At 42.9% G+C, this 60,948-nt stretch overlaps 1 protein-coding gene across 3 annotated transcripts; it reads left to right on the top strand.

Annotated features, from left to right (window-relative positions):
- Positions 1-2,999: 2,999 nt before the first annotated feature.
- Positions 3,000-56,640, top strand: LOC148129645 (syntaxin-binding protein 4-like). 3 transcript variants are annotated; one of them, XM_087973177.1, is made up of 21 exons: positions 3,000-3,161; positions 12,852-12,925; positions 20,608-20,703; positions 21,693-21,762; positions 22,985-23,059; positions 24,654-24,739; positions 28,611-28,737; positions 30,204-30,345; positions 30,786-30,892; positions 33,246-33,402; positions 35,672-35,744; positions 37,762-37,859; positions 39,495-39,591; positions 41,046-41,167; positions 41,650-41,742; positions 43,137-43,202; positions 46,439-46,627; positions 48,740-48,856; positions 52,158-52,204; positions 53,431-53,570; positions 55,811-56,640. In XM_087973177.1, the coding sequence occupies exons 1-21, from the start codon at positions 3,097-3,099 to the stop codon at positions 55,867-55,869; spliced, it is 2,100 nt and encodes a 699-aa protein (XP_087829303.1). In that variant the 5' UTR covers positions 3,000-3,096; the 3' UTR covers positions 55,870-56,640. The 3 variants fall into 3 exon arrangements, with proteins under 3 accessions (XP_087829303.1, XP_087829304.1, XP_087829305.1); XM_087973178.1 differs by lacking the exon at positions 43,137-43,202 and having other exon boundaries at positions 55,811-56,632; XM_087973179.1 differs by lacking the exon at positions 55,811-56,640 and having other exon boundaries at positions 53,496-53,570.
- Positions 56,641-60,948: the final 4,308 nt, after the last annotated feature.

Here is a 60,948-nt window from a genome sequence, read left to right as displayed (position 1 = left end):
AACCTCTCATGAGAGTTTACGCACCAAAGACAAATTCCTTGTGTGCCCAGTCACACTTGGCCAATAAAGAATTCTATTCTATTCTATTCTATTCTATTCTATTCTATTCTATTCTATTCTATTCTATTCTATTCTATTCTATTCTGTTCTGTTCTGTTCTGTTCTGTTCTGTTCTGTTCTGTTCTGTTCTGTTCTTATTGTACCCTATGACTATTATTAAGTGTTGTACCTGATGATTCTTGACTCTTGATGAATGTATCTTTTCTTTTATGTACACTGAGAGCATTTGCACCAAGACAAATTCCTTGTATGTCCAGTCACACTTTGGCCAATAAAGAATTCTATTCTATTCTATTCTATTCTATTCTATTCTATTCTATTCTATTCTATTCTATTCTATTCTATTCTATTCTATTCTATTCTACTCTGCTCTATTCTATTGACAAGCAAAGCCAATGGAGAAGCCAGATTTACGTAATGACCATCTAATTTCACTGCAGTGATTCACTTAACAATTGTAGCAAGAAAGGTTGTATGATGGGGCAAAACTGACTTAACAACCATCTCACTTAGCAACAGCAATTTTGAGGACTCCATTGTGGTTGTTAGTCGAGGTCTAGCCGATCTTGTCAATCCAGCTTCATTTCACTCTTGTCCAATCTCACTCTTGTTCAATCTTCTAGCATAGGATTGGTTTGTTTTTTCGTTAAGGATTTAAAAAATACCTGTTCAACTGATTTCCTATCTTACCGGTAGATTTACAGGCTTACACTGGCTTTGCAAGCAACATTCTTGGCAGAGAAGAGATAATTGCTGGAAACTAAGGAGAAGAATTTATTGTTTTTATTACAACTAGCTCTGCAACCACACCAAGAGCCATTGTGACACAGGAAGAATAGACCAAACGCCTTGAACCCAGGGCCAGCTGAGGTCCCAGTTGGGCATTTTCAACATTTTTTAAAAAAAGACTGGAAACCTTACCTGGACTTTTTGCCAAAAGAACGAAAATCAGAAGTAGTGATTGATGGCTTTGGAAAGGATTAGAAAAGGTTAAAAAGAAAGGAAAGAGGAAGGGAATTAAAAGGATTGGAAGATGGGCAGCTGTATAGGTATACTAAACAAACAAACAAACAAACAAACAAGTCAGAGAAAATAGAAATAGGGGAAGGAGAAAGTAAGACGATAGTTCATTGGAACAGAAGGGCTGCCAAGGCTGGGGATTTTATTCCTCCACTAAGGGGCGCCCCAGGCCTATAGTTCCTTGGGAATGCACTGGGAGTTGAGGGGGGGGAGAATGGTTGTTTGGGAAATGTTTGGGTTGCTTCCTTCCTTGCTTTAGGAGGAATTTGCAATGGGAGTAGGAAGGCAGGATTAAATGTGCATGGCTCTGGAGGAAAACAAAAAATCTGTCGCTTCCCAGACTGCACAGAATTCTTTTTCTCAAGCTGAATGGTTGACTTAGTTTGGAAATGGGAGCATGAATTTAGGGGCTCTGGGTGTTTCTTCCAATTATTTGGGGCTGAATTACACTGCTTTGTTAAAGTTGATTTTAAATTGGGAGGCCAGATTTACACTAGCTTTGCAGAACTGGATTGCTGGGAAAGGAAGGAAGGAAGGAAGAAAGAAAGGAAGGAAGGAAGGAAGGGAAGGGAAGGGAAGGGAGGGAGGGAAAGGAAGGAAGGAAGGAGGGAGGGAAGGAGGAAGAAGGGAAGGACAGACTTTCAATCCATTTCAACCCATTCAATAATCAAAGTGGTTCTCCACAAGGAATAAATTTCATGAATCTTCTCTTATTACAGGATTTTCATCTTTTTTCCACACTTAGGGAAATTCTAAAATTCTTCTTTGCTTGATCTGCTCCAAAGTAAAGGAGATTTCCTCAATTGTGTGTGTGTGGGAGGGGAGCAATTTCCTTAATAGCATTTCTGAAAATCAGGGGGGCAGGAAAATCCCCCAACAACCCCAGTCCACCACCCATGGCCTGTCCTTGCTCACTTCCCAAGAACTTCTTCCAAGGATTGGCGTGTTTCTTGGCATTTCCCAAAAACCCGACTGCATTTATGCACCTCTCCCTGTGGCCATCTCTGTTTTTGCAAAGCTCTGGATACAAGATTCTTTGCCTGAAAATACAAAAGTGACTATAGGAACGAATAAGAAGTCAAATAGATTTCGCTCTGGCATTATTTCTCCTAGGGATAATTAAAGGGAAATTCAATAAAAGGATTAAATATATGGTGTTACATATAATAGCAGCAGCAAGGATCACCTTTGCACAGTGTTGGAAGCAACTTTGTATACCATCCGAAGGTTTAGTAATTAATTTTTTTTTTTTGAGTGTGCGGAAATGGACAAATTGACTATAGAATTAAAAAGAAAAGAAGATTCTGAATACTATGCAATATGGGAGAAATGGTATGATTGGATAGAGAATAGAAATAAGAAAAGGAATAGATGTATAGATGTATAGGAATAGATAAAGATGTAGAAGGTATAGAAATAGAATGTATAGATTGTATTAGACATAAATGTAGTTGTATAAAAATGCCACAGCACTGTTTCATATGTGATTGAGATATGTAAAAAGGAAAAATTCCATAAAAATATTTTTTTTTGAAAATGTGTATCTTGCAGCCTCCATCCCTTCAACGTCCATCCTTCCCTTCGTTTGATCTGGACCCAGCACTAAAACCTTGGAAGCCCTTCAGATGACGCTGCCGTCAAGGGAACAGATTCTTTGGGATTAACTAAAGAGTCACAACATCTGTTCCTAGGACACGGCGTTCCAAAGGCCGCCAGACCAAAACCTATCAATCCCCTTCCGTTAGCAGCAAGCAAGGTCTTGGGGAGAGAAGCGGTCCAAGGCAGGGCTGAAAGCCATCAAGAATAGATCTCTTTCCAGAAAAAAAAAAGCCACTGGATCTCAGGTAGAGAGGGTTTGGATCCCCTGGGAGAAGGCCAACCACTGTTTCTCCAAGCCGTGTTTTGGGGGTTACAGATGGCGTGGCAGCAGCCGAGAAATTGGATCTGCTGCTGTTCCCTCTCAGACCGTCGCTGGGAAGAATAGAGAAGAGTTCAAGATTTCCGGTGTGGGGCAGAATGTCCTATCTGAAGCCGGGGAGAAGCGATCTAGAACGTTTCGATGGACTTTCCCTCATTTATTGGTGAGATGGGAAGCAGCGGATCTAGGGGAAGGATAAGGGTGGGAGTCTTTGTTAAGAAATGACTTCTTTCATGTTATTGGGTTTTTTTTTTCCTTTAGCTTTTATCTTTGCAACTTCATTGCAAGGATTACAGCTTTTTTTTTTTTTAAAAAAGCTACATACTAGAAGATGTTATTTATTTAGCGTATGGCAATACCGGAAGATAATGAGGTGGGATGGAGAAAAAAAACGATGGAGCTAGCAGAGACGGCAAAATTAACTGTTTTCATCAGAGAAAAGAATATATCTCGTTTTGTTTCTACTTGCAAATCGCGTCTAGACGTTGTGCTCTTCGATGCCGACTTTGCCTTTGGCTGATTAGATTCGTTTTTTGTTGTTTGTTTGTTATAGAAATGGCTAGTATTTAGTGACTGCAAAAGTCAAAAGTTGAGGCTGTGATTTTATTTTACTGCGTGGGAAAAAGTTGGAAGTCAATGCTTTTTCTCTCTCTCTCTTTATCCCATGCCTCACTTTCCTTCCTCCCCTGCTTCCCCATATCCCTACTGTATTTATTTTCACCACATAACTAATAAAAGCAAGAGCGCAATATTCCATCTGAATAATTAAGGAGAGATTCAACCTAGAAATAAGGAGAAATGTTCTGACAGTAAGAGCAACTAACCTGTGGAACAGGAGTTGCCTTCAAAAGTTGTGGGAGCTTCATCCCTGGACGCTTTCAAGAAGAGGCTGGACTGCCATCAGTCAGAAATGGTGTAGGGTCTCCTGCTTGAGCAGGGGGTTGGACTAGATGACCTACAAAGTCCCTTCCAACTCTGTTAATCTGTCAATCTGTTAATACAACACTTAATGATCATCATAGGGTACAAATATTAAGATAATCTCAGTAAAATTTCCTTAAGGAAAGAGGGAATAACGGGGGTGCATTTACAAAAGTGTTGTTCTTTGTAAATATAATCCTTACAACTCTCTGTTGTAAGTTGAGGACTATCTGTGAATAGCCTTGGGAGATAGAAGGCCCATAGCCTAGATCAGGGGTGTCAAACTCAATTTCATTGAGGGCCATATCAGGTTGTGTTTGACCTTGGGGAGGCAGGACTGGGTGTGGCCAGGATGGGTGTGGCCAGTTTGATGTATGTATGTTTTGTGTCAGGATTCCGGCATCATGAGTTTGAACCAAACTTCCAAAACTTAAAAAAGATTTATTGGGAGCTAAACTGTCCGTCACTGCCTGGATGTAGGCTGTAGCCAACTCTGAGACACATCATTCGTTGTCACCCTTGACCCTGGTTTTCTCCCCCACCCCCCACCCCCTGCGTGTATCGTAATTCATATTCTCCAATGGGACACATCCATAGCCAAGAGTCATCAATCATGCTCTCCAGTTAGAATTTTGCAAGGCAGAAACTTTAATCACCTAGTTTACTATCTTTGAAAACATGTATGGAATGCACTTTTGGTTTTCAAGCTGCTGTACTGCTCTCCCCTCCCTTTCTATTGGCAACTCTAAAAAAGACCCTAGAAATATTTAATGAGTTGACATTGTGGGCACCTGTTGCGGCCCAAGCGCTCTGCCAAGATAAAGATGGCTCCTGAGCTACATTTTTGGCTGAGACGGCCTCCTTCAACCCTCTGCCAATGAAAACTGAACGCGGGAGTTCCATTTTAACTGGCAGAAGCATCTGGGGCCAGTCCTTTGTTGTTTCCAGGGTGGTCCCATATGCCAGATTCTAAGCACCCCATGGGCCAGGTCTGGGCCCCCATGCTTTGAGTTTGACACCCCTGGCCTAGACAATGGTTTGATGAATGAATTTTGAGTCTGAAGGAGGCACAGGGTGTTGAAAGGATCTCACAAACAGACCCTCCCTAGTTTTCCAGGCAGTAAAAGCAAGGGACAGGGTGAAGCCTTTTAGTCATGTGAGATTCTTTTAATGTAACCTTACAATAAAAACAGAGCTGTCCCTCCCTGTGCTGTTTCTTGTCTAGTCTACTTTGCAAGGCTGACATCAATCTTACGGAAATACAGAGTAACAGGGTTGGAAGGGATCTTGTAGGTCAGGGGTCCCCGACCACTGGTCCCTGGACCGGTACCGGTCCGTGGATCATTTTTTACCGGGCCGCAAAGCTTGGGCACCGCCATCTTGTTTCGACGGCGCCTCCGGGTTTTCGGTTGCTTCCGAGTTTTCGGTTGGAAAGCGGCGTTTGGGTGCTTGCGCCTTAGTTTTGTTGAAGGGGGGGGGGCGGCTTCGAACGAAGAGCCGTCCCGATGGCAGTGGAGTCTCGTGTTACTCAGGTACCGGTCCGTGGAAGAATAAATAATCGTGAAACCGGTCCCTGGTTCAAAAAAGGTTGGGGGCCACTGTTGTAGGTCATCTAGTCCAACCCCCTGCCCAAGCAGGAGACTGTACTGCATTTCTGACAGGTGGCAGTCCAGTCTCTTCTTGAAACCCTACAGTGATGAAGCTCCCACAATTTCTGAAGGCAACTTCTGTTCCATGGGTTGATTGTTCTCACTGTAAAGAAATTTCTCCTTATTTCCAGGTTGAATCTCTCCTTGATCAGTTTCCATCCATTATTCCTTGTCTGGCCTTCAGGTGCCTTGGAAAATAGCTTGACCCCTTTCTCCTCTCTGTGGCAGCCCCTCAGATATTGGAAGATTGCTATCCTGTCTCCCCTGGTCCTTCTCTTCACTAGACTAGCCATGCCAAGTTCCTGCAACCATTCATTGTATGTTTAAGCCTCCAATCTTGCAAGTCAGTTGGTTCTGGTGATTAATCCAAGGTGCCCTGCAGTTGAAAAGGAACAGTTGGATAGTCAAAAGTTCATGATCTTTACACTTTTGATGAGGATTTTGTCCAGCAAGCCAGCTTGAGAGATCAAGCAAGCAGATGGCCTAGCAGATAATATCTCCCCATCCCTTTGACAAATATGATCTAACAGAGTAATTGATTTAAAGATTAATTTATTAGTCACTTTGGGGACGTTAGATGGAAAAGCTGTGGGGGAGGCAGTGTGAAAAGAAACCCAGGGAGAGAGATAGAATAGAATAGAATAGAATAGAATAGAATAGAATAGAATAGAATAGAATAGAATAGAATAGAATAGAATAGAATAGAATTCTTTATTGGCCAAGTGTGATTGGGCACACAAGGAATTTGTCTTTGGTGCAAATGCTCTCAATGTACATAGAAGAAAAGATACATTTGTCAAGAATCATAAGGTGCAACACTTAATAATAGTCATAAGGTACACATAGGCAATCAAATCATACTAGAAAACAGTCAATATAAATCGTAGGGATACAAGCAACAAAGTTACAGTCATACAGTCACAAGTGGGAGGAGATGGGCGATAGGAACGATGAGAAGATTAATAGTAATAGTAGTGCAGAGAGAGAGAGAGAAACAGAGAGAGAAAAACAGAAACATAGATAGATAGATAGATAGATAGATAGATAGATAGATAGATAGATAGATAGATAGATAGATAGACCTCACCCCTTTCCTAAGAGGTCTGTAGTTGGTGCACCAACGTGCCTACCGTCCCTATCCTATTGTTTCTTTTTTTTTATTTGTATCCATTTTATTTATTCATAACCATGTTTATACTTATATCTGTTATCTAATACTTGCTTGACAAATAAATAAATAGATAGAAACAAACACACACAGAGAGAGAGGGGGGGAGGGAGGGAGAGAGAGAGGGGGGGAGAGAGAGAGAGAGAGAGAGAGAGAGAGAGAGAGAGAGAGAGAGAGAGAGAAACATACATACATATAAATATACTGTAGATATGGCTTCAGAAGTTGTGGGTGCTTCATCACTGGAGGTTTTTAAGAAGAAACTGGATAGCCACTTATCTGAAATTGTATAGGATCTCCTGCTTCAGCAGGGGGTTGGACTAGAAGACCTTCAAGCTCCCTTCCAGCTCTATTCTATTCTATTCTATTCTATTCTATTCTATTCTATTCTATTCTATTCTATTCTATTCTATTCTATTCTATTCTATTCTAATACACACACACACACACACACACACACACACACACAAAGTATATATAGAGAGAGACAAACACAGAGAAACACTCAGAGAGAAACACACACACACACACATATATAAGAGTTGCGGCCACTTTAACAATCTTTTCTGCCATGTTGTTAAGGGCATCGCACGATCATTAAGTGAACCTGGCTTCCCCCAGTGACTTGACAGATTGTAAGTGGTGCTCATGTGCAACCGGGATGCTGCAACCACGGTAAATGCCTGCCTCTCCTGCGTGGATTTCAATCTTGTGACTAGGGAGATGCTGCAACAATTGCAAGCGCGGGAATCGGTTGTAAGTCCCTTTTTTCAGAACCGTTGTAACTTTGAATGATTGCTAAATGGTTGTACGATCTGTATCTGCTGTTCCATATAGGGCTAGTGTCACCCTTGCCAACAACAGCCTTGCTCATTTATACATGTAGTCGCCATCTTGACTTTTTTTTTTCTTTTTTTCTTTGCTACACATCCCATTTCTCTCTTCTCAGCGTTGTGGCCCAAGACAGTTATTTTTCTGAGTTATAATCAGAGCAGAGTTCATTTCTTTCACGGTTTATTAAAGCATCCTTCTTCAGTTAGATCTGTGTTTCTCAATCGTGGCGACTTTAACTTAGAGCTAGATTAACATTATTGTCACTTCGAATGTACACTAATCGGCATACATGAAAATGAAATTTTGTTGCATACAGCTCTCAAAGGGCCTCCACCTCCAATGTACACTACATAATATAACAGAATAAATAAACAAACAAATAAAAAAACAAATAAACAAACAAATGAATGAATAAATCAATAAATCAATAAATACAGATAAATACAGAGTCTAGTTCAGATGTATACCTGTATGTACAGGCAAGAAAAACAAATCTTGCGAATTTGCCAGATAAATGGCCTAGGGCAGTGGTCGCCAACCAGTGAGCTGGGGACCACTGGTGGTCCATGAGAAAATTTTGGTGATCCGCAGAGAAATGTCACCCCCAAAGCAAATAATCCAGGCTGCGCGGGAACACAAGGCTGAGCCCCCCACATGGCCTGCGGGAACACAAGGTTTGCGTTGCTTGCATTACGAACAACACAAGGTAGTGAGGGGAAAGGGGGAGGGGGAGGGGAAAGGGCAGAGGGAGGAACTTGCCCCACTCACTCCATGCACCTCACCTGGCCACCGGGCTGCTTCTTTTCGCTTCTTTCTTCTTCTGCTTTTGGCTGCATGCAAGGAAAGCACCAGAAGTCTTTCTTTCTCTCCCCCAAACTCCGCCAGAAATGAGTCTTTGGGACCCTGCAAGGCATCCTGCTCCAAGAGGCTGCACCAGCAAAGATTCATTTCTGGCGGAGTTTGGGGGAGAGAAAGAAAGACTTTTGCTGCTTCTGCTGCTTTCCTTGCATGAAGCCAAAAGTCTCTCTCTCTCTGTCTCTCTCTCTGTCTCTCTCTCTCTCTGTCTCTGTCTCTCTCTCTCTCCCTCCCTCCCTGAGGATGGAGCTGGAGACGATATCCTGCGATCCCAAATAAAGAATGGTCGATGGGTAGGAAAACGGGGTGGGGAATTTCCCTGCAGACTTTTTTGGGGATTTTCCCAGGGTCTGTGGTTTAAAATTATGAGTTTGGTGGTCCCTGAGGTCCAAAAAGTTGTCAACCCCTGGCCTAGGGAACAAAGCTATTACAGAATCTAGTAGTGCTGCTAGAAATACTTCGAAACCTCCTCCCAGAGGGGAGCAAGAGAAAGAGACCGTAAAGTGGGTGTGTGGGGTCTCTAACGATGCTTTGAGCTCTAAGCACATAGCGCTTATAAGCATCATCCTGAATAACAGGAAGCGAGCTTCCTATAATCTTCTCCGCTGTCCTCACCACTCTCTGTAGGGACTTTCTATCGAAGGAGCTGCTGCCACCAAACCAAACAGGGATGCAGTTTGTTAAAATGCTCTCAAATCAGGCCTCTGTCAAAAGTGGCCAGGATAGAAGGAGAAAGAGGTGTAGGTGGGTGAACTTCAACTCCCAGAATTCCCCAGCCAGCAGCACTAGAAGTCAACCAAACTTAAAATTGCCAAAGTTGAGAAACTCTCTTCTGTGTGAGTGGCCATTCCTGGAAAGCGTGATGAGACACCAACTATGTAGAAACCAGATGGAGCACCAACAGCATTATTCTGCCTACCTTCTTGATTATTTTAACCACAGTTCTGTGGACACACACCAGAGAGAGGAACAAACTTCCCAAGCCCCCTGAGAAAGCTGCAAAAAGAAGTCCTTTTTTTCCACGGGAGGAAAATAGGCGTTGGAAGGCAGTTTGGAGTTTCACAGCTACTGCAGCTTAAATTAATTTACTTTGCAGCCTTTGGCTTCAGCCTCAGCTTCTGCAGTGACTATTTGTTTACCTCACCTAAGAGGATCATTGTAGAACTAAAGCCTTTTTAATCTTCCCACATTGAGGTTTGATAAAGTCCATTCAGACATGAAACTGCAAATCTTTAGAATTGAATAGAATTGAATAGAATCGACTCAAATAGAAGAGTTGGAAGGGACCTTGGAGGTCTTCTAGTCCAACCCCCTGCTCAGACAGGAAACCCAATACCATTTCAGACAAATATTTGTCTAATCTCTTCTTGAAAACTTCCAGGGTTGGAGCATTTACAACTTCTGGTGGCAGTCATTTCCACTGGTTAATTTTCCTCACTCTTAGGAAGTTTCTCCTCAATTCCAGGTTGCTTCTCTCCTTGATTAGTTTCCACCCATGGTTTCTTGTCCTGCCCTCAGGTGCTTTGGGGAATAGCTTGACCCCCCTCTTCCCTTGTGGCAACTCCTGATCTTTTGCACCAGTGCAAAAGGGTTGTCAAACTCATGTCATCATGGCGGCATCATGTGACGTATCAGGACTTATTTCCCCTTCGCTAAACCAGGTGTGGGCATGGCCAGTGTGTGACACATTCAGCCCAGGGGCCAGGAGTTTGACAGCCCAGCACTAGGGGTATCCAGCCAGGGGTGGGAGTTCACTGAACTGGCCGTAACAACAATCTCTAGGAGTGTGTGGGACACAAAAGACCAGGTCCCCACACGAAGGTCCAATTAAATTGATTTATTGCTACTCCTGCTTTTGCATAGGAATCTTCTCAAGTAACGATCAGCAACTGGTTAGAATTAGATAAGGGTCAATGAAATCGAAGGTGGGTTGAACTTACTTTGCTTGTGACGATGTAGAGATTCTTGGCCGATCCCTCTTTTAATGCCACCTCCAGGTTCTGCCACTCTTTTTCCTATGGAGCATCACAAAATGTAGGCCCTCACTACCTTATGATCATCATAAGGTAGTCCCCAAATAATGACCATTTGTGTAATGACTGTTCGAAGTTACAATGGTGCTGAAAAAGTGTCTTGTGACCAGTCCTTGCATTTACAACTATCTTAGCTTTCCAAGGTCACATGCTGAGCAACAGGAACTTCTCTGGAGTTTTTTCCCCCTCCTTTGCTGATACTTTGCTTGTGTGGAGGGACCATTCAAAGTTACAATGGCACTGAAAAAAGTGACTTATGACCATTTTTCACACTTACGACTGTTGCAGCATCCCCACAGTCATGAGAGGCCAGGCGAGGAGATGCGTGCCTCGGTGTGAGTGATATTGAGTTGGCCATGCCCAACCAATAACATGACCACCAAGCCATGTCCACCCAGTCATATGTCCACCAAGCCACACCCACCACCTAAGCCACGCCCACAGAACTAGTTGTTAAAATTTTTGAATCCCATCCCTGTGTCAGATCTCTGACTTCCAAAAGTTTTCTCCATGTTAGCCAACAAGTCTAAATTGTATGTCTTCTGCCACAACAACTGGAAGAACCCTAATTTCATGCTGGACCTCTTTGGATTGATTCCCCTTCTTTGGGGTTTCAATACAAAGATGTGAAACCAAGAAGCTTGCAGTTCAGTGAAGTGATAGTGATTGTACATTGAAATACACAGACTCTCACACATTTTGACCACCACATAAACACAAGAACGCAATACTCCATCTGAATAATTAAGGAGAGATTCAACTTAGAAATAAGGAGAAATGTTCTGATAGTCAGAACAATCAACCAATGGAACAGAAGTTGCCTTCGGAAGTGGTGGGAGCTTCATCCCTGGAAGTTTTCAAGAAGAGACTGGACTGCCATCTGTCAGAAATGGTGTAGGGTCTCCTGCTTGGGCAGGGGGTTGGACTAGATGACCTACAAGGTCCCTCCCAACTCTGTTTATCTGTCAATCTGTCAATTGCTTGAATACTAACTTTCAAAGCTATTCAGAATGTATGTTGTCCTTCACTGAACTTTTGAGAAGGGTCATGTTTCCACTTGCGACTCTTCCTCACATTTTCCACAAAACCTCTGTGTGATGGTTGCTTTGTATCTTGTTGGGCCAGGCCCAACTTTTAGCTGTGCCCTTTCTCCCCGTTGCTATGGCTACCACTATTTTGCATCATCCAGCTCTCTTATCATCCTATTCCAGCATCTTCTGGGCTGTTAATCAGATTAAGTGGTAGACTTGCCAGAGAGAGAAACCGGATGATATGATACTGCTGTTTGGCAGCTCGAAATTTAACTGTCTGTGGGAAGGTGGAATGCCATGTGTGAGAGAAACGGTGTGATCTAGTGGTTTTAAAGCATCAGCCCGAAAAGTGAGTTCTAGTCCCATCATGAAAGCAGACTGTGTGACTTCACCAAGAAACAATGAGTTCTAGTCCCACCTTAGGCCTGAAGTCCAGCTGGGTGACTTTGGGCCAATCACTAGGAGATGGTGTGTTCTAGTCCTGCCTTAACCATGAAAGCTAGCTAGGAGACTTTGGGCCACCAGTCCCTCTCATTCAGCCCAACTCACCTCACAGGGTTGTTGTTGTGGGGGAAATAGGACGAGGAAGGTATGTAAAATACCGTAAAGGATACTGTAAAATCTCCAGTCAGAGGTGGGATTGGCCAGTTCTCTGAACTACTCAAAGTTTCTGCTACTGATTCTCCAGAACTGGTCAGAACCTGCTGAAGACCACCTCTGGTTCACTTTCTCGAGTTATTTGTGAAAATAATACAGGTGGAATGCAAACAAACAAAGCAGAAGAAGGGAATATGGAACAACTTTCCTGGACTTCATTCCCATATCTTGCATGGATCTCTTGCAAAAAAGTCCATGCCTGCTACGTGAAGGAGCACCAGTTCCTCATTTCTCAGTGACAACTTTTTAGGACTCTTCCTACCTGGACAGGTGGCAGCACCTGGCTGATATATTGGCTGACCTTGAAGTGCTAAGCAGTATTGCACTGAAATAGGACTGGAGACAAATTCCTTGTGTGTGTCCAATCACATTGGGCCAATAAGGAACTCTATTCTATTCTATTCTATTCTATTCTATTCTATTCTATTCTATTCTATTCTATTCTATTCTATTCTATTCTCAGTAGATTCTATTCTATTATCAATAAAGATTCTCTTCTCTTCTCTTCTTCATTCCAATATTCTATTCTTTTCCATTCCATTCCATTTCCATGGGTTTTCATTGTGTGGTGTTGCCTGGAGTCACTAATGTGGGAGTTAGGTGGCTACATAAATGTGTTTAACAAATAAATAAGTCCCGTGTTTATGTGAGTTCTTCTGCAGCTGAGTATTCCAGCTCATCCTCACCTTTGCTCTGCTTTTTCAGGACATTAATGGGACCACATGGGATGGATCGTCACATGCATTGCTTTGACTTCTACGACTGTGCCAATGGCTTGGGTAAGTGTGCAGGATTTGAAAACAGAGCCATAGAGTTTCAAGCCATTTGTTTTGTTCCATCACTCTTCAGATCCACAGTTAAGTCCTTTGGACTCTCCCTCTTCCCCTGTCCCTCTTTCTCTCGTTTTGTTTGTCATACTTCTGTCATGGGATGGTGATTTTCCTGATGTACCGCAAGGAGGGTTTCAAAAATGCCAAGAAGGTTGCCAAGACCATTTAACTAAAGCCTCACATCTTTTTTTAAAAAAATGTTTGCTGCAATACCAATAATAATAATTTATACGCCACCCAACTCCTAGGGACATGTAAAAATAAATCCCACTTCAAGGCAAAACATACTGTTCTAGCACTGATGCTGCTACCTAGTTGGGTAATGAAACGTCTGCAAGAAAACCACCAAGCTCAGAGAGTACAAAGGACTTCACAGTCCTCCTCCTCCTCCTCACCCTCTATGCCCCACTCCCTTCTAGCACTGATGATGTTATTTAGTTTGGTAATGAAATATTTTCAATAAAACAACCAAGCTCAGAAAGCTGCTTCTTCTTCTTCTTCTTCTTCTTCTTCTTCTTCTTCTTCTTCTTCTTCTTCTTCTTCTTCTTCTTCTTCTTCTTCTTCTTCTTCTTCTTCTTCTTCTTCTTCTTCTTCTTCTTCTTCTTCTTCTTCTTCTTCTTCTTCTCCTCCTTCTCCTCCTTCCTCCTTCCTCCTTCCTCCTTCCTCCTTCCTCCTTCCTCCTTCCTCCTCCTTCAATTCTGTTTCTCCTCCACTCTGCAAACCCTACTCCCTACCATCACCGATGATGTTATCTAATTTGGCAATGAAACGTCTGCAAGTTTAGAGAGTACCAAGGACCCCACATTCTTCTTCTCCTTCCTCCTCCTCCTCCTCCTCCTCCCAGACTCCTTTCCATCACCAACGATGTTATCTAATTTTGTAATGAAACATCTGCAAGAAACAACCAAGTTCAGAGATGACTCTATGGATTCATTACAGCCTCTCTTCTCCCCTTTCCTCTTTTTCTCCAATAAGGCCAGGTTGGCTCCCAGATCTCAGTGCTGGAATGTCTAAAAGGTCAGAAAAAGAAGACTTGACCCTAATTTTAGCCATTCAGAGGCTGGGAAGGGTTTGACGTAGCCATTAATAGCCCCGAATTCTGTCCTTCTGCATTTAGTCCCATATAATAACTCATCAGCTCATGTTTTCTTCATTGCTTGTTAATCTGTCGGATGTTTACCCAGAGCTTTCTAGTCTAATAAGAGGTTAGACCTGAGCAAGTGATATTAAGCAGATATGAATGAGTTGTAGTGGATGCAAAACTGGGTCAAGGATTATTGTGTCCCTTTCTACATTCCAGAAGCCAGACACTCAGCCTCCGCAAGTTGATTCTTCCCCCTTACAAATCAAAGCTCAAGACACAAGAAAAGATGTCTGTCACACCTTCCAATAAAGCAGAACCGATGTACGATCCAATATTTCCTTCCCTTTAAATGTAACGCATTTAGGAAAGCGAAAATGAACAGGTCTAGGGTGCCAGACAGATCATCAATCATTCCAATCAATCATTCCAATCAGTATTCAATCAGTTCAATTGACCGCGTTCAGAAGTATTTCATGAGAAAAGCTTTGCCCCTTTCTGTGCACAATAGAATTCCCTACACTACTGGGCTCGAAATTCTCAGTTTGGATAACTTAGAACTGCATTGCTTGCAGTCAGATCTAGGTATTGCATACAGAATTATACATAGTAATGTTTTACCTGTAAATGACCTTTTTTTTTGTTTTAATCGCAATAATACGCCCGCGAACAACTGTTTTAAACTCAGTGTAAATTGTTCCAAACTTGACTATAAAAAATATGATTTCTGTAATAGAGTTGTCAATGGCTGGAATGCTCTGTCTACCTGATTATTCTGACCCAAACCCTTTTCCAATAAAACAAATACGAACCAAAGGGAACAGAAACCTTTTAATGATTCTTACGAATCCCCGGTTAAAAGGCTGCTGCAAACTAATTAACTTTGATAAGCACGAGCCTCACCAAAACTGTGTGAGGCTGCCAAGAATAACAGATAAGGTTACCTAGAAATATTTTACAACACAAGAGTCTTCAGATACCAACTTAAGATACGGCAATGTCCACAAGGCTCGAGTTTCAAAATGTCTTTGCTTCCTGCAAAGAATGTCCGATTCACAGCTGGCTTTATCCTCTTGAGGGAGGGTCCATTACCTTGCAGCCTTACTCCCGAGTCACCTGTGCTGCTGTAGCTGCTCTTCCCTGCGAGCAGCCCTGCGTGCATGCGCACTTGGCACAGGCTCCTCGGGAACCTCCTCATCGCTGCTGCCAGCCCCCACAATCTCTGCAGGCAGCAGTCCACTCCCCAATGGTCCTGGCCCCTCATCTGAGTCCTCGCTCTCCTCAGCCGTCCACACCTGCTGCCAGCTAACCACAACACTGATTCAGTTGTCTCAGTTACACATTTTCACAATTTCAGTCACAAATTGACTTCCGTGGACCTTACATCATACTTAAGTGGTTAGTAAAGAGGGCATAGTGCATCAGTGCATTGACATGCCTATTGTCTCTGTCACTGTATTTGTATTCTCTTATTCTTGTTTTTGTTTGACAAATTCTAATCAATTAATAAATAAATAAATTCCATTTTTTCCAACATATTTCCTCCCCCTTCCCCTCATAAAAATAAAACATAGAATACTAGGGTTGGAAGGGACCTTGGAGGTCTTCTAGTCCAACCCCTTGCTCAAGAAGGAGACCCTATAACATTCCATCCATTAACATTTTTATTGAGTTATAAAATAATTGTAAACTATAAAATACAAAGTAAATAGGAAAGCAGCTGGGAGGAAAATAGGAAGGAGACGTGAGGAAAGATCAGAAAAAGAAGAAAAAGAAGCATTGACTTCCAACTCTCTCTGTTACAGTAAAATAAGGCCTTAGCATCAAATCACAACTTTTTGCTTTTTCACAATAATAGCCATTTTTATAAAGATGTGGTATTCAGCTGGTTCTGACCGGTTCTGGAGAACCGGTAGCAGAAATTTTGAGTAGTTTGGAGAACCGGCAAATCCCACCTCTGACTGGCCCCGCCCCATCTATTCTCCGCCCCCTGAGTCCCAGCTGATTGGCTGGGTCTTCTTTGGTTGCCCTGCACAGGAGAACGGAGCTGGAAAGCAGGTTAGTGGGGTGGGGAGGGAATGGAGATTTTGCAGGATCCTTTCCCTATCATGCCTGCTAAACCACTCCCACCAAGCCACGCCCACAGAACCGGTAGTAAAAAATTTTTGAATCCCACCACTTAGTTGTACCACTGGTTAATTGTTCTCACTATCAGGAAATTTCCCCTTAGTTTTAAGTTGGACCTCTCCTTGATAGGTTGCCATCTGTGGCTTCTTGTCTTGTGCTCAGGTACTTTGAAGAATAGCCCTTCTCTATGACAGCCCTTCAAATACTAGATCACTACTACCATATCCCCCCTAGACTTTCTCTTTGTTAACTTGACATTTCTGGTTCCCTCAGTCGTTCCATCATACAATTTATCCTCTAGAGCAGTGGTCCCCAACCTTTTTTGTACCAGGGACCAGTTTCATGATTATTCATTCTTTGTGGCCCGGTACAAAATGATCCACAGACTGGTACCGCATCAGCACGCACGACCAAGGCAAGGTGAGCCGAGCGACCGCCAGCCAGCCGTCCCCGCTTCTCCCCGCCACCTTCAACTCCTCCTTTGTACCTTCTCGCGGTCGATGGGCTTTTCGGCTCTTTCTTAATCTCCTCCTGAATAACGCGAGACTCCACCGCCATTGGGACGGCTCTTTGTTCAAGCTGCCCCCACCTCTTCGACGAAACTAAGGCGCGAGGATTCCTTCAGCACCCAAACGCCGCTTTCCAACCGACGACCCGACAAGCTCACCCAGAAGCACTTTCTCAAGCGCCGCCGAAACAAGATGATGGCGCCCAAGCAAAGTAGGCCCTACTTTCATTCTTTGCGGCCCGGTACAAAATGATCCACGGACCGGCACCGGTCCAGGGCCCGGTGGTTGGGGACCCCTGCTCTAGAGCCCTTATCATCTTTGTCGCTCTTCTCTGCACTCTACAATCTCAATGGAGAGAATTCCTTGTTAATCTCACCTTTCAGGGTTCAAACAACAAAATGGAACCTAGATGGAAAGTCTAAAATATGGGATAGCTTTCATTTATGTCCTATTAAATTCCTGTACATGGTTATTCAAAAGACTCTGAAGTGAATTGTTTGTAAAGAGAATAAAAGATCATGGGTTGCCCTCTCCCCTCTTTGGAAGAGCTTTATAGCTCCTGCTGCCTTAAGAAAGTTCAAAACATTCTCAAAGATCCATCTCATCCTGGGAACCCTTTTTTTTGAACTACTACCACCTGGCAGATGGTACAGAATAATAAAAACAAGAACAAACAGCTGAAAAACAGCTTCTATCCCAGGGCAGTAGCTCTTTTGAATTCTACTGTATAGTGCAGTGTTGGTGCAATGTCGGGGGTTTTCAATTCAATGTGTGGCGTGTGAAGGATGTGTGTTTGTGTTTATTTTCATGGTCATGATGTGCCCTGAAGATGGTGTTTCATTTCGTTGTACGAGGTGCAATGACAATAAACTAAACTAAACTAAACTAAACTAAACTAAACTAAACTAAACTAAACTAAACTAAACTAAACTAAACTAAACTAAACTAAACTAAACTAGAAACATAGATGTGGAACTTTTAAAAGCTGGTATGTTTAAAAGAGTGGAATCTTAAGATAAACAACAAGAACCAGAGTCTAAAAATTTGATGCTTGCCAGTTGCCTTAAATGCAAAAGGATGGATAAAATATAAACTTTTGATTTGTTCTGGATTTGTAATGGAAAAAAGGAGGACTTGGCTATCAGAATCTGGCATTTGGGACTGTTTTTGCTTTTTTGCTATCTCCCAGAGCATTGCTGATATTGTTGAAGAAAATTCAATCTAAGAGAACCCAAACGAAATGGAATAGATGTTAAAATTAAAAATAAACAGCTGGGGCAGAAGTCATTATCACCAATAATATATTCCTCCTGAAAGTTAGTCATCAGTTTTCCATATCAATGCCAGAGAGAGAACCTTGGCCAATTCTTTCTAAGGAGAATTTTCGCTTTTAATGTGTGTGTGTGTGTGTGTGTGTGTGTGTGTGTGTGATCTTCAATTTACAACAGTTTTTTTAGAGACCAGTCAAAATGACAACAGCAATGAACAAAGTGACTTATGACCATTTTTCTCACCTAACGACCATTCCAGCATCCTCGTGGTCACGTGATCAAAATTCAGACGTTGGCAACCAGTTCATATTTACAACAGTTGCAGTGTCCCGGGGTCATGGATTTTTTTTTTGCAACCTTCTGATAAGTCACTGGGGAAGCCAGATTCATGTTACTGTCTCAACAAGCACATTGATTCACTCCACAACTCTGGCGAGAAAAGTTGTAAAATGGGGCAAAATCCCACTGAACAGCTGTCTCATTTAGCAACAGAAATGTTGATCTCCGCCAGAGGTGGTCTTCAGAAGGTTCTGACCAGTTCCAGAGAACCGGTACCCGAAATTTTGAGTAGTTTGGAGAACCAGCAAACACCACCTCTGACTGGCCCCACCAACCCCATCTATTCTCCGCCTCCCATCGAGTTCCAGCTGATCGGCTGGGTCTTCTTTGGTTGCCCTGCACAGGAGAATGGAGCTGGAAAGCAGGCTAGTGGGGTGGGGAGGGAATGGAGATTTTTGCAGTATCCTTCCCCTGCCATGCCCACGCCAAGCCATGCCCACCAAGCCACGCTCACAGAACCGGTACTAAAGAATTTTTCAATCCCACCACTGGTCTCTGTTGTGGTTGTAAGTCTACTGGTATAAACCCAACAATCGTCTTCTTGTCTCTTGTGATTGTTTGCATGAGGATGTGGTGTTTACCGATAAGAGATGGCCTCCTGACACACCTTCTGATAGGATTATGTAAATAAAAGGGTAAGAGTACGAGAGATTTCTCTCACTTTTCAGAATCCTTTAAGCTTTTTCTGTTCTCTCACTAAAGCTGCACATAAAAATAGATTTCCCTTTTGGGATTATGGGGTGAACCAGAGGTGATAGCTTTTTGGTGAATTCATTTCAAACTTTTAATGGACTTTGACCGCTAAAATCCTCTGGGTTAAGTATGCATATAAAAGAGGCCAATTATTGCTTGACATCACATTGACATTGTTAACAATTGTGTTTTCCTCCAATGTTGTAATTGTAATTGTGTTTTCCTCCAATGTTGTAATTGTAATTGTGTTTTCCTCCAATGTTAGCATGCGGTGCATTCGTAAAGTATTCAGGCCTCCTTTAATGTTGTCAAAGTTTGTTATGCTGCAGCCTGATTCTACAGTTATTGAAATTCATTTTTTCCCTCATGAATCTACGCTCAGTACTCTATAATAAATTTAATTTAAGATACAGAAGGACCTTGACAGACTTGAACATTGGGCGCTATCTAACAAAATGAAATAGAAAATAGAAAAAGCTTATAGGATTCTTTAAAGTGAGAGAAATCTCTCGTACTCTTACCCTTTTGGTTGCCACGATGTAAAAAAAGAAGTTGAGACTCTAGAAAGAGTACAGAGAAGAGCGACAAAGATGATTAGGGCACTGGAGGCTAAAACATATGAAGAACCGTTGCAGGATCTCGGTATGTCTAGTCTGATGAAAAGAAGAACTAAGGGAGACATGATAGCAGTGTTCCAGTTTCTCAGGGGCTGCCCCAAAGAAGAGGGAGTCCAGCTATTCTCCAAAGCACCTGAAAGTCAGGACAAGAAGCAATGGGTGGAAACTCCTCAAGGAGAGAAGCAACCTAGAACTATGGAGAAATTTCCTGACAGTGAGAACAATTAATCAGTAGAACAACTTGCCTCCAGAAGTTGTTAATGCTCCAACAACTGGAAGTTTTTAAGAAGATGTTGGATAACCATTTTGTCTGAAGAGGTGTAGGGTTTCCTGCCTAGGCAAGGGGTTGGATTAGAAGACCTCCAAGGTCCCTTCCAACTCTGTTATTCTATTATTCTATTGATTTACATTTAATACATTTGCAGACATTTCTAAAATTCTGTTTTCACTTTGTCGTCATGGCGTACTGAGTGTAGATTCATGAGGGGGAGTGAAAATGAAGTTCAACAACTGTAGAATCAGGCTGCAGCAGAACAAAATTAACAAAAATCAAGGGGGGGGCTGAACACTTTCTGAATGTGCTGTATGTAAGATTGGACAACCATTTGTCTGAAACTATAGACGGTCTCCTGCTTCAGCAGGAGGGTTGGGCTACAGGACCTCTGAGGTCCCTTCCAACTCTGTTATTCTATTATGATGGAAAACCAGAAAGGATCCCCAAAGGAATACGACCAACTCATGAAAGAAGCTACATCAATAAACATGGAGCTAATTGTTCTATTTTTGATCTAAACAGAGATGCCCTGAATGCATTCTTTGTGCTTAGCTAATTCTCAATGGAACAAATGCATATTTATTTGAAAGTTTTTTCACCCACTCTGGTGTCCCCATTAACTTAAAGCTCCCCTGATTCAGTGAGGGAGAGATTATAATTTTTAGACGAGTATGCACACTTTGCGCTTGTGACTGCAGTGTATTTCTTTTTTATGGATAGGTATCAAAGTGATTGGTGGTGTTAAAGAATTCACGGGAGAGGAATATGGAGTTTATGTCAAGAGAATCCTACCAGGAGGAGTGGCTTACATTGATGGTAAGTTTTTAATCACTTACATCTGTGGCTTGAAATCTCAGTTAGAGATATTAGGTTGGGTTGATTGCTTGAAAAGTCTTCAGATCTCCATCAATCGAAACAATTGTAAAACAGATTAGTGGAAATTGGAATTAGGGAAATTTCTTAGGAATTTCCTTTTTATATGGAAAAGGTGCAGTGAAAATTAACCCAATACATTGGGGCATGTCTAAACAATTCATTTTGGGTCCCTGGTCAGTGTTATTTTGGGGAAATGGAGCAAATAGAGTAAGTTCAACTACTGTAGTATATTGTCAGCACCAAGGAGAGCTCCTCATAGTGGAAGAAAGCCTTGACTAAGATAATCCAAAATTATTGCTTCTGGTATAGCCTTGTGTCAAAGTCCCCACAATTGATCCAAGTTGGTTCTTCTGATACACCTTCTGGGCATATTCCTTCTTTGAAAAATGAACCAGAATTATTTATCCAAAATGTTGTATCAGAATAAATTTGGAGTTCTCATCATTCGTCATTTTTCTCCCTTCCCAAACTTGTGTCTTGAAAGAATTCTAGTTTCACATCTCAATCTAAAGAAAGATTATAGTGGATTTAGTTAAAAATAAAATATGAAATGATAGAAAGGAAGATCTGGAAATCAAAGGTTCTGTTTTGTTCCTGTTGAGCAAAAAGGAGATCCCAATGAAGATGAATCTCTACCTTCCTTTCCGCTTCTTTTCCGCAGCATCCATGATTCCTCGTTTTTTGTATTCTTTTCATCTTTGGCCATTTTAAAACTTAGTGACGATCTTCAGAAAACTTTTGAGCAGCTCACATTTAAAGCCTTCAGGAGTTCCAGACTGTGCACTTCTAAAATTAATGATAATTGTTCCATCATCTTCATTGTCAACAGGGTAGTTGTGTAGATCCAAAGTATTCACAACCAATATGCATAAAACATGTACACAATACCATTACTTCTGTGTGACAGTTTCCTTTTCCCTTCTCTCCAGGTCGTTTGCAACCAGGCGATCAGATCTTAGAAGTGAACGGGGACAGCCTGATTGGTGTTACTAATGAGAGGTACAACATCTGAGCAAATCCTTTGAATATATTTCAGGGCTCAGGTTTACTGCTTGCAGATCACGGAGTGGTATGGTGGCTTAGAGGTGGAGCTCTCGCCTCACAACCGGGAGGCTGTGAATTCGATCCTAGGTAGAGGCAAATATTTCTCTCTCTTAGCACAATGAATATATATCTGCTGAACAAAACTCTGCATTGGTGACAGGAAGGGCATCCGGCCAGTAAACACTCAGCTCCATTCAGTTGTCCAGACTCCACCCTGCAAGGGATTATGGGGTTGTGAAATGAAGATGATGATGATGGTCATGGTTAGCAATGCTATGGAAAATAATGTCAAGAATTCAGGCTACTTCCAGAATTCAGGCTAACCTATCCGCAAATTAATCTGACCTGACTGTTTATTGATAACATCATACTAAATTCTTCCTCTGTCCTTTGTTCTCATTGAAGTCCCTTGTCATTTCTTTCCATGCTTAGGACAATTGCTTACCTTCAGGCAACTCAACACTAAACAAACCTAACATATTTTGTGTTATCTAAGGAAAAGTATCTCTCAATTGTGGTTTGATTTCTGGTAGCTACACAAACATATAGGGCCAGAATATCAAACTGGTTTTCCTGTTATCTTTTTCTGGGATGTTTTTCATCTTCCAAATCTGGCCTACAGCCATGAGATCTCCTGGTAGTCTCCCCTCCATGTAAACATCAGGTCTTCCTTTTTTTTTTTTTTTAAAGAGATGCATCTACCTATTGGTAATGAGAATACAGAAGCAAGTTGGGATAATTGGACTGCAGTAGTTGGAGATGGAAATGGAAATAAAATAGAAATAAGAAAAATAGGGAAATGTAAAAGTCTTCAGGTGGAGGTCAAGCAAATGTGGAAAAAGAAAGTCATAGAGATACCAATAATAGTTGAGACAAAGTTGGTACCATATTAAAAGATCTGAAGAAGCAGCTGGACACAATTAGAACTAGGAGCATCTCACTTCATCCATTACAAAATAATTACTTGGAACAGCACATTACATGACGATTGCATCTTTAAGTCATCTGGTTAGCTTGGGAAAGTTCAAATAGTCAACCAGACAAAATCCAATCAAACTATCCAACGGATTTTGTAAAAATGATGATTGATGATGATTTTGGGTGAAGCGGATTACTATTTTTTGAAGAGCATCAACTGCAGGTCCTAATGCATTTCCTGCTCCTTATCTTCCCACAGAGCTGTGGACATATTAAGGGCAGCCTCTGGCACCAACTATATGCGCCTTCTTGTCACCAGAGATGATGACGCTCGGTAGGTCTTTTTTTTTTTTTTTAATATTTAGGATGGACAATGGACCTCTTTGGAAGCAATTCTCTATCAGGTTTATTCTGTATAAGGTCACTTGGTGTTCAAGCAGTGGCGGGATTCAAATAATTTAATAACCGGTTCTCTGCCTTAATGATCAGCTGGGTAGGTGTGGCTGGATGGTCAGGTGACTGGGTGAGTGTGGCCAATTCAACATCACTCACATCGAGGGGTGTCTTGCCTTGCCCAGCTTCTCCTTGCCACTCCCCTCCCCACCTTGACCCTCCCCTCCCAGCCACCCCTTGTAACCTTGGGTGGATGGGCAAGTGGCCAGGCAGCAGGTCAAGGAGTAGTGGGGAGGGGAGGAGAAGGGCAAGGCAGAGCCAGACATGGCGAGGCATGTTATTCAACCGGTTCATCAAACTGCACAAAAAATTAGCAACCGGTTCTCCTGAACCGGTGCGAACCTGCTGAATCCTCCTACTGTGTTCAAGTGACATTGCTTTCATTTAACAGGATGTATTAATTTTGTGATTGTTTTACATCCTCTTAATTATTTTCTCAAACATATTCAATCAGTAGTATATCTCAGGTTTGCTCTCTGAAGAGCTCCCCCAAAAAATCAAACAAACATTGCAAGACTAATAAAACGAGATAAATACATTACAACATGAGCAGCCCTTTATTCAATTATTTGTAATGGTTTACATTTACATTTGCTTTATTTATGATTGGTTTTTCCAAGCATGACGCGTTCAGGGTGGGCTCATCCTAAATACATCCCAAAGCCAAAATTGATTGTGGTGACAGTCTCTTTAATTTTAACATTGTTTCTCTTGAATAATTTATTTGGAAGGCTGATGGCGGCTGATAAAATAACACTGACTCCTCGGCTGTTTTACAAGTGGCATTAATGTTGTACTCATGGCCAGGGAAAATGAAGGTTGTTTTTGCAGTTGTGATGGTAGTGGTGGAAGAGGAGGAGGAGGAGGAGGACTTAAATGAGGAATAATTCCTTGAAAGGCAGAATAAACAGCATCAAAACGCCAGATGTTGGGATAAAGGATAGTTACTACTTCTTGTTTTCCTTAGGGATTATATGATGGTATCCAACTACTTCTATTGTTCTTGACAATTTGGTGTAGTGGTTAAAGGCAGCGGGCCAGAAAGTGGAAGATTGTGAGTTCTAATCCTGCCTTAGCCACAAAGTTAGCTGGGTTCCTGGGACCAATCCCTCTTTCTAAGGGTAAAACACCTTTGAAAAAGTCAAGAAAACCTCAGGGGACTTGTCCAGCTTGCTGGCTGTGGGGGGCTCTGGGAGTTGAAGTCTACTCATCTTAAAATTGCTGAGGTTGCTCTAGAATATCTAATTTTAAATACTGCCAAATTTACTGTCTTGTACAATAGCCGAATACAAACTATTGATTTTGTTACATTAATATTGCTGCCTTTGAAATGTGCTGGCAAATGTGAGTTCCTGAGAAAACCTAATGATAGAATAATAATAATAAACCACATCCAGATGGATATGATTGATTTTTTTAAAAATGAAGACTGATGTAGGTATCATATTCTTTGTCGTATTCTTTTTCTTGTTCAGCAAGGAATTCTCTGAACTGCTAGTAAAATTTGGATCTCATAGCAGCACATGTTCTACACAAAGTTCACCTACTTCTAATACTGGAAGTAAGTATGTATAATACTAAACTTGTCAATTGAATAGAGGGAAGTCACTGAAAAAAAACAAAGAAACAACTCGAGAAGTTCATCTGGGCAAAGGGGAAGTGTGCAGAATCATTGTGGGGGGTGGATTTAGATTTTTAAATCATATCTGTGATAAAAATCAACCATTCGGGTATTCAGACAACTGGGGACACATGAACAATATATAAGAGCTTTATTATGAAGCTTTTGCAAAAAGGAATTCTGCTCATGGGCAGAAGACATGGTTCCCAGGAGGGCTGGGGTTTATATACAGGTTCAAATATACAGTCTCTGCCACTTTCCTGGTTCACAATCTATCCAGCTATGTAACACCCTATGCAATACCCTATTATTATTGTACCATAACTTCTGTTTCTGCGTCCTGTTTACCCATTTCCATTTCCAACAATGTCCATCATTAACATGACACTGGACAGCATAACCTGCCAAATGTATAACCTTTATACAAAACAATAGAGAATTCTTACATAATATTCCAGTAAATTATCTTAGGTTTAACACAGAGGTTAAAAATGGCGTTACCATTGCTTTATATTTTGACAGGTATAATTTTACGTGTCACAATATCTGAGCCTTAAGGAGTCATTGGTGTGTGGAGTAAGGAAAATGGCCTTGATAGATGTATGCAAGACACATTGTCGAAGCAAGAGGGGTTGAAATATTTTTTTAAAGTCCAAAACATCAAGATAACTTTCAGAAGTGACTCAGGCAGATACCTCATCAGATTCAGATTAACAGAGTTGGAAGGGACCTTGTAGGTCATCTAGTCCAACCCCCTGCCCAAGCATTTCTGACAAATTGCAGTCCAATCTCTTCTTGAAACTAATTCACTGGAATATAAGAAGGTGAAGGAGATGCAGCACAATCCAACCTGCATGATTCTATTATCATGGACTCCCTGGTGCTCTCTGAGCTTGATGAGTTTCTCGCAGACATTTCATTACCCAACTAGGCAACAGCATCAGTGCTAGGAGGGAGTGGGGATTGCTCTCTGCTGTACATACAAGCACCAACAGAAGAGAAGATTTGTAGCTCAGAGCTGAAGTGCCCTTGGTGCTCTCTGAGCTTGGTTGTTGGCTTGCATTTCATTACCAAACTAGGTAACATTATCAGTGATAGTGAGTGTGAAGTTTGCGTCATGTTTATATACAACAGCTTGCCCTGCTAGTGTTGGTGGGGTGTAGTTTTCTTTTTGACAGTTCCTTGACTAGGGCATTGTTTTCTGTTACTTTGTCTCGTGTCAAAGCTTCTCTCAGTGTTGGCTGCTGGAGAGGATGTGTTCTGGCCTCTTTGATTCCTCCTTTCTCTTCACTGTCTTTCTTCCTTCTTTTTTACTGTCTCCTTTGAATGGTGTCTAAATGCGGTTTATTTCTATCGATGGCTGGTTTGTCTGAATATCAAATTTCTAGGATTTTCCTAGCATTTTTTTTATTTAGTTTTGTCTAGGACAGGGGTCCCCAACCTTTCAGAGGCACGCACACACATATTTGCAGGCTGCTCACATGAACCACCCTGTCATGCCCCTGTCGGAATCTGATTTAGAGGGGGGAGCCAAAACAGCTGACAGAGAGTGGGAGTGTGGCTCCGTTGGCTGTGGAGGAAACTGGGGAAGGGCAAAGTCCGGCTGGGCAGGTCAAGGAAGAGGTAGAACAAGGGAGAGGGAGTTCAGAGGAAGACCTAGGCCCACCCCCTCTTCATCCTAGGGCACACAGGGAGGAACAGAGAAGGGAGCAATGTGGGTTGCATGGCTTACAGGGGAGGAAAGGGCCCTGATTCCCTTCATTAGCCGCACCTGGGAAGAAAGTTTAAGAGACATGCAGGCTGAGTGCGGCAGCTGCTGGGAGCAAATGTGTGTTTATCTTGTGTTGATTTTGGTTATCTGTGTTCCTGGCATCTTCCCAACTGTGTTGAGTTATTGCTGTGCCTTCACGTCTGGAATTCCTTCCCTTGCCCTGCCGGACTAATTACCACATTTTACCTTGATTGGACTTATAGTTACAGTTTTTGCTGACCATGTTTTGGACTTGATTCTCTGCAGCCAAAGGCTGTTCCTGGGAGAGCTTTTCTCCATCCCAGAAGGTAACCAGGACATTGGAGACAAAGTTGGAGCTAATAAAGGGACTCCTACTGATTATCTGACTGTGTTTCCTTTGTGACACACCCTGGGTCGTCACACACCCCTTTCTCCCCTCCCTGCCAGTCCACAAAGCTGGAAATGTTGGGGAACTCTGGACTATGATGTTTACAGTTTCCCAGTTGAAACTATTGGTTGAGTGTATTCATGTGTTGTGAGTTTAAGGACTTTTCATCTGGTCTTCTGTGTGCTTCTGCATGACTAAAAACTCCACAATTCCTCAATTTTTCATGAGAGGTGCATCTGGAAAATTGGATTGTGGTGAGGGTTTATTTGGCGGGGGGAGGGTTTGATTTTATTAACTGAATATTGAACATTTAAAAATATAGAAGATTTTAAAAATAAAAGCCATTAAACTATTTTGGGAAAGCCATCAAGGAACTGGAGTGATACCAATCTTCACATTCCTTTTGGGGATGAGTTTCAAATTAGAAAATAGAGCTGTAGAGGCTATTGGAAGATCTAGATCAAGGGTATGGCCAGCTCGACGTCCCTCATGTTTGGGGCACCTATGGTAGCCTGGGAAAACAGGCTCACGAGCTCCATTTCCGGCTGCGATGGCTTCCTGCAATACTCTGCCAGCAAAAACAGAGCTCAGGAGGGCTGCGTACGGCCTCGTGAGCTCCATTTTCACTGGCAGAGGCACCATGGGCTGGTCCATTATTTCCAGGGTGGCCCTGCAGGCCACACGTAAGCATCCCATGGGCCACATCCACCCCACAGGCCTTGAGTTTGACACCCCTGATCTAGATGCTAACAAAGGCTATCTGTTGTGGTTCTCCGGCAGCCGGTGCAAAAAGCAGCAGAATCAGACAGTGAGGACAAAAGGGGACCAGTCAGGGAGTCTGGAGAGGACTTGGACGAGGGTCCTGCATCCAATGTAGGGATGGGCCCAGGACCATCTGGGAGTGGGGTGCTGCCTTCAGAGCTTTCGGAGTCTGGAAGCAGCGAGGCAGAGGACCCAGGGGAGCCTGTTCCCAGTGTGCATGTGCACAGAGCTGCTAGAAGGCGAAAGTAGCTGAAGCAGAAGGAGTGACTTGGGAGTAAGTCTGGGATTGCTCCTCCCATAAGGGATAAAAGTCAGCCCTCCATGATGAAGAGCTTTGCAGGAAGCAAAGCAGTTCAGTAATCTCCGAGTCCTTTGTGAAGCTCTGTACTCTGGTTGGTTTTTTCTAGGTTTTTGGGTTGGTTTATGTTAGCCTGTTTCTGTTTCTTGGCAGCATTCGACAGCACTGAAAAGCGTGCTCTTATCTGGAGGAACTGTGTATAACTGAGTTTTGGCTGGGAATGCAAGTCATTCCCAGTGTCGCATTAAAAAAGTTTTTACTTTTAAATTCAGTTTGTATTTTATTAAGTTTAACAAAGCCTGGTCAGAACACTATCATCATCCAGGCAAAATAACCATGTTAGCCCTACAGCTAGGATTATAGGCGAAGTCCTGCCAACATCTGGTGCCCATAGGCGCTCTGATGCATGAGAAGTTCTCTGTGGTCAGGGTGGTTATTTCACCAGGCAGCTGTGCACAGCTGTATGGGTTCTTGGCACAAAGACCCAGACCACAACTGAGGATCTGAGACAGAAATGGAAAAAAAAATCACTAGATGAACTCTGGTTCAAGTGGCTGCCTTGATTCAGTTCCACTTGGTGTCCAAATGCTTCATCCATTTTACAGTGCTGTCCTTGACTTTGTTTCTTCAGTCAGGTCCTTGGGAAGCACCTCATCCGGGTCCTCATCTTGTTCCCAGAGCCCCCTGTTGCTGAGCCCAACCCATTCCCATGGGGTGCTGTTTGGAAATCCAGGACAAACCCACCCCTCAATATCACAGTATGTACTGAATTGCTGGGGAAATACATCAACCGTTCATGAATCTTCTTGACCTGTCCTTCTGATCCCATCTATATATATAAAAGTGAAATACCACTCATGCATCATCATAAAATCTCCAGAACTGTAAAGCCTACAAACTTGAAATTTGGCACGTCTGTTCCTCTTGGCTTCTAGGTGCTCACTAAGAAAGATTTTTTGAAATGACCATCAGAGCATTAGTATTTCCTATATTATCATTATCATTATCATTATTATTATTATTATTATTATTATTATTGTTGTTGTTGTTATTGTTATTAACACACTCTGATGCTAAGGAGTTCTACTCCCCCTTCCAACCTGAAAAGAAATCTGTTCCAAATGCAAAACACAAGCAGAGGAGAGGAGTTTCAGTTTCACAGCAGCACCAAGCAGCTTTAGTACAGAACAGTTGAGCTAAGCCACACCCAGCCTCCTTGCTGTCTCCTTCTTGCTCACACAGCAAATACTGCTTCAGTTTCCAAACAGCCCTCCACTCTCTCACACACTGACAGGACACTAGCCAGGTGAATACCGATGGATGCTGGTAGGCAGAGGCAGAATTTTTTCCTCCTTATTTTCCTCCCTCAAAACTAAGTCTGACCACAGTTTAAGCAAAGCACGGGTATTGAGCTAGTTCATTATACACTTGAATGGTGGAAGGTCATTTTTTTGTAGAGGTAGTCCGACTTGCAACTCCAATTGAGTCCAAAATTTCTGTGGCGAGACAGCAGTCAAGCAAGTTTACCCCAACATTTCCACTCAAAATATAGAGTTTGTTATATAGTGGTGGTGGTATAAGATGACCTTCCCACTTGGAGGCATGTTTTTCAGGGCAAAAAGTCATCTTATACGCCGCCTCTGAATTTCGATCCTAGTTCATGATACCTAATGAATGGTGGAAGGTCATTTTTCTGTAGAGGTAGTCCTCGACTTGCAACCCCAATTGAGTCCAAAAACAAATTTCTAAGTGGGAGACAGCAGTCAAGCAAAATGCGTTCTTGACCCCATTTTATGGCCTTCCTTACCACAGTCATTAAGCGAATTGTGGCAATTGTGAAGTTTATAGTGGTGGTGGTTGAGTGAATCTGGCTTCCTCATTGACGTTGCTTGCCAGATGTTTGCAAAAGGAGTCCCTGGGACATTGCATCATAGACATGAGCCAGTTGCCAAGCATCTGAATTTCGATCCTGGGACCATGGATAAGATAATGCAATGGATCTGATCAGGTGACGATGGTTGTAAGTGTGAAAAATGGTCATGAGTCCCTTTTGACAGTGCTGTTGCAACTTCAAATGGTCACAACAAACAAATTGTTGTAAGTCAAGGGCTACCTTCACATGGAGGTACATTTCCCAAAATGTGTTCTTTGAACCAGTATAGATGTATTTAGTTTCTTTTTAGAGGGTTTGGCTAACGTCCTCGAACACCTTCTTTATTTATAGCTGTCCCATTGGATCTGGGATCCAAAGTATCTCCATAAGAAAGTTTTCTGACTTGGGGTTAATTGTTAGTGGAGGAACCAACCGATCAGACGGACCAATGGTTTACGTCCATGACATTCAACAGGAAGGTGACTGCAATAAGGTAGGACAAATACTTGGAAGGATTTCAGTTATATACATTGCTATTTGAACAAGGGCGGCACAGTGGTTAGAATGCAGTACTGCAGGCCACTTCTGCTGACTGCTGCCTGCCAGCAGTTTGAGTCTCACCGGCTCAAATTTGACTCAGTCTTCCATCCATTCGAGGTCAGTAAAATGAGGACCCAGATTGTTGTGGGGCAATATGCTGACTCTGTAAACCACTAAGAGGAGGCTGTAAAAGCACTATCAAGTGGTTTATAAGTCTAAGTGCTATTGCTATTTCTATTTTGAACAGCCAGGGATTTTCCTTCAGTGTGTTCTGGTTGGAATAATGACCTTTGTAAGGAAGGAAAATTGAAGAAACCAGATTGCTCTTATCTTTCCTTGCTCAGCTTGATTTTTCCCCCCCCACACTGTTATTTCTCTCTGTGTGTTCTTTAGGATGGGTGTCTGCAAGCAGGAGACCAGCTTATTGCTATCAATAAAGACTCGTTGGTGGGTGCTACGCACGAGGAGGCGAAAAGGATAGTTGCAAAGAATTTATTCAGGTAAAGTGCTGCTTTGGAGTTGATTTATTTATTCATAGCCCGCCTTTATTATTTTTACAAATAACTCAAGGTGGCGGATATCTCCAACACACCCTGCCTCCTCCTATGTTCCCCACAACAACCCCTGGTGATTGGTCTAAAGTCTCCCACCTGGCTTTCAGGCCCAAGGCAGGACTAGAACTCACAGTCCCCTGGTGATTGGTCTAAAGTCTCCCACCTGGCTTTCAGACCCAAGGCAGGACTAGAACTCACAGTCCCCTGGTGATTGGTCTAAGGTCTCCCAGATGGCTTTCATGCCCAAGGCAGGACTAAAACTTACAGTCTCCCAGCTTCTAGCCTGGTGCCTTAACCACTATATCAAACGGGGTCCCTGTAGGTTTTAAACACAACATCTGAAATAGAGTTGGAATAGATATATCTAAAGGTATTAGAGTTGATCTGGGGGAAAGAGAGAGTGAACCATAAATAAAGAACTTGGGTGTAGTTTAGATAGAGATTACACAGAGATTTATACAGAGATGGGAGGAACCACGAAAAGGAAACTCAGAATAAGCCTGCCTTGATTTGGGTTGTGTAAGACAGGGCAGGGGGAAACTTGGACAAATTTCAAGATTCTATCACTGCATCTAGAACAATAAAATAGCATTTTGGAATTCCTGCAAGGTTAATTTGGCTGATCTTGAAGAGTTGATAGCCTCATCTTTATTCATATTTCCTGACCAAAACCTTAACCACAACGTGCTATGAGGCACAGGGCTAAAACTCCTTCCTGATTCCATGATGTGGTTTCACAACGCATGTAAATGTAATGTAGTCACGAGACATGCCTGACATACCTTATCAGCTTTCTGTTCAGAAATGGTACAAAATTCGGCTAAAGTCAGGTCGACCTATTCATTTAATAATTTATTACTTTTATTATTATATACGCAATGTGAATTTTTTTATTTTATTTTAATTTATATGCTGCTCATCTCGCTGTCCAAAACAAGTCACAGCTGCTTTTTCTTTATCTGGTGTTGGCCTTCATATGCCTTGAAGCAGAGGTGGTATTCAGCCGGTTCTGAATACCTGAATATCTGAATACCGGTTCTAGAGAACTGGTAGAGGAAATTTTGAGTGGTTCGGAGAACCGGCAAATCCCACCTCTGACTGGAGATTTTACAGTATCCTTCCCCTGCCACACCCCCAAGCCATGCCCACAGTAAAAAAAATTGAATCCCACCACTGCCTTGAGGTCTTCCCAAGAATCTATTCTAGGAGGTCATAATTGTTCAGAGTATTGCAACGTAAATGCAGCACCAGAAAAGTAAACACAGATGACTGAGGCTTCCTTTAACTTCTTTATAAACAGATAAAGTAAATTTTACAATACCAGTTGTAGATTTCTCCAACATGGAGCAAACTCAAACAGAAGCAAACATGTTACAGGTTCAGAGCAGACCAGCAACTGAGGAGCTCAGAAACAAACATCAGTTTCAGCAGGCAAGCAAGACACAGAGCAGAGGAGAGAAACAGTTTCATTTTCAGTAGATAGAGCTTAACATAGCTTCAGAGCTGCAGAACTTAATATAGAGCCAGGCTTAGGCTACTTCTAGTTTCAGTTTCCAAACAGTCCTCATTGGCTGACTTAGTTGCTATTCATTGGCTGACCTTGTTACCAAGCTCTATTCCAGTTCATGAATATACCCTGAAAATGATGCATCAGTATAATATATGTGGGGACACAAAAAGTGTGGCCATTTGTAATTGGCAGGTGGAAAAATCTGCAGATTTTATTATTAGTATTCCTAGCCAGCAATTTGCCACCCAAATTTAATTTCATGACTCTGGGGTGCCTGTTTGGATAATGCAAACAACATAATGGCACAGACTATATTTAGACTAAGGGTAGTTGATCCAGGTTCAGACACAATAAACAACAGAATGACTTTTGACCATTTTTACGATCTTTCTTGCCACAATTGCTAAGTGAATGACTGCAGTTGTTAAGTTAGTCACATGGTTGTTAAATGAATCTGGCTTCCCCGTTGATTTTGCTTGTCAGAAGGTCACAAAAGGGAATCCCATGACCCCCCCCCTTCCAGGGACACTGCAACCATCATAAATATAAAGCAGTTACCAAAGCTTTCAAATTTGGATCAAGTGACCAAGGAGATGCTGCAATGGTTGTAAGTGTGAAGAATGGCCGTAAGTCACTTTTTCAGTGCCCTTGTAACTTCAAACAGTCACTAAACGAATGGTTGTAACTGAAGGACTACCTGTACCTCTGGGTTTATTAACTGCCTTCTTCTTTTAAGCATCCCCTTCTCACCGATCTCCTTATAAGCAAGTTGGTCTTTTCTTTTGCAAGGCATGAAGGAAACACAGAAGTGGCCTTCATTCCAGGAAGGGGACAACTTCATCCAGGACACTGTGCAAACAACAGTGCTCACTCAATGTCCACAAGACTAGGAGACAACAGCATGGCTCCTCCTGGCAGGTGGAAGGTACACGTGAGATCCCCAAAGGTAAGAGTTCCACTCCTGATGAGTTCTACTCCAGATTTTCATTCATCCACTGAAGTTCTTCACTTTCAAAGTTGGCCATATTCTTCCTAACAAAATGGTGCTCCTGAACTCCTTTGGATCAAATTGGCTTCTCTCTCTCTCTCTCCCTCTCCCTCTCCCCCTCCTCTCCAATGGTGGAAAGCCAATGTTCTTCTGAGATGCCCCCCTACAAGATGACTTTAGTTAAATACCCCCTGGGGTTCATATATAAAAGTGGCCATTGAGGTTGCCCAAGATAATGAACTGAATGGGGAACACTGGCTAAGGAATTCTGGGAATTGAAGTCCACCCATCTGAAAGTTGCCACGGTTGAGAAACTCTGCAAAAGAAAGTGTCAGACCTGCCCCAATCTGATCCCTCAGGGAAGGAAAACCCTCGACTCCCATTTGGTTGAAGTGAAAAGTACTTTTAGTAAGAGATGCTGATTGAAGTAAAATCAGGTGGAATCTGAGTTTCCTGCACATCAATACAAAGCTATTTTCTTCTTCATTCCTGCCCCTCCCCCCCCCGGTGACCTGTCCAAAACAAGCCAATGTGATATCGCCGAGATGTTTTTGGGAACTCTGAGGTGTTTGGCTGGTAACTTTCCATCCTCAGGGCAAATGGCCTTGAAGTATGAACTGGGCCCACGTTGATCTGCTTTTCCCCCTCCTGAATTCCCACACAAGCTGCAAACAGGTTTATTGCCCATTCCTATTCCTCCCCCTTAGTCCTTTGATGGCAGGATACCAGCGAGGCGCCAAGCCGAAGATGGTGGACCTGACAGGGAGTCCGGGAAGAAGAGTTAAGGAACTCAGAGTCGTGTCAATCTACTCCCTTCCTTTTTTGTGTGTGTGTGTTTGTAAACACATTTGATCCATTACAGTTACATAACGGTTTTAACAGGCTTATTTTATGGTCTGCCAGCATTCTTGATTGACTACCCTGTTTCTCCAACAATACGGCCTCCCCCAATAGGAGGTCCCAGCATGTTTTATAGGCATGAAATGAAATTAAGCTCCTCCCCCCCAAATTAAGGCCTATATTAAAACATGCGAAATAGGGGGGGGAATGGTGGGGGGGGCTTGCCGTTAGGAAGTACTTTTGTGGCACACCCGGATATGGTGCTGCCTGCGTTGACCCCGATACGAAGTGCCCCACCAACGCCGAGGTCAACATCCAAGCTGTCGCCGCCCGCCCACCCGAAGATGCAAGGGGGGGGGAATTAAGTCACCCCCGAAAAGACGACCTAGCCATTTTTTCAGGGCTCAAAAAAAAAAAAAAGACCCGGCCTTATTATATGAGAAACACGGTAGTTTCTTGGGGGGATTTTGGAACCAGAATTCTACTATAAAAACAGCCAATCACCCCACAGACCACTGGATTTTTAATCATAATGTTTCCTTTGAGATGGACAGTCTGTGAGGTTCTGCAAGGGAAACACACTGATTCATTTAATCAACGTGTTCTTATCTAGCCTTTGAACCCATCTAATTCCAGAGCAAGGCAGAAAAGCTATGAACAGGATTAGACACCCGGAGTGCAGGATAATAATAATAGTTTTAAAACATCTTCAGAGCAGATTAACAGGCTGCAGCATTGCAAAGCCAAGTACACCAGGAGACAGAGGTAAGAGGTGAAGAATTTCTCAGCACGACTAACCTTAATCCAAATCTAACCTCAGGACGCTTCGGAAAAAGTCATACCAGGCTGCACTTCCAGTTGTGTTTTAGGAAAACTACTTCTCCGCTGGATCTTGTGGGATACCAAGCTGCCTTGCAGAGTCTAGCTGATCTTGGCTGATTTCAGAAAGTTTGAGTAGGTTTGGACCAGATTCGCATTTGCTGAGTCCTTGATGCTCTCAGAGCTTGGTTCTTGCTTTGCAGACATTTCATTCCCCAACTACGTAACACCATCAGTATGAGGGAGTGTGGAGTTTTCTGCCTGTATCCTTTTAGCGAGAAGAATGCAAATGACCAGTTAACCACTTACTTTCGTTTCCCCAAACATTCCCTCTTTCATTCCCACTTCCCACAGTTCATGGCAGTCTGTTACTGCCATAGGTCCAAAAGACGCATAAGATGGCGTTGACAAAACATCTTCAAAGAAAAACAAAGAAAGTCCAGTTGCCTCTTGAAAAAGCACCTTTGGAAGACCCAGAGGAAAGCTCTTTATTCACCTTAGTTTCTCGCACTCTTTTATTTCTTTCCTGATTAATTTTCTCCTCCTGCATTTTTCCATTTTTTTTCAGAACAGCCACAACAGACACTTTCCTGTGCCTTCTCCATCTCCAGATGTCTGCCCACCAGAGTGCAACATTTCTGGTAAAGACATTTTGCACTGGGATTAGGAGGGATATCAGATTATAATAGGAAAGGGAATGCCAGCTCCTGAGACCATTGTTAGAACATAGTACACACAATAATAAAGTTGGAAAGGATCTTAGAAGTCTATACATTTCTATACATTTCCCGACAAATGGCTGTCCAATCTCTTTTTGACAGCCTCCAGTGATGGATCACCCACAATTTTCAAAGGCAAGCCGTTCCGTTGATTGATTGCTGTCACTGCTAGGAAATTTCTCCTTAGTTCTAGGTTGCTTCTCTCCTTTTGGTTAGTTTCCATCCATTGTTTCTGGTGTTTTGGAAAACAGTTTCACCCCCGCATCTTTGTAGGAGCACCACAAATATTGGAACGCTGCTATCATGTCTCCCCTGGTCCTTCTCTTCACTAGACTAGAGAAACCCAATTGCTGCAACTATTCTTCATACGTTTAAGCCTCCAGCCCTCAAATCATCTGTGTTGCTTTTCTCTGCACTCTTTCCAGAGTGCAAAGAAGATTGAGATTCCCTGTGATTGTGATTCCTGTCAATGTGATTCCCTGGGGTCCAAAGGCTTAAAGACCCACCATGGTGGCAGTGCTGGACCAAGAATGGTGAGATCCAAGTTGAAGCCCCATCCTCTCCTTCAATCATAGTGTCAACTTGTAAAACATTCCTATGCCTGTTTCCAAGTTGCCATGAGAAACGGGGAGGGGGAACCTGAAGGATCATGCAGCAAATAAAACCAGAAGCACATTTCAAGCTTATCTCACAAAGATTGTAACTTAGGCAACCTGGGTTCAAGCCCATCCATGGAAGCTCACTGGAGAACATTGAGCCAGCCCTTCCTTCCTTAGCCTTAGAACCAATGTGTCAGGATTCCAGTGATTGCCCTAATTAAATCATAAGCCTTGAGCCAAGCTTCAAAAAGCTTCAAAAGATTTATTAGGAGAGACATGCTGGCATGACCTGTATGAAGCCGACTCTGAGACAGGTAATTTACAATTACCTATAACCTTGTCTTCCCCCGTCCCCCTGGGTGTATCATAATTCAGATTCTCCAACAAAATACGTTCATGGGCTGGGTGTCATCAATCACATTCTCCTATAAAGGATTTTCACAGGCAGAGTATACCCATTGCCTAAGTTACAATCTTTGTGATTGAGGTAAGCTTGGAATGTGCTTCTGATTTTATTTGCCGTATGCTCCTTCAGGTCTTTCCCCCCCTTCTTTCTCATGGCAACTTGGAAACAGGCATAGGAGCGTTTTACAAGTTGACACATATAGACAAATACACTTTTCTGGGCCAACCTACCTCCACAATTGTTGTGGGAAAATGTTTGGGATTCTGTAGACGGCATAACTGGAGGCCCATTTCTAAAGATTTTCCCGCAGCCCAGGCTGTCTTCAACTGCTATCAACCGTTGCTGAACACTTTAACATTAAGAATAGAAGAACTGGGTTCTGTGGGAGAGAGATGGGATGAAAAAAAAATTGAAAGTTGATCAGATTTAAAGGTAAAATGTTTTTTGTTTTTTTTTACTTTGGACACAGTCCATTTTTACCTTGGGCGCAACTATTTTCAGTCATCTTTTGCTCCCAATACTTTCCCAAAGTTATTTTGGGTGGTACCTGAAGAAAGAAAAGTTAGAATCATGAAATGCTAGGGCTGGAAGGGGCCTTCTAGTCCAATCTCCTGCTCAAACAGGAGACCCCCATACCAATCTGACAAATGGCTGTCCAATCTTTTCTTGAAAACATCCAACGATGGAGCATCCACAACTTCTGGAGGCAAGCCATTCCACTGACTAATTGTTTCCCTGTCAGGAATGGTCTCCTTAATTCTAGGTTGGGTTTCTCTTTGTTAATCTTCCATTTGTTACTGGTCCAAACCGGTAGCATTTCACCACTGGTTGACTCCTTCTGAAAGACTGCGATCAAGTCACCCCTAGTCCTTCTTTTTGTTAGGCTAGACATATCTAGTTGGCTGGCTCTGTTCATTCTTTCTCTTCCTTACAGCTCCTGCTTCTCCTTCAAGCCAGGAATCATCTTCGACCCCCAAGCCTAAAGTACCCCTGGACCCTCACGTTCGTCTCAAGGATGGCAAACTTGAATTGGTGAGTCCAACCCAAACAGTGATTGCAGACCAATTAAAGGGTTTGAATCTAGGATTGGTGTAGGCTCCTTCGTCCTAAGTTAACTAATTTAAGTTTCATTGAATTCAAGGATTGGGTTTTTTTATATCTTGGGAGGCCAAGTTATCATCATTTTCTAAGCACATTTTATGCACCTGTAATATTTCTTCAGATTATATTTTAATGGATTAATTTCATGGCTTGGAATGAAGAACATATATTGATTCCAAACCATGATCCATAACTTGGAATCCTTTTGTGATGACACAGGGCCAGGCACAGAGAAAACACACTCATCTGATAGTTCAAATCGCCCCTTTATTGCTCCAACTTTCCCCCAAATGCTCCCATGTTATGGCACGTCCCAGAACAAAATAATCACACGCACATCCTGCAGACTCTGGTTGCAAATAGTCCAGCAAAACGCTGTGAGCCCAACAGCTGCAAAGCAAGAAATCCAGCAGGACAAGGGAATAAGTTGATGAGTCCAGGAACCAAAGGAACAAGGCAACTAATCCAGGAAGCAAGAAATAAAGCAAGAAGTCCAGGAAACTCCAAACGTCAGCAATGTCACACAAAAGTCCATGAATTCAGCATTTGTTCCTGACAAATGTCCCTCCCCACAGCATCTCCTTAAGTCTCAATCCCCAGGTGAAGAGGAGTGGGGCATTCTCCTCCCAAGTTGTTGGGTTGGCTTGCACTGTTCCCGTCTCCTCTCCACTCTCTGTGCTCGTGGATCAAGAGGGGGCAGTCCTTACTCATCACCTGAGCTTCGTTGCTCCTCATTTCCACTGCCTGCCTTTTCTTGGTTGTCCTGGCCCAGTTCCTCCCTGATAGCAAGCCGTCCCATTCCTGAAGAATCCTGGCCTACCTGCTCCCCACATTCTTCCAAAGCCAATGAAGCTGCCCCCTCAGTCTCCCTCGACTCCAGTTCTAGCTCGTCTTCCTCCTCAGATTCAGGCTCCCATGGGGACATGGCACCTCCACCCACTGCTTTTTTTCCTAATAAGGGGGGGGGGGGGGGGGGGGGGGGGGGGGGGGGGGGGGGGGGGGGGGGGGGGGGGGGGGGGGGGGGGGGGGGGGGGGGGGGGGGGGGGGGGGGGGGGGGGGGGGGGGGGGGGGGGGGGGGGGGGGGGGGGGGGGGGGGGGGGGGGGGGGGGGGGGGGGGGGGGGGGGGGGGGGGGGGGGGGGGGGGGGGGGGGGGGGGGGGGGGGGGGGGGGGGGGGGGGGGGGGGGGGGGGGGGGGGGGGGGGGGGGTTAGAAAATTTTTTAAGGCCCTGCAATGGAGTCGGGTCCACTTTTAAGGAAGTCTTCCATTTTGATCAGGCTTGAGGCAGAGCTGGTTTCTCCAGAAGGTTTCCATCTTAAAGGTGACTGTGGATGTAGCAGAACACCCTTACTTAACACGAGACTCCTCCAGTGGTGTAGATTTCAGCTCCAAAATCCCCCAGAGTGCATGGCCATAGCTCAAAATCCTGGATCTACAACCTTATGGAGGCTGTCTAGAATGTGAATGGAGATACCAGGAAAGCGAGACCACATTTCTAAATGAATATCAGCATTTCTTCATTTTTTTTCTCTCCCCATTCTTCTCACTTTCTGTTTTTTGGCTTCCAGATGTTACAATACTTAAACCTAGATATGAGTGAAGAGAAGAAAAGGCAGTTACGGAAGAGACTGACAACTGATTCCCAAGGCACAGTAGCCTATGGAGGTGAGAAAAAAAAATGTAGAGGTACTTTCAGCTTTCAAGATTCTGTTAATGTAATTTTATAGGCGAGATAGAGCTAGTATTTATGTCTAGACTGCCTTGAAGAGCTAACGTCAATCTTGTCTAAAACTTCTGTGTCCTCAGGGTCACCTGAGTTAGTAGTTACTGGTTCCTGTACTCTGCAATTTTTCCTCTGGAAATCCGTCCTATTCCCACACCATTCAAAGGGTGTCCATCCCAAATTGTACAGCTAAAAGGACACAGATAAACCACTAAGTGTTTCAATGACCCTCTAAAAGGATGAAAATAGCCAGCTGTTTGCAAGGAGTATAAATCCTCCCATTTCCCACCATCCAGTCAGAGCTGAAGAAGTTTCTTGGATGAGAAGTAAAACTTCTTCCAAGAAAAAACAAGAAAGTCCAGTTGCCTCTTGAAAAAAGCACCTTTAGGACAACCAGGACCTGGATGACTGAAGATCTCTACAGACTTTAAGACGAAAGAGTTGAAATCCACACATCTGTGCAGGCTGAGGAATTCTGGGCGCTTAAGTCCACAAGTCTTCAAGTTGCCCTGCTCTAGATCTTTGGCTCTTCGTTTGGGTTTTATTAGTGAATTTATTTTTACCTTTTTTTTGCAGCCTTCCTTAAATGAACCCCACAGATCTGATGGGCTTTGACTATCTTAATCCCCAGCTAGAATAAGCAATAGCTGTGCCAGATGGTTGGGGTACATCTCAAAGAGTAGGAAAGCTGCATGCTGTGTTGAGAGAGGCAAGCTGGTTGTAGAAAAGAGTTTCAGAAGAGAATGCCTTTAATTAGAAGAGTAGACATAATTTTTGGAGCGTTCTTCCCAATTTCTGGGTGAGCTTTAGGAAGCAAAAGAAGAGTTTGTTCCAGGATCGCTTATGTCAGCATTGACTGAGAAGTTGAGCAAGACCTCCCTCTAATGGATACCTGGGGAGGTAATTCTCCCGAATTCAGCATTTTTATGAGCAGAGACTCATAGCGGGACGTGGTGGCTTAGTGGCTAAGACACTGAGCTTGTCGATCAGAAAGGTCGGCAGTTCGGCGGTTCGAATCCCTAGCACCGCATAATGGAGTGAGCTCCCGTTCCTTGTCCCAGCTTCTGCCAACCTAGCAGTTCGAAAGCATGTAAAAAAAATGCAAGTAGGGACCATTTTGGTGGGAAAGTAACAGTGTTCTGTGCACCTTCGGCATTTAGTCCTGCCGGTCACATGACCACGGAGACATTTTCGGACAGCGCTGGCTCTTCTTCAGCTTTGTAACGGAGATGAACACCGCTCCCTAGAGCTGGAAATGACTAGCGCATATGTACAAGGGGAACCTTCACCTTTATGAGCAGAGCGGAGGTGATGTTTTCTAAACTTTCGGATAAATTAAGATCACGTTGCCAGCCCTTCTGGTTTGCCTGAGTCCCTCCTTTCTTTTTGAACCCAGATTTCCTCCATGTTCTCAAGGACTTGCTACCACAAGAAGACACGGAGCTCCATTCAAATTCTGCGCTTTTCAGCCCTCATGAAGTGGCTACTTTGCTGGACACGTCTGCTTTCCATTCTCCGGTTAGTGTTGAACTACCCAAAGTTTTATTGCACTCTTCTATGTTTATTTTGATTGTTGGTTACTACTTTTAAAGCCTTGCATGGCATGGGTCCAGGTTACTCAAGGAATCAGCTCGCCCCCCCAAAAAGGGACGATCCAAATGGATAATCACTTAAAATATGAGCCAGCAGTGTGCGTCAGCAGCCAAAATAGCTAATACAATCTTTGTTGTATAAACAGAGGCATAGAATCAAAACCACGTGAAGTATTAGTACTGCTTTATTAAGCCTTAGTAAGGCCACACCTAGAATACTGCATCCAGTTTAGGGTCACCAATTTACAAAAAAGATGTTGAGGCTTTGGAAAAAGTGCAGAGAAGAGCAACTAAGATGATTAAGGTCTTGGAGACTAAAGCATATGAAAAACAGTTACAGAAATTGAAAGTATAGTTTAGTTTGGCTTACTCATCCGCATTCTTGGCTGCACCAACTTCTCTTTACAGATGTCTGACTCTCTCAGTTCCAATGAGAACGAGAAGCTGGATAACCTACAGCTGGAAATGGTGGTGTTACAGGAGGAAGTTCAGAGGCTGAAGGTAAGGGTCTCAACCAGAAGGCTTAATTTCATGTAAGTTGATGGTGGTCATTGGCATAATAGCAATAGCAGCAGCACTTAGACTTATATACTGCTTCACAGTGCTTTACAGCCCCCCTCTAAACAGTTTACAGAGTCAGCCTATGCCCCCCCAACAATCTGGGTCCTCATTTTACTGATCTCAGAAGGATGGAAGGCTGAGTCAACCTTGAGGTGGTCAGGATCGAACTTCAGGCTATGGGCAGAGTTATCCTGCAATACTGCATTCTCACCACTGTGCCACCACAGCACCTAAACCAACCCTCCGTAAAGTAACACATAGCAATTTGGTCCTTGTGGACAGATGGATGAACATCTACATTACAGTCAAAAGCAGCAGTTTAAAATCCCAACAAAAGCTTTAAAAGATGAAATTATAACTGAATACATTATAAAAAAAACAAGATGTCATTAAAGCAACTGAAAGATTGTACACAATGAAAGGAAGATTTTTTTCCAAATCTTTGTTACCTGCTAGATGTAGCATCATGTAAATTCAGCTATATTATACATAACTGAAAGTAGGAAGAGAGCTAATGTTGTTCTAAGGTTGTCAAAATCAAGAAGTCACCTTTTCTGACTAACTATGAAAAGATCAGAAATCCATGGTGAGCCTTGCAAGGTAGACCAGCCTAGTTGTCAGCGTTCCAACTAACAAACTCCAACCCAATAAACTCTGAGACAGGCATTTCCTCAAAGTCCCATTTTATTAGAGTTATCATACTGGCACATCTGGGAAAACCCAAATCGGAGAGTTCTGGGTTTTCCCTTCCCAAAAGAGAAATCAAAGATCCATCCTCTGCACCCACCAGTCCATCACATGGCCCAATCAAATCATTGTCCCAACTGGAGACCTTCCTCCAGACACTCCTCTTCACATGCAGGGTAACATGTCCTTGACTCTCTAAGAAAGGATGTTATTGAGTCTAATTTTCCACCTCTCTAACAAATCCCCCCTCCCAATTTCTTAGGCACTAAATGCGGCAGTCTGGAAGCTTCTGAGTAAAATATGGCTTCCAAGGCTGACACTAGTTTGCTGACAGTTAAGGAGACCATGACCAAACTCGAAGAAGGTTTGATGAACATGAAGTCACAAGTCCACTGGAATGGGGATTATTATTATGATCATTATTATTTTTAGAAAGCACTGTCTGGATTGATGACAGTTAAGCACTGTCTAGTTTGCTGACAGTTAAGGAGACCATGACCAAACTCGAAGAAGGTTTGATGAACATCAAGTCACAAGTCCACTGGAATGGGGATTATTATTATGATCATTATTATTTTTAGAAAGCACTGTCTGGATTGACGACACTGTAACCCTTCCCCCCTCCCCTCCCTCCCCCTCCTCCCCAGTCTCTCCTGAAGGAGGTGGAAAGCCATAAGAAGTCTACGGAAGACCAGCTTCACAAATTGAATCAGGTCAGTGATGGAAACTGGTTGTACACCTCTGTTTCATTGACCTGAAGATGGACATAATTAAGGCTTACGACGGTGACAACAGCTCCCAAGGCTAGGTCTCTGTAGTCCTTGACTTACAACAATTCATTTAAAGGGACTTAAAAGAAAGGGACTTGTCAGCCTTGGAAGCCATATTTTTGTCAGGTTTCCAAGTGATGAAATCCATTTAAAAAGAAAAGAACGAAGTCCATCTTCCAAGACAAATTCTTTTATTTAGGAAAGCATCAAATTGGCAAAGTCCATGGCAATTCCGGATCTGACACAACCCTGAATTACGCCACAATATTAAAAGTTAGAAACAACCCCCAAAAGTCACATTCTCCAATATAAGTAATTCAATGTTGCTTGATGTCATAAATCTCCACCTCAGGGGGCCTAAGCACCGACAGCTTTCACTTTGGCTGGATCCATTTCTGTCCCCTGAGTTGAAATACGGTAGCCAAGATAATCCAATGACTCTTTATGGAATTTGCATTTGGATAGCTTCACATACAGCTTTGCATCTAACAGTCTTTTTAGTACTTTTCTTACTCACTTAATGTGTTCTTCTAGAGTTTCATTGTAAATAAGAAGGTCATTCAAGTAGACCAGGACCCCTTTATACAGATATTGATGTAAGACTTCATTTATGAACTGCATGAAGACCCCTGGGGTTCCTTGTAGTCCAAATGGCATTACTCTGAACTGAAAACTGCGTAAGGGGATGTTGAAAGCAGTCTTCCATTCATCTCCTTCTCTAATGCGGATTCTGTAATACGCTTCACGGAGATCTAATTTCGTAAACACTTTCCCTTTTACTAAGTGTCCTAACATGTCTTTCATGAACGGAGGGGGTATGTGTTGTGAATACTCATGCAATTTAACCCCTTAAAATCAATACATAGATGAAACCTCGCATCTTTTTTTTTTCTTTAGTATGGGTGCAGCCACTCTGGATTTTTCAGGTTGGATGAAACTTCTGGCTAGGTTTGTGTCTCTATAGTTCCGTAGCTTCTTCATTTCCTTAGGAGTGATGGAGTACATTTTTGGTTTTGGTAATTTCTCCCCCTCTATAAACTTTATGGCACAGTCAGCGTTGCGATGGGGGTGGGGGGGTAGCACATTGCATTTTTACTTGGAAGCTTCAAGGCTGCCACATTTTGTGCCTGGGAATTTGGGAAGGGGGATTTAGTAGAGAGGTAGAAGATTAGACTCAACAACATTCTTTCTCAGAGAGTCAAGGACATGTTGCCCTGCACCTGGAGGGGAGTGTCTGGAAGGATGTCTCCAGTGGTTGATTGGGCCATGGTGGGTGCAGGGGATGGATCTTTGATTTCTCTTTTGGGAAGGGAAAACCTGGAATTCTCAAATTCGGGTTTTCCCAGATGTGCCAATATGGCAACTCTAATAAAATGGAACATTGAGAAAATGCTTGTCTCAGAGTTTATTGGTTTGGAGTTTGTTAGTTGGAACGCTAATCAGCTTTTAAACTTACAACTGTTGCAGCATCCTTTCTGTCACATGATCCAAATTCAAGCGCTTGGCAACTGGCATGTACTTATGATGGTTGCGCTGTCACGTGGTCATGTGATCATTATTTGTAGCGACAAGCAAAAATCAATGGGGAAAGCCAGATTCACTTAAAAATAGCCACACAATTCTCTTAACAACTCCAGGGATTATCTTTAAGAACTGGCCCTGAATTTGTAAAATGGGGCAAAACTCACTTAATAGCTGCCTTGCTTAGCAACAGAAATTGGGGGCTCACTTGGGATCATAGTTCAAGGACTACCTGTCTTCCTGGCAGATGGAGCTAGAGTCACCATCAAATTCAGACTCCGCAAAGGGGAATTGGATATATGGTGATTTTTTTTTTTTACAAGCTCTAAACAGTGTTCTTTCTTCAATCAAGTTCAATTCATGGCTTCTATCAAATGCGTCTATGTTCCTTTCCACCATCTCCAAACATTAATCCTGATCATCACCCCTCCAAAGATCTTTCTTTGCTGTAATCCTTCTCCCTCTTTTAATAGCAGAGATTGAGAAGGCAAGTACCATAGGATTGTAGACTTGAAAAGGACCTCAAGGATAATCTGGTCCAACCTTCTACAGTGTCTAGGAAAACCAATTTAACCATCCATGAGAGGTGGTTCTATCTCCTCTTCAAAACCTCCCAAGATAGGGAACCCACAACACCTATAGATAAATAACTCCACTCTTGGACACACCTTACTCCTGTATCAAAAAGTTTTGCCTTATATTTAGACAAAACCTACCGTAGGTAGCTGCAAATTATGTCCATTATGTCTGGTCCTAGTTTCTGTGGTTATGAGAAATAGTGGCAACCCTGAAGCTCCAATATGACTCTGGTCAGGTCAGCTTCATTGTTGACAGGCTGCCACCTCTCAGTTGAAGAGGAGTTCCTGCAAGATAAAACATAAAGGGGTTATGAGAGAGGCAGCATTGTCCAAAGATGTTTCCGTGGTCATGTGGCCAGCATGAATATATGCCAAGGTGCATGGAATGCTGTTATCTTCCCACCGAAGTGGCACCTATTTATCTACTCGCATTTGCATGCTTTTGAAGGAGTAGTGTGATGGCCTAAAGGTGGAGCTCTTGTCTCACAAACAGGAGGCTGTGAGTTCGATCCTAGGCAGGGGCAGATATTTTTTCCCTCTCTGGGCACAATGTGAATAAATCTCCTGAACAAAACGCTGCATTGATGACAGGAAGGGCATCTGGCCAGTAAACAGTCTGCTAGCTCCATTCAGTTGCTCAGACTCCATCCCGCAAGGGAGTATGGGGTTGTTAAAAGAAGATAATGATTTGCGTGCTTTTGAACTGTTAGGTGGGCAGGAGCTGGGGCAAGAATGGGAGCTAACCCCGTTGTGTGGCACTGAGGTTTCCAACCCTGGCTGTCAACTTTCCAGCTGATCTATTTTCAGTGTCTTTAATCACTGAGCCATCACACCCCCTTATTGTAAGGTTGTAGTAACAGAATCTTGCAGGTCTCATTCTCCCCTCCTTTGCTTTTACTTTCCAGTAAACCAGGAAGAGTTCCTTTTGAAATGTTTGCCATACCCGGTTTTGTTCTGTGGGCTCCACTGCCTCTTATCTAACGGTTGCCTAGTCTGCAGCTCTTCCTCCTATCCCCCAAGGTCATTCTCACGTATTCCATGACCTCTATATCTCTTTTCCTCTTCTTACCCAAATCTTAGAAGGCGCTGAGCTTCCTCCAAGAGAACCAATGTCTACAGAACAAGTTGCAAGCCGCGGAAGTCTTCCGGTGGCAAGCTCAGAGCGCAGAGCAGGATTATGAAGAAGTCATCCATCTGTTGGAAGCTGAGATCATGGAGCTGAAATCCCAGCTGATGGGGAAGAAGAACAAGGAGCTTTTGGAAGCAGAGGTCAGGCCAAAGCAAGAGGAACCATCTGGTTTCCTTCCTTGCACTGTGGTTGTCTTGCATAAGGATTGTGTTCTGACCCAGCTCCCCACTCACAAGAAACCCTCTGAAGTTGAAGCTGTACTTCCTTTATACTTCCCCCAGTTTATCTCTCGCCGCAGGCTAACAAGTCTGTCCAGCAGGGAGAGGAATAGTTGCTCTTCATCTCAGCCCCCTTCACTAGCATCGGTGGCTCTTCCTTCCCAAGGACCGGCTCATAGATTCCCGCTACTCTCCTCTCCTCTCCCCTGCCTTCTCCACATCTGTGCATCAGGCACTGGAGCCAGCTGTTCCTCCTCTTCCTCATCAGCCACCTCCAGACCTGGGAGCTTTTGACTCTCCATTTGAGGGCTGATGGACAGCCCAGGCTCCGCCTCTGTCTCTCTCATTGCCAGTTCCATTCCCTCTTCCCCCTCGGAGCTCCCGGGTTGCCCGGATGCTGATCCTGACTTCCACATCTCCTCCTCCTCCTCCTCCTCCTCCGATTCGGCTGCTGGAGGGGCCAGTGGCCGATAGGCCGCAACAGATTAATTGAAGAAGCCACAATTGGCAGAGTTTACTGAAAATGTGAACTTATAAACCACGCTTTACAAAACACAGCAGCCTGCAAAACTCTGTCATTCATATCGTGGCTTATCGAGATGTGTGCATTTGATTTAGACCTGGGTTTTCCTTCTCAAGCTGCTAAAAACTATACAGGTGGTCCTCAACTTACGTCAGCTCATTTAATGACTGTTTGAAGTTAAAACAGCACTGTTAAAAGTACAATTATAGTGTATCATTTACAGGTAGTCCTCGTCTTATAACTTATCTTATAATCAACCAGAGGTTGTGGGTGCTCCATCACTGTCACATGTCTGAAATGGTGTAGGTTCTCTTGCTTGAGCAAGGGGCTGGACTAGAAGACCTCCAAGGTCCCTTCCAGCTCCATTTCTATTCTATTCTCATTCTATTCTAACTGTGGCAAGAAAAGTCATAAAATGGGGCAAAATTCACTTAACAAATGTTTCACTTAGTAACAGAAAGGTTGGGCTCAATTGTGGTCCTAGGTTGTACCTTAAATAGCTCAAGAAATGAAAGATCAGATCCAAATCTGAAGATCCAAGTAAATTGATTTATTGCTACCCACGCCTATGCACAGGAATCTTCACAAAATAACAGAGTTGGAAGGGACCCTGGAGGTCTTCTAGTCCAACCCCTTGCTCAAGCAGGAGACCCCGATATCATTCTAGACAATTGGCCGTCCAGTCTCTTCCAAAAAACCTCCAGTGATGGAGCACCTTCCCAACTAACCAGTGATGAAGCATCTTCTCAACTAGCAATCTGCTCCTGCTTGGAGTTAGATACAAATAGAAATAAAGAATAAAATACCAATGGAAATAATGGTTATGGAAAAACGAAAGAAAGGAAAGGGAATAGAGGAGATAAAGTGAGTGAAGGGGGAAAAAGAAATAAAGAAACCAAAAGGAATGACTTCCGACTTGTTTTGGTGCAGTAAGATACATAATACAGTTAATAGTATCATTTTTTTTTCAGTTATACCAAATAATAACCCACCAGACCTTTCTACAACAATAACCCACTTAATTGTCAAGATGCAAAGACAAAATATTACCTTTTTTTCCTTTCAGAAAGTCTAGAAGAAGTTTCCAAATAACCACAAAACTATTTTACATTTTTGTCCCTAAAATTAATGCAGTCAGTTTTTAAGGAATCCAGAGCAATGAATAAAAGTAAAAACAGTGCATAATAAAAACAGTAGAAACAACTTGTGGATGGCATCTTGCTTTGTAACAATTCTGGACTCTAATTTAGTTTAGTTTACTTTATTGTCACTGCACCTCGTACCACGACATTAAATGCCCATCTTCAGTCTCAATTACAAAATAATAAAACCCTTCTCTGTGTCACCATCATATTTTTACTAACATTTTGGTTCTGGAGCAAATTTTATTTTGTAAACAGCCAGGGGAGCAAACGTGTGTCAAATTGCTAATCTAAAACTAGTCATCTTCTCTTCCAAACTCATCCTTCTATCTTTTCTCTCTTTTTCTATTTCCCACCCCACCAAATCAGAGCGATGCCTTAGAACTGAAGAAACATCTGTCCTCAGTGAACGAGCAGTTGCAGAAATCTGAGGTTGCCCAGAAACACCTGGAAACTTACAACAGGAAACTGCTATTGTTTGTTCAGGTGATCTGTTCAGATTCAATCAGAACTCAGTGTCCAGATGAGGAATGGGTGTCTCTGGCTCCTTTACCATTTTGCAGAATTCCTGCGCCACCCATGCTCTTGGGAATGGCTCGGGAATTCTGGGCGTTGAATCCACAGGTTGTAAATATCTATGGAGATTCTCAGATATGCAGGTCATGGTTGTCTCAAAGATGCTTTTTGGAAAGTCTGGTCTGCTATTTCTCTTGAAATAGCAACTTTCCAGAAAGTCCGGTTGCCTCTTGAAAAAGCATCTTTGGCACACATTTTTCCCCCCAGGGGAATTATAACTTTGAATAGAGTGGTGGGGTGGCCTAGAGGTGGAGCTCTCGCCTCACAACCAGGAAGCTGTGAGTTGGATCCTAGGGAGAGGCAGCAATTCTCACTCTGAGAATTTATCTGCTGAACAAAACTCCGCATCGGTGACAAGAAAGGCATCCGGCCATTAAAACACTCTGCCTTGCTCCATTCAGTTGCCCAGACTCCATGCTGCAAAGGATTATGGGGTTGTTAAATGATGATGATTATAACTTTGAATGGTTGTTCAACAAATAATTGTAAGTCAAGGGCTACCTGTAATCTGTTCCATGCTATCATCTGTGTTGATTTGGGAAACAATATTCTTGTGACACATGTGACAAATCTATTCTAATAATAACAATAACAACATTATTTCCAGAAAGTCCAGTTGCCTCTTGAAAAAGCATCTTTGGGACACAGGTTGTGAAGGGACTGCAGCTGCCCACGCCTGGTCTAGATCAGTGGTCGCCAAACAGTGGGGCGGGGGACCGCTGGTGGTCCATGAGAAAATTTTGGTGGTCCGCAGAGAAATGTCACCCCCAAAGAAATTAATCAAGGCTGTGCGGGAACACAAGGCTGTGCTGCCCACATGGCCCACGGGAACACAAGGCTTGTGTCACTTGCAAACAACACAAGGTAGTGATGGGAGGGGGCAAAGGGCGGAGGGGGGAACTTGCTCCACGTGCCTCGTCTGGCCACCGGGCTGCTTCTTTCGGCTTCTTTCTTCTTCTGCTTTTGGCTGCATGCAAGGAAAGCAGCCAAAGTCTTTCTTTCTCTCCCCCAAACTGCACCAGAAATGAGTGTTTGGGACCCTGCAAGGCATCCTGCTCCAAGAGGATGTGCCGGCACGACAAGTCTCACAAAGACTCATTTCTGGCAGAGTTTGGAGGAGAGAAAGAAAGACTTCTGCTGCTTCTGCTGCTTTCCTTGCATGAAGCCAAAAGTCTCTCTCTCTTTCTCCCCCTTGAGAATGGAGCTGGAGATGGTATCCTGTGATCCCAAATAAAGAATGATCGATCAGTAGGAAAACGGGGTGGGGAATTTTCCTGCAGACTTTTGGGGGGATTTTCCCAGGGTCTCTGGTCTGTGAGATTTAAGGTCCAAAAGGTTGGCGACTCCTGGACTCCCATTTATTTCAAGAAGAATTTCATGAAAGATGGGGAAAATAATACGCTGGATGTTATTGTTATTATTAGAAGAGATTTATCACACCTGTCACAAGAATATTGTTCCCAAATCAATATGGATGGTAGCATGGAACGGATTACAGGCAGCTCTTAACTTACAATCATTTGTTTAGCAACCCTGAAAAAAGTGACTTATGACTAATCCTCACAGTTACGACCATTGCAGCATCCCCCCACAGTCATGTGATCACAACCTGGGCCCTTGGCAACTGACATGTACTTATGACAGTTGCAGTGTCCCGTGGTCATGTGATCTCCATTTGCGACCTTCCCAGCCGACTTCTGACAAGCAAAGTCAATGGGGGAAACCGGATTCGCTTAAGAATCTTGCGGCTCACTTAACAACTCCAGTGTTTCACTTAACAACACGGCCATAAAATCCGGGGGAAACCGGATTCGCTTAAGAATCTTGCGGCTCACTTAACAACTCCAGTGTTTCACTTAACAACACGGCCATAAAATCAGCCGTGACTCCCTTAACAGCCATCTTGCTTAGCAACGGGAACTCTAGGTCCAATTGTGGCCATAAATTGAGGACTTACTGTATCCTTCTTTCTCTGGTTCCAATTCCGCCTGAATAGAACCATTTATTTGCAAGAGATGCGGCCAAAAAGGAACAGTGTGTCGAGCAGATTGCAGCAAGAAAGAAAGAAAAAAAGATGCAAAAGTTTGACATTTGAGTTTAGAGAGAAAGCACGGGGCTTTAGGCTGAAAAATGTGCGCATTGGGGAAAATTGTGTAGAAGAAACCACATCAGGACAACTAACATTATAATGGATTTAAATTCAGAGTCGTGTTTTGGAGAAATTGGGGGGGAAGAGCTTTTTATCTTGGGAAAGGATAGAGGTAGTTTAAAATTAAAGTAACAATGGATTGAGAAGAGCCATGGAGGTGCAGTGGTTAGAATGCAGTATTGCAGGCTAGCTCTGCCGACTGCCAGCAGTTTGATCCTGAATGGCTCAAGGTTAACTCATCCTTCCATCCTTCCCAGATCAGTAAAATGAGGAGCCAGATTGTTGGGGACCAGATGCTGACTCTGTAAACTGCTTAGAGAGGGCTGTAAAAGCACTGTGAAGCGGTATATAAGTCTAAGTGCTATTGCTAAATGCTATCTCCCTTTAATTTTAACAATAGCATCATGCATGTCCTTATTTTGGTGTGTGGGGGGGTGTAGAGTTGTAATTGCAGGAATGTTCCAATCTCGGATGGCAAACCTCAGATAAAGAATGTTTCCAAGCAAATACAACTCAGGCAAACAAAGTCACTAATCTAAAGGAGGATTAGAGAGAGGAAGTAAACATACGTTAGACTTTAACTAGAGATAATTAATTGTGTTAATTACTGTGCTAAACAGTAACGAAAGTTAAGCAGTAACCAAAGTTAACCAGTGACGGAGGATAACTAAAAATGTGTATAAATGCAAGACTAGACTCCAATAAAGATCATCATGATTCAGTTGTTCATAATCAAACAACTCGACTGCCTCGTCATTACAACAGGGGGGTATTTACTTTTTCCATTAAAAACATATCTCCTGCTTAAGGGTTGGGAGTCAAATACACTTTTTTTTTCATTTTTGCAGCTGAACTTTAGCACTAAAATGACTGACCTTGATCTAATTTTGGACTTCGATTCACCGTCTTAAATGATTTTTGTTTCTATTTTTTCCTCTTGGTGGAAAAATGGGTCTCCCCCAGAATAAAGGAATTCAGCAAAGAAAACAGATGTTTGCTGCTACTGGTGAGGTCCCATTTCTGCAATGCTGACACGCTTTCTCATGCTTTGTTTTTAACCAGCATGCCCACAGATTACTGAGCTCATCCTGCTCTTTACCCAAAAAGAGGTAAGAACTTCCTTGAGCTTCATCCTTACCATCTCTGCCAGATGTCTAAGAAAGATTCTTAGCCATTTAGCTTGTGTATTGAGTGCTAAATAGACGATGAGTGCTGGGACAAAATTCTCATGTCAAATTCGTTTTGAGTACCCTCAAAACGACGCTATAGAGCACTGCATACCAGAACAACTGGACACAAGAACAGTTTTTCCCCAAACGCCACCACTCTGCTTAACAATTCCCTCAACACTGTCAAACTATTTATTATGTCTGCATTACTATTACTCTTAATCTTCCCATCCTTCCTTTCACCCATCTCCTCCCACTTGTGACTGTATGACTGTAACTTTGTCCCTTGTATCCTTACGATTTTTATTCTGTTTCCTAGCATGATTTGATTGCTTATTGTACTCTATGACTATTATTAAGTGTTGGAGCTTATGACTCTTGATGAATGTATCTTTTCTTTTCTTTTATGTACACTGAGAGCATATGCACCAAAGACAAAATCACACTTGGCCAATAAAGAATTCTATTCTATTCTATTCTATTCTATTCTATTCTATTCTATTCTATTCTATTCTATTCTATTCTATTCTATTCTTATTGTACCCTATGACTATTATTAAGTGTTGTACCTGATGATCCTTGACTCTTGATGAATGTATCTTTTCTTTTATGTACACTGAGAGCATTTGCACCAAGACAAATTCCTTGTGTGTCCAGTCACACTTGGCCAATAAAGATTTCTATTCTATTCTATTCTATTCTATTCTATTCTATTCTATTCTATTCTATTCTATTCTATTCTATTCTATTCTATTCTATTCTATTCTATTCTAATCTATTCTAATTCTCTGTTCTATTCTATTTCATTCTATCTTCTCTTCTCTTCTCTTCTCTTCTCTTCTCTTCTCTTCTCTTCTCTTTCTCTCTTCTCTTCTCTAAGTTTCAAAGCAGTTGGACACCAGGATATCACTGTAATAGAATCTTGCAAATCTGAAAGCATCTCTCTCTCTCCCCCCTCTTGCCTTTACTTTCCAGAGAACTAGGGAGAATCCCTTCTGAGATGCTTTCTCCACCCTTTTTCTTTTCCTGGTCTCGGGTATCTTTTATCTGACCATTGTCTAGGCTGCAGCTCTTCCATCTCCCAAGGTTCTTCTCATAGTCCATTACACTACACTAAGAGACTACGAAGTTGGAATTCATAAACAATCACATTTTTCCCTCCTAAGGATTAACAGCCAAGAGGATGAGGACAAGACAAAAGATGTCTCCGAAACTACCCTTCTCTCTTCAGAACTTGCCCGAATGTTGATCGCAGAAGGCAATGGACTGTTGGAGAGTAACTCATTGTCAAGTGCTACAAGAGATGGTAAGTTCCATTTGTAGGCAACGCTTCTGGGAAGACCGGTTTCTTTTCTGTTATTACAGCAGTACACGGCAGCTGGGAGGATGGTAGAACTTGGAAAGCAAGGAAGATTTCTCCCAGGTCTTGCAGGAGCATTACCCTGTCCAAAGTACTGAAGTTCTGATTGTATCTTGCCTTGGCCATCACTCTACACCTGACTTCATTTGGCCATGAGGGGGCTTGATCTGAGCAAATACCCCCCAGCAGGATATTGAATCCGAACTAAACAAAACTATATCCTACAAGTTCTGATTAAATAGGCTTGCAGTTGGATAGAGGTGATTCCTTGCCTGCCTCCAATGGGTGTGGTTTAGATGATTGCAAATCAAGAGAATCTCAATTTGACTTACTGCAGGCCTTCCCAAACCTTTTTGTTTCATTACTGAAAACTATTTATCAGAATGTCTTACTGAACTGTAGGGTCCTTGGTGCTCTCTGAGCTTGGTGGTATTCTTGCAGGCATTTCATTATTACCGAATTAGGTAGTGTTATCAGTGTGTTGCCTAGTTTGGTAATGAAACGTGTACAAGAAAGCCACTAAGTTCAGAGACACCGTCAAGGAGCTCACAGTTCAACCCCGAGCTACAAATATTTTCTTCTATCAATCATAATGAGTTTTTGAGGATCGGCCATAGGTCCCTTCCTTCAGCATCCTCATAACTTCAAACAGTCACTGAACAGGTGGTCATAACTCGAGGGCTACCTGTAGTATAAAAACGATAGCCTTCAATGATCTTTACATCATTCGCACCAATTACCATGGGTGATTTCAATTTTTCATCTTAATAGGAATATTTGAGAGATATTTTAGTACACCTGGCCATTATTAAAGTCAAGTTAAATGCCCCTCTTGTGATGGGTTTGTGTGTCATTACCCAAAGAAAAATCACTTTTACCCAATTTGGGGTAATTTACTCAGATTTGGGGTGCCTTGCCCTAGTGAGATCTAGATTAATAGTTTACTTTATTGTCATTGCACCTCATACGTTGAAATTAAATGTCATCTTTAGTGTACATTATACATAAAAAACAAAAAACAAAAACACTACCAGTTCGGCCTGATTCAGGAGAACTGGTAGTAAAAAATGCTATCATTCAGCTGAACCGGTAGTAAAAATACAGCTAGAGGTTCGGCCGAACCAGTATTTCTTTTGCTTTTTTTCCTCCCAACGATCAGCTGTTCTGATGATCAGCTGTGCCGGGATCCCTCCTGCTGTCTTACTGCTTTGCCCAGGAGGTTTCCCTGAAGCCCAGGAGGCAAAAAAATGGAGTGCGTGTGTGTGTGTGTGTGTGTGTATGCTGCACAAAAAGAAAGAAAGAAGAAGCCACACCCATCCAGTCACATGGCCATGCCCACCTAGCCACACCCACAGAACTGGTAGCAAAAATATTTGCATCTCACCCCTGGTACAGGTAATCCTTGACTTACAACCATTTATTTAGGGACCACTCAAAGTTATAACAGCAACTGAAACATGTGAGTTACAACCAGTCCTTCCATTTACAATCAATTTAGCGTCCCTACAGTCTGGTCCCATGATCACCATTTGGTTGCTTGGCATCCAGTTGCAGCATCCTGGGGGGGGGGGGTCACCATTTATGACCTTCTCAGAAGACCTCCAGCAAGCAAAGTCAATGGGAAAAGTAGGATTTACTTAAAGACCGCATGATTCGCTTAACGGCTGTGACGATTTGTCTATGAACTCTGGTGAAAAGTCATTAAAATTGGGCATCTTAACAACCACTTTGATTATAGCAAAGATATTCTGGTCTCTTTGTGGTTGTGGTCAAGGACCACTTGTAGCTGGTAAAGTGTGGGGGGGGTGTTCTCATTTGTAAAATGGCATTTACCAAGTTTCCTGGGATGGCTGATGATGGAATAATATCACCCCATTATAGAGGGAGAACTGGAGTAACAGCAGGAAAGCGGATGAATGGGGGGAAGTGAACAGAGACCCAGATTTGTTGGATAAAAGGAGTTAAGAGTCTGTGTGTGAGCAAGGGTGTAATTGAATTCTTCGGCGTAGATTAAAATTTGATATTAAAAAAATTCAAGAGGGGTGAGTGGGGGCATGTCTGGTACCAGCTGCTGATATTTCTATTCTGAGCAAAGGTTAGGAACCTTGAGGGCATCTCTAGATTAGATGCTGATTGGGTTGATGATGACCTGGTGATCTTTTGGTATCTTCTGCTTTCATTGACAGCTCTCCTGCAAGATTGGGACAACTGCCAAGCAGATGAGAGATCCCCCGACGATGAATAAAGAGGAACGTGGGACCGTTTCCTCCAGAAGTTAGACTTTGGTCCATTTCTGGTCCACCACAACGCTCCTTGAAAAGAGACCTTCTTTCAGTTCTCTCCACTGCTTGGTCTGGAAGGACAAGAACAATGGCAGCTATGATATCTGGAAAAGCTATTTCTGGAGGGCAGTTAAGAATCCTAGAATCCTAGAATTGGAAGGCATTTTGAGAGCTTCTAGTCCAAGGGTCTTCACACTTGGCAAGTTTAAGACTTGTGGACTTCAACTTCCCAGAAGTCCTGAGCTAACATGACTGGAGGAGGAATTCTAGGAGTTAAAAGTCCACAAGTCTCAAAGCTGTCAAGTTTGAAGACCCCTGTTCTAGTCCAACCCTTCCATGAGGCAGGTATCCTCACACCCTCCTAGACATAGAGCTGTCCAGGCCTTGGTTGAAAAACCTCCACTGATGGAGCTGCAGAACTTCAGGAGGCAAATTGTTCTACACATTCTGTTCGGATGGGTCTCTGTAAAGCTTTATTTTGCTTATTCATCTAAGCCCTTGCTGGGGAGAGTAACCAGAGAACCTGAAGTCATTCTGACATTTTAACTGGGATTTAAGGGGGGTGGGGAGGGTAACATTTTCACTTAGTTTTTGCACTGTCTGTATGCATGCATTAATGCTGTTTTCTGCAGAATTCTGGGCTCTTTTTTAGATGAAATGTATCTAACAGATTTAATTAGAGAGCTCGTGAAAGTTTATGCCCTGTAATTAAATTTTATCCACCTGAAAAGGAGTTACCAGATGCCTCTTGGTTTATGGGTGGAAGGAATTATAGATAGAGAAGAGATAGAGAAATAAAAATGATCCTCAGTATGGTCATCATCTCTCGGCACCCAATCCTGAATGGATAGTTAGTGAAAATGATTTGCCTTTGGATCGATTTTAACCCCGTTTCTCTCTAAGGATTATTTGAATTATTCAAGATTTGTTTTTAAAAAGTGACTGGAAATCCATTGGTAGTTTATTACAGGTTAATGCCTCTTTCTCATTTCTGCTGTCGGGCGAACCGCTCTCAATTCCTCTAAACAAGAAGCCTTCATTTTTAAGACTTAAGATTGGGAACTTTGATCCAGGGCCTAGAGATATTCAGCTCTCAAGGTCTTCTCATTGTGAAGAAGGAACAGTTAGCTTGAGGCTACTACCCATGTTTTTCCAAAAATAAGACCCTGTCTTATATTTTTCTTTCCACCAAAAAGGTCTTATTTTCTGGGGATGTCATCCACTGACTAACCTCACTTGCACACGTTGCCCCCGGCCTCCTTTTCACTGTCAGAGGCAGAGGTGGTTTTCAGCAGGTTCTGACCAGTTCTGGAGAACCGGTAGCGGAATTTTGAGTAGTTTGGAGAACCAGCCAATACCACTTCTGACTGGCCCCGCCCCACCTATTCTCTACCTCCCGAATCCCAGATGATCGGCTGGGTCTTCTTTTATTGCCCTGTACAGGAGAACGGAGCTGGAAAGCAGGTTAGTGGGGTGGGGGAGGGAATGAGATTTTGCAGTATCCTTCCCCTGCCATGCCCACCAAGCCACACCCATGAAGCCACACCCACAGAATCGGTAGTAAAAAAAAATTCTGAATCCCACCACTGGCCTTCAGGAAGTTTTTCTTCTGTGGCCGGCAAAACTTTCCTGAAGGCCTCTGCAGCCGATAACAGAGCTCTGGATCGATCCGTAGCTTTCTTATCAGCTACAGAGGAAAACCTTGCCAGCTTTGCTGGCTGCAGAAGAAATGGGCCGGCAAGGCAGGTGTCGGGGTGTGCGAGGCCTGGCTACAACTGTCCAAAGGTAAGTAGTAGGACAGCTCTACTTCCCCATCCCCACACTAGCTTAATTTTTACTTGTCTACTCTGGAGCGGGTGGGGTCTTAATTAGGGCTTATATTGGGCACATGTGTAAAAATCAAGCCAGGACTTACTTTCAGGGTAGGTCTTATTTTCAGAGAAACATGGTCCAATCCATCAGAATCCCCTCTATACTTCCAGCTCCAGATTTATTTAGCCTGGAGAAAAAACTCTTAATGGGCTATCTTGAGAATGTTTTTTCTCCATGTCTTCTTTTTTTTGAGTTCCAGCCAGACCACATCCAGAGCAGTGGGAAAGATGCTCTGTTGTGGTGAGTCATGCTCACAGAGATTGCACTTGAAGAGAGCAGGCAAATTGGCTACAGCTTATCCTTGAGTTATGACCGCTTGCTTAGCAACCATTAGAGGTTCTGACGGACATCCTTGGTGGTCCTTCCAATTTCATTCTGAAGGTCTCGCAGAAGCTATCCTCCATGATCACATGACTCCATTTATGGTGCTTGGCGATCGGTCTACATTCATGGCTGTTTGTAGCATCCCACACTCACAGGTCGACATTTTGTTCTTCTGAACTAGAGACAAATTCCTTGTGTGTCTAGCCACACTTGGCTAAATAAATAAAGTATAAGTATTTTATGATGGTTTTGCTGAAAAGCGGCATTTACCTCTGGTCTTTGGCCAAAATCAGCCCATAGCAAACTTGTGATTTGCTTAACGATCGTGATGTTTGCTTTACAACCATGGCATTTGCTTAACAATGGCCATAAAACATGTCATAAAATTGTTTCGATTATACGGGTGACCCAATTTATGATTGTCATGATTTGCAATTATGACGGGCATGTTCCTTTAGAGTCATAAGTCAAGGACTACCTGTATGATGGCCAAGAGGGGGCCCAGGGATGCTGGGTGTAAGGAATGCTGTGAGGTTGGCCTCACATGAGTGGCCTAGAACTACGTAAGATGGGGGATGTTGTGCTTGAGTTCATGTTGAATCTCCCATTGTGCATTTCCCCATCATGGAAGCGATGGCTGGGTTTATTTCGAAGCCAACCTACTTGTGTATGATTTTCACTTTCCTTCAAAAAGAAGAGCCACCTTTTTTGGGTCAGGCCAAAAAGTCTTGACTTAGTCCAGCATTTTGCTTTCATCATGAATATCCAGATATCTCTAACAAGCAAGGACTTTGAACAGGCTAGCACTTCCTCCTCCTCATATTCTGAGTTGGATGGTGCTTCTTATTTGGCAGCTGGCATTGAATCATTTTGATTAGCAGCCACTGATAGCTTTGTACATCGTGAATGGGTTTAATTCTTTAAAGCCAACCAAGTTGGCAGGCATGCCTGCATTCTCTGGAAGCAAATTCTGTCGTTTAATTAAATCTGTTGTAAATGAGTTTTGGCAAAAGAGGAAAATTCCTTCCTTCCTTCCTTCCCTCCCTCCCTCCTCCCTCCCCCCCTCCTTCCTTCCTCCCTCCCTCCTTCCTTTTCACAGATATGGTGGGATGTAATCCAGAGTTGCAGGAAGGAAGGGCTCCTTTCCAGAGGGCAAAGAGACACCATAGCTGTCTGTTGGGCAGGAAGAGAGCAAGGTCAGATCCTCTCTAGCAATTCGCAAGGCATGTCTGTACAGTTATTGAAGACAATCACTTTAATCTGGCAAGATTCTGTCTTTAGGCAGATAACGGTAGAGGAACAACTCAGAAATAACTCCATGCGTCATTCTTGGTTCTTTGAGCCTGATGTGAACAAACCTTAGAGTCAAATGCTCTTTTCTTTCTACTAACTTTCTTTTTTTCTTTTTTTAAAAAAACTTTCAGAAGTTCTGTCCAGAAACATGTAAGGATTCTGCATGCAAAAAGCCTCCTTTTCTTTCCCCTCCCCCCTCCTCCTTCCTCTTATATCTCATGGAGCTGAGTAAGATGCTAGTCTGTGTTTCTTTGTAGTATTCTCTCTCTCACTGGACTTAGCTTGTTTCTTCTGCTTCTGGAGTTCCTCCAATGATCTCTTGGTCAGCTCCCTGGCTCTTTACAGTCCACTCCTGTAGATACCAGAGTCTCCAGGAAACAGCTCAATTTCTGAAATTCCTGTAACTCTGAACCTTTCTTATTGATTTTTCTCAAGAGACTGTGAGAACCACATTACATTCGGTACAAGCAGATACCTAAGGACCCGACGTCATCCATTGATATAAAATACAGGTTGTGTAAAAGCCCCAGTCCAGCACTCCACATAATGTTGTCTGTTAAATTTAGGGAATCTCTTTGGACTTGATGCCTTATGGGCCAAGGTATCTACCAAACCTACATAATATTCTGACTTTGAAAAAAAATCCACCTTACTCGGAACTGTCTATATAGTCATATGATACCTTAACAGCTCTTCGGTTCTTGGTTAGGATTTGAACTGTTAAGCTTTTACCAGTCTCAGACTCTGAAACAAATTGAAGATTAATTCTTAAACAATGACAATAACAACAGAGTTGGAAGGATCCTTGGAGGACTTCTAGTCCAACCTGCCTCAGTCTCTTCTTGAAAGCCTCCAGTGATGAAGCTCCCACAACTTCTGAAGGCAGCTTCTGTTCCATTGGATTGAATTCTGGGAGTTGTATTCCTAGCAGAATAACAGAGCTGGAAGAGAGCCTTGGAGGTCTTCTAGTCCAACCCCATGCTCAAGCAGGAAACCCTATACCATGTCAGATAAACGGTTGTCCAATCACTTCTTAAAAACTTCCAAATCAGGGAGAAATATTCCCAGTTCTCCAACTCTTCCTTCCTAGTCCTCAAGATACTCTAAGATTACAGTCATTTAAATCTGGCAGAAATTATCTAGCTGTAGAAACTGTTGTGGACCGCCGGCTGCCAACGGAGCTGGTGGCAGACTCAGACAGCGAGGAGGTTGGGGAGGAACATGGGTCAGTTCTGGAGTCTGAGGAAGGCTCTGACAATGGCTCTGCATCAGAGGCAGAGATGGGGCCAGGGCTGTCCAACAGTTATCAGCTGCCGTCGGAGATCAGTGGAGCAGAAGAACAGCTGGAGCCTGTTCCTGAAGTGCGCATGTGCAGAGCTGCCAGGAGAAGAGAACAGTTAAGGAACAGGGGCCGATTTGGAAGGAAAGGTACATGTGGATGCTGAATGGCCCCTCCCTGGGGAATAAATAGAAGCAAAAGGGGAGTGGTGGTTGCAGGAGACAATTACTTCGCTTATTATTATGAAGATTTGCTTATCGTGGTTCGTGCCTCA

The sequence above is a fragment of the Notechis scutatus genome, chromosome 12, assembly GCF_049901735.1.
Source record: "Notechis scutatus isolate UNSWTSFEM ecotype Mainland chromosome 12, rNotScu1.2, whole genome shotgun sequence".
NCBI lineage: Eukaryota > Metazoa > Chordata > Lepidosauria > Squamata > Elapidae > Notechis > Notechis scutatus.
This window is presented reverse-complemented; position numbering and strand designations above follow the sequence as displayed.

Bases quoted from the DNA above. Each gene is read 5' to 3' on its own strand.
- LOC148129645 (XM_087973177.1), top strand. From the start codon at position 3,097: ATGTCCTATCTGAAGCCGGGGAGAAGCGATCTAGAACGTTTCGATGGA. The intron at 41,168-41,649 runs GTTAGTGTTGAA...TTCTCTTTACAG, and splicing joins CGTCTGCTTTCCATTCTCCG to ATGTCTGACTCTCTCAGTTC. The intron at 46,628-48,739 runs GTCAGGCCAAAG...CCACCAAATCAG, and splicing joins AGGAGCTTTTGGAAGCAGAG to AGCGATGCCTTAGAACTGAA.